The sequence below is a fragment of the Amblyomma mixtum genome, chromosome 3, assembly GCF_055824585.1.
Source record: "Amblyomma mixtum isolate Tamu chromosome 3, ASM5582458v1, whole genome shotgun sequence".
NCBI lineage: Eukaryota > Metazoa > Arthropoda > Arachnida > Ixodida > Ixodidae > Amblyomma > Amblyomma mixtum.
In genome coordinates this window covers 149,155,973-149,228,061 of record NC_143014.1, presented here as the reverse complement: position 1 = coordinate 149,228,061, position 72,089 = coordinate 149,155,973, and positions in this window count along the sequence as shown.

Here is a 72,089-nt window from a genome sequence, read left to right as displayed (position 1 = left end):
AGATACGAACTTTAAGGTCAGCGGTTAAATAGCAATCTGCTTTTGGTGATAAGTCGAGGAACCGTGACCGCTATCTCATTTATTTTGCCCTCTGAATGCGCGCTACGTGCATAATAAGAGCGCAGCACAGCGCAATACGCATACTTTAAAAGCAGCAAAAACGAAGAGACACGCTAACACACAGCTTCAAGAACAGGACTTCAAAAGAGACAATTCTCTAAAATCATGGTAAAAAAAAAAGTTTTTTTTTTTTTTTTAAGGGCAGTAAGAATCATTTTGTCCGCACTGAGAAAAAAACGTTTCCGCGGTTTTCGGCTAGTTCTGCGGGCAAAATCTTGACTGCTAGCGCAAGCGAATGAAGTAACAGCAGTCTCGTAAAAAAATGCATGAATATTAGTGAAAGCGCATTTAGAGGTTGGTGGAAGCCAGCACCTATTTATCTTCGGCTTTCTGCTCCTCCGGCTTTGTGACTAGATAACATTTTCTCTGTACATCAAAAAGTACGATGAAACAGCACTAGGAACAAAAAAACACGCATATAATCACTATAAATTCGCACAGTAGGAAGTGCATACGTAAGATTTTATCAAAGTAGGTGTAGCCTTTCCTCTTTATTATTCCAAACCAGCACTATTTAGAGATGATGTGTTAAATGGATCTAAAGCAGAATAGTTCACTGCTAGTGAACTAAACACCCTAGTTAAACAAAGGAACATTCAATTGTTTAGGGCGTCGCACTCGGCATATACGAGCGCACTGATCATTCAGATTTTTGAACTGCGCAATCCAAAGAGAATAAAAGAACGAAGGCGCTAGTTTGTACGATAAAACTGTGGACTCTCAAAAACTGCTCAATTTAACTAACAACGGCAAACAAACAAGCGTCTTGAGAAGCGACAATAGCCGTTGATGGCTGGTGAGTTCTTCCTGAAACCATACAACCATACTGGAATAAAAATGGCAATAAATGTAGCTTCAAAGCATCTGTAGTAACTACCCTGTATATGTGCTTATATCAACACGAAAACAAGTTCGGCTGCCGTAATTCTTCAAACGCGAAACCCCCCCCCCCCCCAGACAATGCAAAGGCGTCCTGATCGAATATGACCTCAGGATGGTCAGACGTCCTCAGGTTGTCTGTAACTGGTCCTCAAGCAGTCCAACTGGGATCCATTTGTCCATCCGTTGCGCATACTCAAGATGTCTTGAGGATAATGTTTGGGGGCGTTTTCAGTACTACTTCAGAATTTGTATCAAATTCGCCCCCTCCCCCACCCCCCACTTTTTATTTCATGGGAATACCGTATTCAAAGCTAATGTAAGCGAAGGTAACCACAATAAGCAAAAAGAACGGGTTTACCAAAGGCCGCAGGAAGTAGCTCATTGAATTTGAATGCTGCGGCCTGAAGGGAAAAGGTGGGAGGCCTAAAAATCTAAACAGTCCAACCCCATCAGAAGCATGCGATGCTTAAAGGTGCATTGAAGAGGATTCTGAACATGTCTTTTTGCCGCGGGAACTCGATCCACACGTTCCTAGCATTTTTAGAAACAGTGACTTATTGCCCTGTGTGACCGATTTTCCCAATTAAAACGAATTCACGTCCGGCTCCCGCCTTTTTTTTTTAATTCTGCCTCGTACGTTGGGCGGAGTCGACCAACGCGTGGAGCTCCTTTCACCCGGTCCTGTGGAGGCTTTGCTTTCGCTTTATTTTGTTTTTTAGGTTTCCATGAATAAATAGTTTCATTCGCAGATAATATAGCCGCAAAATAAGCCTGAAGAAATAAAAATACGCGCGGACTATTTGGTACTACAGACTACTACGTATTACTCCGCCGATGGCAGAGCGGCAAGCCGCCACGGGACTGGGTGAAAGGCGCTCCACGCGTTGGTCGACTCCGCCCACCGTACGAGGCAGAATTCAAAAAAAAAAAAAAGGCGGGAGCCGGACGTTAATTCGATTTAATTGGGGAAATCGGCCACACAGGGCAGTAAATCGCAGTTTTTAAGAAAGCTCGGAACGTGTAGATCGAGTTCCCGCGGCAAAAAGACAAGTTCAGATTCCTCTTCAGTGCACCTTTAAGAACAGGTGTAAAAGCAAAAATATCTTAAGATAGCTCCTCAAGGCACACGAATTTTGGGGTCACAATGGTTTCCTTCATTAGATGAGTATTGTACACATATATCGTTTAGTAAACCTGAAGCTTTAAATTAATGAAAGTCCTGTCCGAGAGATGAATCTGACTTGATCTCAGTTCGGTTCCACAGTACTGTCCTGCGATAGGACGATTGTAGGACATTTCAAGAATTTTCGTCATCGGACCGTCCAGCAAAGTACGAACTGAGGAAGTCTTCATGAGGACATTTAGCCATCGATGCACTCAAAAGGTACTCAGAATGTCCTCTTCGGGATGAAGACATTATTATGACCATTTGAGGACGTTCTCAGGACGTTTGGTGCTCCCTGGGCCCAAGCCTGACTCTGAAATGTGTAAAAGCAATCCAGCCCACAAACAGGTGTTACTCATCGGCGTCACTCAGGATGAATCTTCGGCCGTGAGTTCTCCGGACGCATGAAGAACACTTCGTTAACGTGGCAAGAAACACACGTTGCACTGCCTCACAGTGATAACAGCACGGGGATAAAAGAGACGTGGTGCCCGAGGAATAGCACGAAGCCAGAGAAAAGAATCCTTACTCTCCAGGTGCCACACAGGGCAAACGCGAAAAGTCATACTAGGCGGGGGTGTCGGCGAACGGTAGACTGGCTCGTTCCCCGTCTGCACCGCTGCGCGCTGTATGGTGGGAATGGAGTGTAGCCGCGTCGCACACAGCTCGCCTTGGAGGAAAAAAACTTGCGCTTTTTTTTTCATGGCGGTGAGGTAGCCGAAACGTTTACAAGTTACCATAAACGGAGCTGTCACTTTAATTCATTTTAACCACACCAAAACTTTGTTAGAAACAAAGTAGCGAAAACCGGTTACTCGTATAAGCTACGCAGCAGATACTTCTGAAGTAAGACATAAATCGCTTGTTTTCAGGATTCGTGGTAACCTTTACATTGGCCAAGATTAATAAAAAAATGTGAAAAGAAAATTGGAGGATGCATAAGCTCTACCATAAGGGTATAACGCGACAGCGTTGATGGATTAATGCTTATATTTATGCGGAATTCGTCATTCTCTACTTTAAATTCATAAATTCCTGGGAGTCCTCATACCAGTGCCGGCGCAATGGTGCAGCGAGCAACTGCCCTGCAATGGCAGGTGCTGCCACCTGTGGGGCTTGTGAGACCAAGGTTGCTATTCCGACGACACCTCTTGCGACCAATCGGTAATTTAACATACACATAGGTTGTTTCTTTGAGGAAAGGCCACGATAAGTTCATTGCTTTTGAATACGTTTCCTCTAATTATTCTTATTGCTAGGGCACTTGTTATGGCTCATCCCACGACCGCGAGTTTCTGTGACTACTACACAAGCCATGCTGTCATCGACGTGTTCAGGATCTTTATGTCGCTCGCTTCATCAGACATCATAAAGAAACTTCAAAAAATATTAAATCGCTGGACATTTCGTTATGAATAGAGCAGTGTGGAAAGCCAGGGGATTAAAATAGGTCCAGACGTCCCACAAACACTCGCATTTGCTGAACGACCTGTTCTGGTGGCCGAAGGCTCCTCTGCTCGGTGGAGCACAAAGGCGCTCCGTATGAAGAGGAGGGTCCCCTGAAAGGAAGTAGGCGCGGGTTGATCTGTCATTCACAAAAGCGTACCTATTAGCGCCCTGTGCGTAATGAGCATGTGTCGCTTACAGCTGGCATGCTTTGTCGCGCGCGCCAGAACTGTCGCAGTGACATTGTTCTTGCAGACAACTAGAAAGATCTCTAGCTCGGAAGACAGTTTAATAGCAACGCCACTGTTTAGACACTGTAAATTATGAAAAAAAAAAGAGATATCGTGGTTTATGTTCAATGCAGTGGATGGACGAGTAATCAGCGAAAGGAAGCAAACGGAAAAAGCACCAGACGCTGCCCTCGTAAAACATAAAGCGCCTGCCAGTGGTACGAGAAGCAACGCAAAGATTATAGCAGAATATGAAAAGGGGTACTCCTGCCGAGTCCACGTTCGCAAGCGTGCTTGTAAAATTGAGATCCTGTACGTGTTTGAACCTTGAACCGTGGAACAAGTTGGCAGGTTGGCATTGTGCGCGGAAGAAAGCGCCGGAAAAGAAGGCTGTCAGGGACATACGGGCTTGCTGGTGTCCGAAGTGCAGGAGGCAAGAAGCAGGACCTTTTATGAAAACTGGTAGCAGGAGCCGATGGAAACGCAATCGACAGTCAAAGTGTTCAGGTTAGTAAACGAATTCAGCGGCGGTAAAATGTGAAACTAAAATAACTTAATCCCTTTAAACAAACTAAAATGTTAACGATAGAGCTGGTGTCAATATAAACTTGAAGTTAAAAGGAATTCAGAGGTTTTTTTAATAAGCGTAGCTAACGAGGTAGAGGAAAAAGTGATGGGCCGGCCCGATCAAAGAAGATATGGTCATCTATTTAGAAGTACTGCTGAAATGAAGGTTGAGTAAAATCCTGTGGCTAAATTAAAGGGAAGCTTCGAGAGGCAGAAATTGATTTACATAATCATTGTAGCAGCGCTCAACCTCTTGAGTCCATAGAAGGGTGCATGAAATAAAAGCGAGCCACAAGCAAACCATATTTGTGTGTGTGTGTGTGCGTGTGTGCGTGTGCGTGCGTGTGCGTGTGTGTGCGTGTGTGTGCGTGTGTGTGCGTGTGTGTGCGTGTGTGCGCGCGCGTGTGCGTGCGCGGTGTGCGCGTGCGTGCGTGTGCATGCGCGTGCGCGTGCGCGTGCGCGTGTGCGTGCGTGTGCGTGTGCGTGTGCGTGCGTGCGTGTGTGTGTTGTGTGGTCATTCTAATCAAATGTAACACCCTCTAGTCGCAGTTGGCAGAAGGCATAACCGAGGTTCGACAAGCATCATCATCATCATCATGATCATCAGCCTGACTACACCCACTGCAGGGCAAAGGCCTCTCCCATGTCTCTCCAATTAACCCTGTCCTTTGTCAGTTGCCGCCACTGTATCCCTGCAAACTTCTTAATCTCATCCGCCCACCTAACTTTCTGCCGTCCCCTGCTACGTTTGCTTTCTCTTGGAATCCACTCCGTTACCCTTAAGGACCAGCGGTCATCTTGCCTTCGCATTACATGCCCTGCCCAAGCCCATTTCTTCCTCTTGATTTCAACTAAGATGTCATTAACCCGCGTTTCTTCCCTCTGCCACTCCGCCCTCTTCCGATCTCTTAACGTTACACCTATCATTTTCCTTTCCATAGCTCGCTGCGTTGTTCTTAACTTAAGCTGAACCCTCTTTGTTAGCCTCCATGTTTCTGCCCCATAGGTGAGTACCGGTAGGATACAGCTGTTGTATACTTTTCTCTTCAGGGATATTGGTAAGCTACCATTCATGATCTTAGAGAACCTGCCATATGCGCTCCACCCCATTCTTATTCTTCTAGTTATTTCCCTCTCATGATCCGGATCTGCGGTCACTACCTGCCCTAAGTAGACATATTCTCTTACTACTTCCAGCACCTCGCTACCAATTGCGAACAGCTGTTCTCTTGCTAGGCTGTTGAACATTACTTTGCTTTTCTGCATGTTAATTCTTAGCCCCATCGTTCTGCTCTGCCTCTCTAATTGATTGATCATGCTTTGCAGTTCTTGTCCTGAGTGGCTTAGCAAGGCAATGTCATCAGCGAATCGCAAATTACTCAGGTATTCTCCATTAACTCTTATCTCCAACTGTTCCCATTCCAGTCCCCGGAATACCTCCTGTAAGCAGGCAGTGAAGAGCATTGGCGAGATTGTGTCTCCCTGCCTGACACCTTTCCGTATTGGAATTTTATTGCTGACTTTATGGAGAACTATAGTAGCTGTCCAATCGTTACAAATATCTTCCAATATTTTCACATAACACTCTTCTACACCCTGATTCTGCAATGCCTGCATGACAGCTGAGGTTTCCACTGAGTCAAATGCTTTCTCGTAATCAATGAAGGCTATATATAGGGGTTGGTTATATTCTGCGCATTTCTCTATCACCTGATTGATAGTGTGAATGTGGTCTATTGTCGAGTATCCTTTACGAAAGCCTGCGTGATCATTTGGTTGACTAAAGTCCAAGGTTGTCCTGACTCTATTAGCGATTACCTTAGTAAATACCTTGTAGGCAACGGACAATAAGCTGATTGGTCTGTAATTCTTCAAGTCCTTGACGTCTCCTTTCTTATGAATTAAGATAATGTTAGCGTTCTTCCAAGCTTCTGGTACTCTCGAGGTCACGAGGCATTGCGTATACAGGGTGGCTAGTTTTTGTAGCACAATCTCTCCTCCGTCCTTCAACAAATCTGCTGTTATCTGATCCTCACCAGCTGCTTTCCCTGTTTGCATTTCTCCTAAGGCTTTCTTTACTTCCTCCTTCGTTACTGGCGGGATGTCCCATTGCTGTGCTCGACTGCCTCCCTCAGTAACTTGATGATTACATTCGCTACTGTATAGATTTGTGTAGAACCCTTCGGCTAATTCAACTATCTTATCCATATTGCTGATGACATTGCCCTGTTTGTCTTTTAGCGCATACATCTGGATTTTACCTATGGCCAGTTCTCTCCTCACTGATTTTAGGCTACCTCCGTTCCTTAGAGCATGCTCGATTTTCTACATGTGAAACTTTCTTATGTCGGCTACGACAAGCATGCTGACTTAAAAAGATACAATGAAGGTGCTTTAAACAATGCATATAAAGATAAAACGTTGCAGACTAAGAAATTTAGACAGAAAAACAAGGCGCTAGCATAGCAGATTACAAGAGAAAGCTTATCGTTTGCTGTACATTGCTATTATAATACTAGATGTCAAGAAGGCAGCCATCTAGACCATGCTAAAAAGGAACACACTGCAGAGGCGTTGCTTTGACATGGACGTCACAGCTCGAGGTAATCCTCTTTAGGTAAACCCCACCGCGGCATGAAGACGCACGCTTCACTGGATCTTGGCTCTATATGCGGTGAATTCAAAAATTGATGATGATGCTGGATTTTTTCGCTCAAGGGTGAATTCGACAATTCCTGTCACAGAAGATGGACGGCACAACCGAATGGTATGTTTGCAGACACAATCAACTTCTCGCTATAGCCTTTGTCACTGAAGGCTGATGCTCACATCATGATATAACGACAAATATACATACATTCAGGCTTCTGTGCTGACAGGGTGCCCCTAAGCCAACTGTTCTATTTTTATAAATTCTGAATTGTCAAGCTAAAATGTGAAAGTAGCCCGGTGGTGTCTGGCACCATTGACTGCGTAGAAGTTGGCCCTAGACTAGTACGCGAATCATTTTGTGGTTCCATAATCATGTAAGAAATGCAAATATACTGTAGACTGGAAGGGTGCGGCTAGACTGTCTTCGGCGTTATTTCTGGGGCTGAAAAAGTCTTTAACGTATTGATTTCGTAACCCGCTTTTCCGGAAACATACAACTTAGCGCTCCTAGCGTCATCAGCACAAAGCTCGCTCTTGAATGGAGTGAGCCTGTCTTTCCCCAACACCTAATGAACTTTGAAAAGCCATATATTTTGAAATAAAAAAAATCCTTTCAAGTGGTGTGCGACATTTACCCGCTGCAGTGACCAGCTCTTGTGTAGCACACTCTTACAACTCAAGCTAAGTTTATTGCATCATGTTAGAGCTTGGTACATAGATTACATATAGATGATAAAAGAGTAAATGACTGTGACCTTGTGTAAATTACAGACTAAAATTGAGGAATAAAGTAGAAAAGGCAGGTGATAAAATAAAAATTACGCAATCACACAAAAAAAAATCAAAAATCAGACTAATGTATACAACATAGTTCGCTGATGCAGAAATAATACGCACGTCATTCAATTATCCCTTTTTAGCCGTCACAACGAATTCCTAATGGTCAACTGGGTGAAGGCCCGAGACGAGGAGGTGTAGCGTGGCTGCACAAGACGAAAAATATACAGTTATAGCCGGTACATTCCGGACATAAAGGTACGGGTCCCCACGTCGAAGGCTGACATGCTGGCATCGAAATTATGTGACACAAGGGGGAATTTGACCCTGCCATGCGTCATAGTGATGGGCTTCGACCATGTTCACGAACAAGCGCTTCGGAAAACAGTCTTTCAACATGAGTGGGCCAATTACAAAAAATGCGTTGGGCTGACAGGCTTTCATTTATCATTAAGCAAGAAATCGGTTACTGATTCATTCATAACACGCTTTACATTCGGAGTTTAAGCAGTCCACCTTGCTGGAGAGAATAACCTGAATTTCTTCCAGTTTTTTCCGTCACGTTCTCGTAAAAACGGTTGGTCTCTAGGAGACTTGTACTGGAGGTATAGCACCAGTGCTGAATAATACATACTGGTAAACTAAAGAGGCGATAAAAGCAATTAAACTTCAGCTCAAACATCTCAATTCGTTTGTGAGGCTAGAAAGCTTACATAGTACGACGGTCACTGACGTCGTTATTAACGCAAAACTTTCTTGTGTCCGTAATTTACTGATGGCAAACTAGAGCTGCATTGCCGGCTGTTGTGATGAGGAACCAGGAATATTGCTTACTTTATGCAAATTTAACATCCTAGAACTAAGAAAAGACGAACGAATAACCTAATCCGGCAAGAACAAAACGATCGAGTAAGCGATCTTCACGCCATGCAAAAGTGTTCACGCGCTGTGCCGTTCTGGGCGGCATCCGAAGATTGGCGCAGTACTGAACGATGACCAGGGGTTTAGAACACCCGGCCGACTTGGTTAACTCTTTGTGGGACAGCGGGAACATGTGGTTCCACTTGCTTCAAATGGCGACAAACGGAGAACAGTGCACCTACGTGAGATATTTTTTCCAGCTGAATACTACGGAACTATAAAACAAACATTTCGAGGTGTTTTTATCGTCCGCTGGTAGGTCTCCGGTGTTGTCTGGGTGTTTTTGCAAACGCGGGGTTAAATATAGACGTGGCTCATTTTGACGGGAAAAGGTTTGGTTTACTGGGGTTTAACGCCCCGAAGCAACTCAGGCTATGAGGGACGCCGTAGAGAAGGGCTCCGGAAATTTCAACCACCTGGGGTTCTTTAACGTGCACTGACATCGCACAGTACACGGGCCTCCAGAATTTCGCCTCCATCGAAATTCGACCGCCAGCGGCCGGGATCGAACCCGCGTCTTTCGAGTCCGCAGCCGAGCGCCATAACCACTGACACACCGCGGCGGCTTTTGACGGGAAAAGAAAAAACATGTAAAACTTGTTCAGCATTAGAGCTTTATCCATGAACCGACTGTCTTTTAATACTTAGTAAAACAATTCTCAATTATAATGCAAGTTTTCTTACACATCAAAAAGACTAAGTTTTGGATGCGTACCCCATTTGATTTCTTTTTACCAAGTCATTGGCACAAACTTGCACATTTTTTTCCCTACAGAATCAGTGGTCGAAACAGACTGAAAGTGATGTCATTAAATTTCTGCAGCCATTCTGAGTGCAATTTTATCAGCCGTGTGTGTGGGAGACATGTATCCAGCTGCCGCCTTTTAAAGAATTAAAGCGCCCAGTCAGCACGGCCCGTAATGAGGCGGAATCTGTACGGGCACGTGTCTCGATGGGGCCGCATGAGGCCATAAGTGGGTGAAAGCTCTTATCGCTTTCGCCCAGTATATAGATCTCGAACTCAGCCGTTTAATCGAGGTGTCGCACACACAGGCTGGAACCTAGGAAAGGAACGCTGTATCGAGGTGCCCTACTAGAGGCGACCGCTCGACCATTATAGACTAAGAGTGGGTCTGCATATAGAGGTCAAAACACTTGTCTAGAACGCCCTAATTGCCTGTTACCTACTGTGGAAGGAGCTGCCTGTAAATTCCCATCAGAGTGGCCGAGGAGGCTAACATAGCTCACGTCTAGCCTGCTTCAAACCAAGCATTAACGCTAGATGCCAGACGTGAAGCCAGGAGCCCGAAGCTTTAGAGTTTTAACTAAGCATTTTTCCCTCTTAACATCCCATTCTCGCAGTAACTATTATCCTGAGAATATTGATTTTTCCCCTTCGAAGTGGAATTTCTAATTGCAGGGTTATACTAAATCAGCTTTAAACTTCTCGAGCAAAAAAAGTCAGCGTGAAAATAGCGTTAAAAGGGACATCCAGCGGCGCAATGTGCAAAATAGAGCTCTTTCAGCGTTTTTCTTCGACTCTCCGAAGTAAGGGTGAGAAATGGGGAAGCTGCCATCGCGCGCACTGAACGCGCAGTGAGGATGGATTTTGCGGGAGCTATGTCAATTACTAAACAACAGAACCACGCACTCTAGAAGAGAAAACCGTGGATTTCTCGTTGTTGGTCACAGCGTCAACAATACTTTCTTTGAATCGATATACAATTACAAAAATTGCCTCGGTCTGGGGCTTCCTTTGATACTTTGCTACTTTATAGTAGCAACTCTAAGGACCTCTTCGATGATTCAAATGTTGAGCAATTTTGCCTGATTCATTACACTGGCATAAAGTAAAATACACGGTTGCTTAACGCAGATGAGAGCCAAGAGTATACGGTCTGTTTTTGTACCCGCTACATCTGTTGAATTTTTCTAAATCTTTGCTCAGTTTACGTTGAAAACCCAAGCCCTGTAGGGTGAAAGAAATGCAAAATGCCGTAACAGAGACATTAGCGTAATGTTAGAGGGCAACGTGCTGCTTATGTGTTCGTCTGGTTATAATTCAACGCACGGTGCATTTTCACTCTTTGTCAAGAAACTCGCATAGCGTGAGGGGCATTTGTCATGGCATGAAAGCCGTACGTTTCCTGAAGCCGTACTACCATGACACTGGCCAGAATATTTCCTGCCGCCAGCTTCGCGTATATGCACATTTTCAGTCAAAAGAAGCAAGGGGCACGGTGCACAAGTGAGATTTCATCGCGGTTGAGTGCTCTCTGATGGTCGGGCACACCGCTCGCCACCAAGCGAACGTGTCTCCAAACATCAGCAAAATTTCACGAGAAGTTCTCGGAATTGTTTATGGGTTTGATCTCTTTGAATATGTCAGTTTAAAAAAAATTGTAGGTGTACTATAAGTTATGGCACGATCGTGTTGTATATGTCGGTCTGAAAACAGCTGAACGTTTCTACATAAAAATGTCCGTTTTCTTTTTCTCTTGACTTTGTCGCCGCTTACAACAGCTGGTCACGCTGAAATGACGTGACATATTATTCCAGAGACGGTTCCCTCAGACCGCAGTGCCAGAGGCCAAAACGCGAGGGCGCGTACGATTATATAAGAGGAATACGACCATTCGTCTTCGCTGCGGGATTTCAAAGGTAACGCGATAAATCTTGTAAACGACGTAAATATGGATCTCACGCCGCAGAAATATGGCCCTGATGAGCAAGCTCCAGTCGTACCGTTGCGGCTCGAGAAACACACGGTGCCAAAGAACTCGGTTCCCCTCGAACATATGACACAGATGAGATTATTCAATGTAAATGAGCGCCAGCAATTTATCCTCTTATTTCTTTGCCTTCGATGAAACAGTTGTTTTATTATATCGTTTAGCGTGCGAAATACCCGTTCTTCTGTGCGTTGTGTTACCTTACTCGACATTTATCTCACTTTCCGCTAGCTTCCAGGGCCAGCCGAGCCACGCGCCTTAGTCACGACTTGCTGGCCCTGGACTAGCCACGTGCGCTTCCCACGTAATCTCACTGCGCTGCGCTTTAGTCGTCGGATCTATGCAAATCTGGAGACTATTCTTGGGATGCGCATAATGGTTCGCATATTCCAGGGCTCCCTTCTGATTTATGCTTGCTCAAGACGACTGTGGGCGATCGCAGCGAATTCCCACAGGAAAACTGCTAAAGCGGCAATATAGGATAAAAACATTTTCGGATCCCTTCCATTCACATAGGAGCCTTGTTCTTTCACCCACGCATGGAAAGGTACTTTTTGCGGATACACGCCATATCGGCCGCGCAACTATCGCCCAGACAGCAATGCCCAGCTTGACCTTGTTAAGTAAGCGAAGTACCATCGAGCAAGCTCTCGGTGTAAAATTGGCTTTTCTTTCTGCTTAATCTCTCTGGAGTGCGAGTGAAAAAGGACTCCGCTTTTCATTTACATATGAAAGACATGCAGATAAGACCCACATATGCGAAAGACGGCTATATGGACGTGGAGATCGCATTAATTAGGTTCCCAAATGCCATACACTGAGTTGAATACGCAGCCCTCGAAAGGGAGAGGTATTCGCAGGGGGGGGGGGGGGGGGGGGGACGAATCAATCAGCGCCAATCGGCTCACGTAACACAGTAAAGTAATTTTATCCTTCAGACAAGAATACAGTCTAGCCTCCTAGTACCTGCAATCTTGTTATATATCGATGGAGGAATGATATCCAGCTACATCGACAACAGCGGCAACTTTTGACAGCTTACATAGCGAAATCACTGGGCCGAGAAACAGGACATTCATTTAATGCCAAATGGAGGAAAGAACGCAGTCTCGATGCCTTACGAAAGGCGTAACGAACCCTTAAAACTTCTTTTAGCCGTTCGCGTTGAAACACAGGGATCTGATTATGGGTCCAACAAACTTGTGCGCGGTAAATGGCTAAGAGCTGAACATAATCCGAAAATAATTGGCTGCCTCAACGGCCATGGCACCAAACGGTCGTTAAAGAAAGGTTTTGGCGAAGAGTTGCGCGGAATTCCTCTAGACACAAAGCGCAGGATAGGGCGGCTGACGTACATTTACGCTACCAATCCTTGCGCCTTTTATTTAGAGAAAGGTAATGTTTTGCCATGTGCCCAACGGAGGAAGCAAAAAATAGTCTGCTCTCGCCTGCTATTTCTCTCTTGAGCTGTGCTTTATTTCTATCTGGAACGCGCCATGAAGTAACTAGAACCAGGTTCCACATAACCGCACCGAGGAGAAACGAAAAGCTGGCTGTTCCGCTAATATCAACGCGTTCCACGTAAGTTCCACTTGACAAGGCGTGAATTCGGTGGTGCAGAAATTTGTGTTCCACGTAAGAACAGCTGAAAGGAGTCTCATTTCAGACAAAATGCCTGGAACAGAGCTTTTAGCTGAAACCCATGAGTAATAAAATTGTTTACGTGGAAACGAGATTAAGAGTACAGCTAAAGCTGACTTCATCCGGGCAGTATTTTGTGGCTGTTCGTTCCCCGATCCATGCTATCAACTCCTTTTCATTGGACCGCCGACGCCCACGGGCCTGAAGATGGCGAATGACATTGGTTGCGAGCTATCGGCTCGGCCATCACAGACGGTAGCTACCAGTAAGAGATAAGAAAAACAATAAACCGCGAAAAGTACTGAAAGAACTCGCAAACTGCCGGAAGTTCAAATGCACCGGGTTTCCTTTTGAAGAACGTACGTTTCTTCAAGTGCTGATTAAAGATCTAAAAAAACTCGAGATGTGGCATCAATGTAACAAAGTTTTCCGCTGTGTTCACACGGTCCCATTGGTACGGCGAACGAGTATACTTTCGCGGAACTCATTAGGCCTAACGTAACGGGCCTTCGTTAGCCTCTTTGAAAAACGCACTTTCTGTTGGCCAGAACGCGCCGCACCTCTGGGGCAGACGGTTACAAAACACCGGACGGAAATGTACCGGCAGCTCGCCTTTTTGTTTAGTCTCAGAGTAAGAGCACCCGCGTTCAGAAAAAAAAAATGAAGCAAGTGAACCAACAGAAGTGGCGGTAGGCTGAAGCGCCTGCTTTTGGCTCGCGTCGTACAGAACTTTTCCAAAAGTCGCTTTCTGTGCGAGTCCAGTGCGCTTTCAATGGCCCTTACACACCGACCGGGCTTTGCGCGAGTGAGCTAGCTCTATCTGCACCTCCACACTGAGAAGCGAAAGGAGGAAAAACTAATGACGCCCACTACTTCAGCTCCGACGCTGGGGTAGCCTTGAAAGCGTTGCTTCTGATTGAAGCTATACTCCGTGCGCAGTTTTCGAGGACTCGACACGCTGCTAAACGGTGCCCGCCTGCCAAACGCACTTCCGATGACTACAGGGTACAGGGTACAGGGTACATAAGCGGCAGGGTACATCAGCGCTCCTGTCCGTCGTGTACCACCTTTTTCTTGTCCGTTGTGTTTTGTGCGCTGGTTCCTTCAGAAGTATAAGCGGCATGGCATTCAGTGAGAGAATGAGAACTTTAAATTCTAAGGTTGCAGCCAAAAAACGCCAGGATGCAACAAAAAAAATGCACAAAAAGGCTTTTTGAGCGCATCGTAAGTTTAGTTGTCTTTTCCCTCATAGCCACGATTATTCAAAACTCAATTTCTATAAAAACATGCATTTTAAAGCGAGACATGCCATCAAGGTGCTGCTGTCTTTGTCTTCCGCCGCAACTTTGGCAGTTGCGGCGGCTGGTGATGCAAGACAACTGATGCCTACCATTTGATACTTTCAGGTTGGTTCTGTGCCTTTTCTTAGCCGAGTTTTGCTTTACTCTGCCGCCGTTGCTGCCAAGGTGTGTTATCATGTTGCCTGACAAGTGCACCAATTTTTTGAATGAATTCAGAGAAGAATTCCGTGAGATGCGTGCATCACTTGAACGAGAGTTCCGTGAGGAACACAGGGAACTAAAGGTTTCTCTAAAATTTTTAAACACTAAACTCGAGGAAATGACAACTCATTGTTCGCAATTGAAGCAAGACAATCTGTCAAAAACAAACTGCTCGTGCAGGGATGCTCGCATCTAAAAAAACAAGTAAATGATAACGAAAGGCGAATTGTTGAACTTGAACAGTACTCCCGGAATAGAAAAATTGAATTGAAGAATGTTTGGTTTGGTTTATGGGGTTTAACGTCCCAAAGCGACTAAGGCTATGAGAGACGCCGTAGTGGAGGGCTCCGGAAATTTCGACCACCTGGGGTTCTTTAACGTGCACTGACATCGCACAGTACACGGGCCTCGAATTTCTCCTCCAAAGAAATGAAGAATGTTTCAGAAGCGCCAGATGAAAACCTAAATGGCATCCTTCAAGGGCTTGGTGAGGCTGTACATGAGCTCATTACGCAAGATGATATTGATGTTTGTCACCGTGTCCTCTCAAAAAATACTGCCTGTCCCCACATTGTTGTCCAATTTCATACAAGGTCGAAGCGGGACGCTGTCCTCGCAAAATCTCGCAAAATGCGCTTGACACAAACCGATGTCAGTAGATCCGGCACCGGCCCCAACTATGTGAATGAGCACCTATGCCCGCAGCTAAAATACTACTATCAATGACCATTGAAAGAAAGAAGCAGAAGAAATGGTGCTATGCGTGGTCGCGAGACAGGAAGGTTTTTGCTCACAAAACCGAAACCTCTTCTGTCCTTCAGATAAGTTCGGTCAGCGACGCTGACAAGATAGACTAACCTGTCCGAAAAAAAGCCAAATTTTTGTCAGTGGCTAGCTCTTATTTTTCTTCGTGAATATGTATCGATTAACACCACACAGTCTAAACATGTCCAGTCCCAATAACGGTCAGTGTTTATCCTGCCTGCACCTAAATTCTGAATCTGCTAGGAAAAAAGAAGATGAAATCAGCGCTCTACTTGACAGATTTGACTTCTCTTTTTCCGTGGTTATGACTTCAGAGGCATGGTATCGTGACTGTTGAGAAGTTACTCATGTACCTGGCTATACGTCGCACTTCTTAAATCGTAGTCGTAAGAGGGGTGGTGGTGTCATGCTACTGTTAAAAGATATCCTAGTCTGTGAAATTGCTGAATCTTTTTCAAAAAGCAGTGCAGATTTTGAAATACTGGCCGTACAGAGTAAAGAGTTCGTCATCTCTGTTATATATAGACCACCGGGAGGAAATTTTCCTACCTTCTTTTCTTTCCTTGACTCATATTTTGAATGGATTAATCAGAACGACTACAGTTTAGTTCTAGGAGGGGATTTCAATATAGATCTTTTAAGTGCTACTCCGCAAAGAGATGAACTTTATGAGCTGCTAGAGACTAACGCTTTTGTCAATGTTGTTACCCAAGCGACACGCGTGAAAATGACCACATAGACAATAATTGATCATTTCATCACTAATGCTAAAAACACTACACTTGCCTCTGGCGTTTTGGACATTCACATCAGTGACCGTTCTCCCATATTTCTTTCGCTTCCTTGCAAAGGGTTTAAATTTCAAGCTTCGAAAAATGTTTCTATTAGGCATCGAAACATAAATTATCGTACTCTGCAGCAGTTTGGTACTGAATTATCTAAAACACAGTGGGAAAATGTATTGCTCAGCGATATTACCGATATAGTATATGAAACCTTCATTGAAAAGTTTAAAAGTATTTATTTCCGCTGCTTTCCCTACGTAGAAAAACACCTGCCGTGAAAGACCCGCAAGCCATGGGTTAATGCAGAATCTATGAAAGCCATCAACGACAAAAATTGCCTCTACGAACGGTTTATAAAAAAAAAAGCTCTGATGACCTTAAAGCATTTAAGCGGCACAGAAATCAAACAAATAGACTGCTCCGCCAAAGCAAGGCGTCTTATTTTGAAAATCTACTTAATGCTGAAGCTGTAAAACAGATAGATGTGCTCTGGAAGCAAATAAATTCTTTGATAAATCCTAGCCGAACCAAACATACCCTTCCGTCCACAATGACAATCGATAAAAAATCTGTCACGGGTGATGAGTTAGCCCCCGCCTTCAACGAGTATCTTGTCTCCATCTCAAGCACTACACATGACAAGCATTCAATGGACTTAATGAAATGCACCATACGCGATAGTGCTTTCCGGTCACCAGTAACCACGGCTGAAGTTCAAACTACATTTTTGTCCCTTGGGAACAGCAGAAGCTGCGATGTTGACGGAATGCAGATATCTCCGATAAAGCTACGCGCACGGCTTATTACTACGCGCACTGCATCTGCATGACAACCGCCTGTCAGCATGAGATGGACCAAGAGGAATGAGCGACAAAAAAAATGCCCAGAAATTCTTGACAGGAGCAATTTTGTGAAACGGGAAGTTGTTTATGAATCTAATTTTTTCCGCCTATCATAACATGCACCAGAACAGTCGAAATATACGCAGATACTGCCTGGGAACGCTCGCAGTTTTCCGCTATTCACTGTCGAAGACGCACCCCATTGTTTTTATAGTGGCAGTCTTAACGTTTCTGTGCGAGCGCATAACAGACTTTGCAAGCAGCATTCCTGCTACGCATCGGAAGTTCATACGATTATCATCAATATGTTGATAACAGTTTCGTACACTATTCCATGATCGTACACTGATCATTGACGCTTCTGATGATGCCGGCGACTTGTGTCACGTATGGCTGCAATTCTGAATGCATAAAGGGAAGCGGCCTCCGCTTTTTTTTTTCGGTTTCCGAGCGCTTCACAAGACCCTCTTCGACGCGAAGCAGGGATCAAAGCTGTTGGCCACCTGGACGATCACGGCCGCCCTTGGTAGCCGTCAAGCACGTCAAGACTGTGCGCGAATCACTTTGTTACAGGTACGGACGAGGTAGTGAGGTTAGATACGTGCGTACTCTCTGATGAAAGCTGTTATTGATGGACAAGAAAACAATGGATGTCACCGTGGCACCCAGACTTCATCCCAACGCTTTTCGCTTTTTGAAGCAACAAGGCCAAACGGGGGAGTACTCTGAGCTCGCGAGTTCGATGTCGGCAGAAGCAGCCCCATTTCTATGGAGGCGAAATACAAAAACGCTGATGTGCTGCGCCACGGCCATGGCTGTGCGATGTAAATGCGCGTGAAATCACTCCAGGTCGTGTGTATTAATAGAGAGCCCCTCCACTACAGCGTCCTATGCAGCCTATGTGCCGAGTTGTTTTAAGTTAATCTACCAATACCATTGCGCACGCTTTGGTATTGGTACATGTAAGTTTGGTTTAATAGGTGTTTAACGTCGCAAATCTACTCAGGCTATGAGGTACGCCGTAGTGGAGGGCTGCGGGTAACTTCGACCACCCCGGGGGTCTTTATCGTGCACTGATATCGCCCAGTACACGGGCCTCAAGAATTCCGCCACCTTCGAAATTTGACCGCTTGTATTGATATTGGTACGCTTTGATATTTATGTAAATAAAGAAAAAAAAGCATAAATGCGTTGCGGCGATAGCCTAGGTGCATAAAGTGCCTCACATGCTTCAAATTCCTCACCAAAGAGGGGCTCAGGTTCGAATCCGGGTAGGGCGAAAAATGATTCGGGCATATTTCATTTAATTTTCGAAAATCTTACATAGCGCACAGCCATACGGGTGGCCGGAGGGCCGGACGCACGAAAAAAAGCCGACACGCGAGGCAAAAATCTCGCCGCTTAATGCGCTTCTGCATTAAAACCCTGCACACTAAAATCGCACAGCGCCAATCTCACACGAGGCTGCGCGTTCATGTATCGCGACCACTGTACAGGGATCGGCCTTCATGCAAGGCTAGGCTGCAGCAGGACTTTACGAAGCAAAATAGCACTGCGCCGCCATATGTGGAATATTATAATAATGTTGAAAGTCAGTTAATGCAGGAGCAAATTTTCAGAAGTGATCAGGCATTAACGAGAAAATTCATTCATCCGGCCGCGCAATGGCAGTGAGCCTCGGTGATATCTCCAGTCGTTTTCTGCACTACGGCGTGCACGATGTAATGGCCACCGTTGATGGATCGCAGCCATATACAGCAGAAAACATCAACCTCACTAATAGGGGATATTTCATTGAACATTGTGTTTCGTACGTAGCCCTCATCTTTGAAGCGGCTGCCTTTGTTCAAATGGCGGTCGCATCGCATGTCGGTCGACCGGAGGTACCAAAGAATTTGCTTTTCGGTGGGTATAGCAGCTTTCCTCGGGCTGCTATGCCCACTGCCAGATACTTGGAGCTGACCAGGACACGCCGTCGTCGACAGAACCAAGAAAAGCAACGCAAACAAAACGCGTTCCGCAGCGACAACTCCGCACTCAGCTATACGGAGATCTCTTCTGGCATAGCACCCTACCTATCAGGTTCCAGCGTTGTACGCCAGGTGGCAGAACAAGAAAATTAAAACAGCGGTTTGCCTTAAAATTAAGAATGATGCACAAGAAAGCTGTACTTGACCTTCATTTGCGACCGTTGAACTGCGCGATACGTTGCACTTAAATTTTAAGCTTGCAGCCAATACGCTATCCTTCCGCGAATATAATTTAGTTTCAAAACGAATACCCCACTCTTTATCTCTCTGCCGCACCCAATACCAACCAAAGTGAAGAAATGAAATTTCCAAGGAGGCGTGTGTTGAGTAGCGAGCAGTGGTTCCCGGAAAATCGTTTAACTTCGAGAGAAAATCTCCCCACCCCTTCCATTCCTGGTTGGCGGCCCAGCTGAAACTTTCAAACACGAGATCAGACGACGCATACTCGTAGCGTGCAAAGTGCATGCTAAAAAAAACAGTTAAATGTTTTGACCAGGCAAGAGCACGAACAGGTAAGCGTTCATCAGCATATTTTGTCTAAACTTGCATGCGCTGAACTTGCAGTACCCTTCGGATGAAGGCTTCATTATTTTAATTTTCGAAATGCCTCCCTTTCGCTGACTTCATATTGCCAGAATAGATGAAGAAAAACAAGCTTCCCTAGGTGCAATGTACAAATCCTTATATTCCCATAGAGCGATGTGCATCGTCCGAGGCGGCAGTAGCGAAGGGGGATCCTTCAGCCTCCGCTGCAGTCGACAGTGCGGGCCGTCGCACGGTTTCCAAGTAGACGAATAACCGGGTGCGGACCTCCGAGCACCGCAGTGAAAAGCACGCACGCCCAGGCGCTGGTTCCAGCGTGCTCAGTGTGTTTCTTTTCGGCTCTGCACGCGCGGAAAATAAACGGAAGAAGGCAAACTTTGCCTTTCATTGTTACGCGGAACAGCGGCTACGCATAAACGACAGTTCATTTGCATGCAGCAATGAAAAGGCGCCATTAAGCTTTCAGCGCAGGGAAACGAATCCCACTTTCCCCGTATTTTCTTTCTTCCCCACTGTCGGGAGCCTTTCCGGGAGCAAGTGAAAGATGTTTCTCCCAGCTACGTTCGCTGCCTGCATTAACGGGCGGAGTTCTGCCAGGCTTTCAATTCCTTTCAATCACGCCCCGCCCACGTGAAGCGGGCACGCGCTTAGTCCACAGCGGGGGAAGTGCGATGCTGCCGGTCGGAGACGCTGTAGCATTTGCTCATTCTTCTGAGAGGCTGTTGCGAAACATTTCTGAATGGAAGCGTGGTATCGCAATAACAGATCCTTAGGGCAGGTTAGGTTGTCGATATCGCTCGTGTACGGGTCGCGAGTGTGGAAAGTTTTCCATGTAGAGCAGTGAACCGCGGAAGTAGGAAACATTGACCCCATAGCTACGGAAACGTAACGCCAAACTCAGTGACAACCGGTGCAGGGCTAAAATGGAATGAGGTCGACAGTCGGGAACGAATCTTGCAGCGCCGTGCTGGCAGGGATGTGAATGGACAGGCGGGATTAGCGCAGTGCCTTCTGGCCAATCGATCCGCATTAGTCATTGATTAAAATGATTGCGTATCCGTGTAGCAAGCCGTTAGCATCGCTCTGGATGTCGTTGAGAAAACACAGATGATCCCACACAGGGAAACTGCGGCTTTCACTTGCCTCCGAGCACTCCATGTTCAGCTTCAGCTGGACGCGCTGGAAGGTGTTCTCGCCACGTTGGCATAGGCGGAAAACGAAGAATATGGGTTTTGCTATCGCCAGCTTTCTTACTGCATCCGAGACAGGGTGTACACTACGCAGCTCGAACACGAGCATGCCAGCATGTGCTGGTGTGAACCACGCGCCGCTACCAAAAAGCGCATGAGCAAACGACTTACCTGGCACACTCCAAAGGATTGCGTTGAAAGGTGGTCCACAAACAAATAAATAAATTTTCTAGGTACAGCAAAATAGCTAGAACCATGTCATTGGCCATGAAGCTCTTTTTCGTTGTGCAGGTTAGTTGCACTTTCTCTAAAATAGAGGAGATTGAAGAGGCCCAACTAGAAGTTCCTCCGCGAACATATAAGCGTCTAACTATAGCTTATAATTGCCGGGAGGGAGAGGGCAGGAAGATGGGATTCTTGACAACACAAAACAAATCGAATAAAGGCTTTGAATAGGCCTTTGTCCCAGCTCGATTTAATAAAGATTACTAAACTCTAGGGCTAAGGGGCAGCCTAAGTCCGCTAACCAACGTACCGGTAAGAAGGCTGGTCTTCGGCTGGGCCTAGACGAAGGCACATCTTCTTGCCGAAACGTTGGCTAAGGCTACTGAAGGTCCCCTTCAACACTTTCACACTTTGTTTTCTGCTGTATAGCTTATTATTGTTACCGTTTATGCTAAACGCTGCTTTGCAGTGACGTGGAGCAAAAGCTTGGTCCCCTGTTGAAAATATATGCCGCAGTATTATGGAGGGACAGGCGCAAATCGTAAAGAGCTACTAGAAATGAAAACGCGTCTGAATGAATCTGAAAAGTTCTTGCGAAATTTTGATTCCCAGTTACGTCATTTGAGTGAACGTATGCAAGAATTGAACGCAAATGCCCTCTTCCTCCCCCCGCCCCCCCCCCCCCCCACCCCCCAAGTTGCTTCCCTTGTATACTCGACCAATGCCATGCAAGATACAATGGTATGGCAGAAAAAAAAAATCTGCTTGATCTGAAAGCTTGAAGTCGGCGGTTGCATGAACATCATAATGTATGGTTTAGGTGAAACTTTCGGCGTAAACCGCAGCACCAGGTGTGACATTCTGTTTGCACTAACCAGGCCCGGCATCGTGCAGCCGCCAGTACTGTTGATCAAGCCCACTCGAAGGCTCAACGACAACCTAATGGCCTGTAGCGTAACGTACACCCTTTGTAAAAAGCTTAAAGCCTAGACAGGATTGCTTCTAACTCGTGTAGTGGAACTCTTGAAGCATCCATGATAGGCATAACATTGAAGGACTATGGCATAACGTATGGAGGGGTAAGGGACAGAGTTTCTCTTGTCTTCGTGAAATTGAGAACTTCAAGTGAGTATAAGGGGGAATACGGTGTGGCCCAGAAACCTGAGGACGCGTATTCAATCTCCGCCGCGAAAGCGGCGTTTCGATTGAGGTCAAATGCGAAATTCACGCAGGTGCAGTGGGATGTCAGTACACGATAAAGATCTCCAGATGGTCGAAATTACTCTGGAGCCCTCCCTTAACGCACCTCTTTCTCTCTCTTTCTCCTTCCATTATCTCTCTTCCATTATCTCTCCTTCCATTATCTCTCTCGTCCTGTCTACTTCTTCCCTGTGTATCGTCCTTTGCGTGGTTTTCGTTCTTAGCTCTCTTATCACTTCCTACCGGCGCGGCTCGGGTGTCCACCGAGAAGTGAGACAGTTACTGTGCCCTTCGCTTTCCTCAAAACCAATCTTGCAGTTTTTCCCAGACGCGAACCCCACTGGGCTCTAATCTTTTGAAAAAAGGTGTTCGTGAATAACCTCTGAGGAGATGGCAAAAAACTGAACAAAGAAATTTGTGCTCTACCTTGCAGCCGAAAGCAGGCACGATCGTGAAATGCATTACGCGCCCGACGTAGCACTTTCTAGGCTGGGTAATAAATAATGTAAGCCTGGTTCGTTTAATCACTCACTGCGCACATTTAAGGGGCCGTTATCACGCTTTTTTTTTAGCTCAGCGACGCGTTCGGGTCACCTTCGTCTTCTCACCTGAGCGTGCGGATCTATATATAATGCTGCCGCCGCCGACGCTTCCTGACGCTGGAATCACACAGCCCCATCATCCGTTGGCAGCACTTTCCCGCCGAGCATGTAGCAGCCCACCCCAAAGAGTGTACGAGACATGAAGAGTGACTGTGGACGATGATGATGCTAATCATTTACGACCTTCCCTTTGTGGCATGTGATGCGTCAAGTAGCCCCCTACTTTGCATGTTCACCGTGTAAGCGGCTGTCTTTCATACAATTCTACGTTCTACAGGCTGGTAGCTATACGAGTACAATTCGTAGTGATTGTCGAGGTATCGTGGTCCTGCAGTGCCCCTCAGTTACGTTTGCCCTCCATGACTGGTACTATCGTTTAAGTTGTAATATTGTGACGTAAATATTGTCACGTAGTGGTGACTGCAGTACGGCGAACAGGAAAACAGCGAGAACGTCTTCGAAAAGAAAGTCTTTATTCGGGCTGACTTGCGCTCGCAAAGAACTGAATCACTCGGCGGCGGCGTAGCAACAAGCGTGCTCGGCGGTCGTCGAACAGAATGCCCGCCGCTGTCGGCAGTGCTCTTTTTAAAGCCGATAGCGAACCTTCGAGATAAAGCGTGGAAGTTACTAGAACATTCTGGCACAAAGTAGAATCGGCTTCGCCTGGATGCGATCAATCGAGATAATTCTAGGCGCGTCTTGCGTCACAAACGAAGCGATAATGCGGCGTGCCGGCAGCCTTGAAGCATGAAAAAAGAAACACAACAAACAAACGCTACAAAGATTCGCGGCAATTTATATGAACCATATATGCATATTGCTCACGTAACCGTTAACATTCAAAGCATGAGTTATGGTATAACATCAATATCGTTCGGCATAAATTTTTCCACAACGAAGAGCACAAAAACAGTTGTACAAATAAAGTGTAAATAAAAAATCGTTGTTGCTATTTTTTTTTTCATTTTGGTATACAGAAGTTCATCGCCCCCTCTAGAACCAATCTCTGGGGCCGCCGCTGGCAGAGATACCAATCAATTTCTTTTGCTATTATTTCTGCTTCCGCTTAAGCAAGCAAACTGAAAGCTTTTACGTGGCCTACATTATGTTTTTACAGGATGATTACAAAGCTTCAGTAAACAAATATTATACGTAATGGTATATCTGAAAAAGCCGTTATGAAATTTTCGCTTCTAATAAGGAACATTTTTGTACAAACTTATTAAGCTAGTGCAATGAAAGTGCCTCAGTTATTTTTTTGTCCATTACGTGGGCTCTCCTTTGAGCTAGAATCAAAATAATTGCTTTTATTGCCAGTTCTGAACACATTTTTTTTAAGCACTGGTGTAGGACTTATTGCTATGCCTGCAAACACAAATTTATTGGAAAAAAAACCACTTTTCAATCAAAAATAATTTGCTTTCGCTCAGTATATGCTCTAGGCAACCAGAAAAATTCATTTTAAAAATTGGCGTGAATTGTCTGTTGGTTGCGGAGGAAATGTTCATCGAAGACACCAAAATGGTGTTTTCAGAAATGGCCATTTAAAGTTTCCTCGCGCAATCACAATACTAAAATGCACCAGGTACAAAGGCTTTACAGTTTTCGCAATGAAACTGGAAAGCAGAAAGCAGCTGCCAACTTTTGGAAGCTCCAGAAAACAGGGTCCACAATAACCAAACAACTGATGACGTTCCAGCAATAACAAACGGCACCAGTGCCCCCGAAAGATAGCTATTTCGAGGTAAAAACTTTTTTACAAGAAGTTATGTCTATTTTACAAAACAAAACAGATTTTCAGAGCCTTTTCTTCATTTTCAAGGAAAAAACAGCAATGCAAACACATATTATTGCCTCATGTCATGCCGCATTTAAAGAGCGAACGGCTAGGTTGGCGCCATTTTAAGTTAGCTTTCAATGCTGATATTAAGAGCACGCTGTTTGCAGGAGATGTTTGTGAAGAATCCTGGCGTTTTAAGAAGGTAACATAAAAAAATTACTTTTTGGTCGGTCTTAGCAAAGCATCTATCTTAGGCATCCCCCTTACCTAGCATTCCCCTTAAGGCTCTGCTACTCTACCGAGCCTGCATCAAGAGCTCGCGTGTCCGGTTGCCTGACTGTCTATAGCCTCCTTTGCCACTGGTAAAGCGACTCTCGTTGCTGAAGTGTTCTTTTGTGTGACGTTATTTGTGGTGCGCCTGACTAAGCAATGAATAAGCAAAAAGAAAGCGGTGGTGGCCAACTGGACGACACCACTCGACTGTAACCGCATAATACTCTGGCCGCCAGAGGGGTGGTCAGCCAATAAAGATTTCAGTAGCCAGTCAGCGCGGTGCTGTTTTCTTCCTACTGTGTATCGTCAACTGCGCTGTTGTTATGGGGCAAGCCACCGCGGTGATATAGTTGCTGATCCGAAAGGCGCGGGTTCGATCTCGGCTGCTGAAGTCGCATTTCGATGGAGGCGAAATGTTAGAGGCCCTTGTACTGTGCGATGTCAGTGCACGTTAAAAAAACCCCAGGGGGTCAAAAATATCCTGAGCCGTCCTCTGCGGCGTTCCTCATAGCCTTGAGTTGCTCTGGGACGTTAAACCCCATAAACTAAACTAAGACGCCCGGCCAGCTGCCCGTTTTGAAGCGGCACTGGTCCGGATCCATCACGGCGCCGGCGTGTCTAATCTTATTCATCAAAACGCTTCTCAGAAAAATTTCGGAGTCAACAATGCCACTATTTTGGAACTGCTTTAAAGCAATACTGTCGAAAATGAGGGCTGACATCTGATATTCAGAAAAAAAAGGACGAAAGCAGATTAGTCAGTCACACTTCAGAGTATAGAAACAAAAATAACCATATGGCCGCCGCGGTGGCTCAGCGGTTATGGTGCTCGGCTGCTGACCCAAAAGACGCGGGTTCGATCCCGGCCGCGGCGGCTAGAATTTCTTTGGAGGAGAAATTCTAGAGGCCCGTGCACTGTGCGATGTCAGTGCACGGTAAAGAACCCCAGGTGGTCGAAATTTCCGGAGCCCTTCACTACGGCGTCTCTCATAGCCTCAGTCGCTTTGGGACGTTAAACCCCATAAACCAAACCAAACCAAACCAAAAATAACCATATTGAAAAATAGACGCTAGTACATAGAAATGAGAACGGTAGCAAATTAGAGGAGCACACAGAACTTACCGCGAGTAGATATGCGTTCGAGGAAATAAAAGAAAGCTTACACCGACAAAGGCACTGTGCAAACACTAATTGAGTGTTGCTGAAATTCAGTGTTACTGATAGCTAGTCTAACTTCTGACAACAATTGTCGCCCAAATAAAAAAAGAAGACAACCGCAATAAAATAAAAAATAAGCATTCAGAGCAGATAAAAATCAACCCGCAGTGTCAGCACACAGGCCATGTTTCATAGCGTCTTTTGAAGTTAATTACATTGGAGTACGAATGAAAGACGATGCGCGTGTGATATGATTGGGTCGTGAAGATGCGTTACGGGGCTTTTCCCTTGACTCTTTGAATAACGAAACACTTTTAGCGAAACTAGAACATTATGGTTTTCGGGGAGTATCAATAAATCTCCTGAAATCTTATCTAACAAACAGGCAACAGTCCGTCATAATAAATGAGAACTATTCTACTCCGGAATTCCTGAAAGCCGGTGTCCCACAAGGTAGTGTCTCAGGACCTTTGTTATTCAATTTATATATAAATGATATTGTAAACATCACAGACCATGCTTCCTTCATTATCTATGCAGACGACACGAGCGTATTTATAAGGTCTGACAGCCTTGACGATCTTCATGATGCAGCCAATGCCACCCTTGAGACGTTACACCATTGGAGCCAAGCAAACTCACTGCATATTAATACTAAAAAGACTAAGGCAGTCCTTTTTACTGTGGCCCAAAAACACATAAGTTGCACATTTGACCTCTATATCGGGTCAGACAAGATTGCACTTGTACCAGAGACTAAGGTGCTCGGTGTCATATTTAATGAACATTTGGTGTGGAACTCGCATGTGAACTATGTCCTTGCTAATTTGGCGAAAGTAGTTGGAGTACTGTGTAACTGCCGTCATGTCTTACCTGCAAGGCTTAAACTTCAGGTATATAATTGCCTTTTTTCATCCCAAATAGACTACTGCTCTTTGGTTTGGAGTACAACATAAAAGGTAAATATTAATAGAATCCACCTATTACAGAAAAAAGCCCTCCGGAAAGTTGCGGGAGTTTCTTGGGACGCACCATCAATGCCTCTTTTTCAAGTGTACAAGGTTTTACCGTTCACTAACTTGTACAGCTACCGACTGATAACGCGATATAAGACATGCCTGAAATTCAATAATAAGGCATATCTATATCACTGTTTAATCTGAAACGGCTTCCTGACGTGCAATATTCTCTTCGGAACCAGGAATCGTGGTTGGTTCCGTTTTCTAGCACGAGTCAGGGGTGGAACAGCATTGAAAATCGTATAAGCAGGCTTCTAAATGAGTTAATCTCAAAAGATGTAAATATACAGCATGAAACCAGCCGAACTTTAGATGTATCTGTTAAATTTTTGATAAATGTGTCTGCAACTGATCACTCCTCAAGGTCAAAACAACTAAATATTTGTAGCAGTTCTTTTGTGTACCTAATTTCATTTTGATTGGGGTAATTATGTCATGTTATTTCAGTCCTTACTAATGCTTTTTGTTGCACTGTACGCCAGCAATTTGTAAGGGCGCAGGGGCCCTGTCAAGCTGTCTTCTGACAAGCTTTTTTGTCCCTGTTCCCTGCATTTCTTTGTATGGAGTGCAAAATAAACCTTTGATTTGATTTGATATAGGTGCTCATCTGCAAAGCATGATCGTTGTGCTGAAGCTTTGATCACGACGTTGCCCGCTTCAGGCGAATGAATGAGTCATTCTCCTTTCGTAGCATATTAGAGTGCGTCGAGCGGTTTGCACCATGTTTCTCGACTGGATGACGTGAACCTGGACCACACTCCATTCGCAAGGTTGCCACTAGCGCTTTGTGCGCTCATGAAAAAGACCAGTACATTAAACAGTATAAATTATGCGCAGTACAGGTACTCGGGACCCATATCCTTTGTTGTGCAAAAATGAAAAAGCACACGTTTATTCACATTATTGCAGGAGCACTCCGTGTGAGAGGCGGCTGGGGGGGGGGAATGAAGGGGAATTAAAGTGTGACGGGATGCTGAAAGAAACGGTGCTACATCTATAAGTTCGTGTAGTGGGACAGCCAGTTGGGGCAAGGGGGTCCGGTTGGAATCGAAAGAGGGAGAGTCTAGGAGGAGTTAATGGGGGATTGTTTTGTATCTTGTCCAAGAGATGAACGTGCACGCTGAGGAGGGCTAGATGAGGAGGAGACTAGTTTACAGTGCTCTTCTGTGAATCCAGTAGGGGGCTTTGGTGAAACATCTATGAAAGTAGGGCGTTTTCCGAGGGAGGCGGGTGTGGTCAGGGGAATTGGTAGTGCCCGGGAAAAAGTGCCACGGGTCAGTTGATGTGCCATCCCATTATCAGCAACACCGGCGTGGTCAGGAGCCCCCTCCACCGTAATGGAGAAGAGATTGAGGGTGCTGAGTACTAATCATAGGTCTGCGTTCAGCTCGTTGTGGTGAGTGAGAAGGAGCGTGCGGACGACCTGCATGCAGTCCATATATATGGTAGACTTGGGGAGACGGGAAAGTAAGCACCAAATCTCAACGGTGTGCAAGATGGTAATAAGCTTGAGGGGGAAACGGGGGATAAGGGAAGGGGTGACGAAGAGCTAGATGCAGTGAAAGGGTGGAGGAAAGAGGGAGTAAATTGCATATAGAGCGGCTTCGATCGCGCCGTCGGGTTAGAGAGAAGCGTCGTGTACGAGTTCGTGCAGGATGCAAAGTCTGTGCGGCGGGGATGGGTGCAGGCCTGCTGGCGACCGTTGTCGGTTGGGGCGAAACGAAGGTAAGATGGGAGAGGGTTTAAAATCTCGCCTGTCATATGCCGTCATGCTAGTCCGATGTTACTTACGCGAAACGCCTCAGGCGGAATAGATTTTAATTAGAGATTAATTACTCATTAGCATCCACATGGGCGCTGCCATACGCCTACAAAAGAAATCTATACAGCTTTCACGGAGGTGTAGTCCTGGGACTGAACCAGAGCTACTGTCTCATTGTGGGTAGGCTGTGTGCAACGCCTTAAACCAAGCTATTAAGAAAGTGAAACGAGGAGAGAGAGAAAGATGGTTTTCATTCTGGTTTCGTGGGGTTTAACACGTCCCAAAGTGACTCAGGTTAGGAGGGACGCCGTAGTTGAGGGCTCCGTATGATTTCGACCCCCTGGGGCTCTTTAACGTGCACTGACATCGCACAGTATATGCACTCTAAACACGAAAGGAGTAAAAAGAGAGTAGGCTGTCCTCTAGCGCACTCCCTTTACGGGCAGGCTATGCTGCCCAAGCCCTGGGGTTCATTTCCATCACTAAAATTTGAATACCTGAGCTTCGCAAGGGAAACAAATTCTCTCTTTAAAAATGCGACATTCTAGCAGTTACGAAGATTTTAACCGAGGTTTCAACCTCCTCTACTTCCGAACATAAAGAACTCCGCTTCCGCGTTTAAAAGCCTCCTTCTATCGCTAACTGCGAACAAGTTGCAATGCTTTGCAGTAGTAATATACCCCGTTGTCAAGAGAGAGTAACCATTTCATATATTTAGTGATCGAAATCTACTCCGGGACATGGTTAGCATAACCTGCCCCTAAAAGGGAATGCGCTAGAGGACAGCTAACTCTCTTTTTACTTCCATATAGGCATATTCGTGTTTAGAGTGCATTCTCATTTCGCCCCCATCAAAATGGGACGGCCGCAGCCGGGATCGCACTCTTGTTGCTGTTGTCTGTCCCCTGTTAGGGTGGCACATACCCCCAGTAGAGGAATGGCCAGGCTGCCTGGCACAGTCAAACAGTTGTGAAACAGCGCATTTAAGGTAGTCGAGGTTTAAGTGCGTGCAAAAAAATAATTTTTGAAAATTGTAACCGGCAAAGAAGTCTCCCTCACGCAATAATGAAATTGTGCAGATAATCGCACACTTGCTTTATGACATATCCCCTGGCGCTTGCCCCAAGTGTCTTTCGGGTCATCAGCCGAGCACTGTAACCACTGAGCCACCGCAGCAGCTGACAGAAAAAAAAGGAGTACAGCAAATAGATGAGCCTTGGTGACAGAACACCCTCGATCAAAAGTTTCCTGAGCATTACCAGAGGAATATATTTATTCTATTGCCGTCTTTGCGTGCAACAAAATAACTTGATATTTATTTCTTGATCTGGACACGCGGGACACACGGTGCACCCTTTAACCTAAGGAATGCGCCCTTGATGAAAAAGAATGTCACTTTTATTCGCAAATTTTCCGTCCTGTAATCTTCTGACCATGCAATTGTGCCACCAACAGGAAAAGTGAATAGACGACGAAAATTACTTTTAGGTTCTACAGCACGACAGCTTAATGCATGCAATAAAAAAATTATGAGCGCAGTCCACTATGCTAGGCACAACGTAAGCTTAAAGTGTACGGTTGTTCCGATGCCAGGTTTCAATAAATAAATTTTTTGAACGCGCTTCCGTGACCCATTTACTTTTGCGCTCGATATTACAGACCACTCTCAGCCAAGGGCGTACTTGGGTGGCGTCCACTTCCTAAAGCTAGAGAACTGATGTTATATTTGAATGGCAGATCGCGCGCCATCAGCCGGATGACAAGAGAAGCGCCTCTCTGGCGGGGATCAGGCCCTCCAAAACTGCCGTTGAAATAACGTGCTACTGCGGTGGCACGTCCGAGCACTGGAAATGATTATAAAAGGCGTTAGACAAGACTTGATTTGGTTGCTCCGAATATTCTCTGCACGTATTTTTCTTATGCTCCAAGTGCGTGATAAATGCCACTAAAAAAAAACTTTTTACCACGGAGGTAGTTTAAAGATGAACGTCAGCACAGAAACGAGTGTTTAAGTGAATTCCTTTGTTTCGACGCGCCCGAAAGCGGAAATATTTTTTTTCTTTATGGTCTGTTCTCGCTGCTTTTAGCGGACGCAAAGCGTTTGCAAATGCAGCGTCATCCCTGCAATTTTCGTAGCAGTTTTTTTTTGAAACCAAGAGTTCATTGCGTACAAAGAAATGAATTCTCGTTGCAGTGGAAACTTGACTGTGAGTTCGAGGGCTTCCATCCATCTGCTGTCCTCAGGCACTCGCGAGGCAATCACTGGGAAGTCTTTGAACGTAATCCTTGCAAAGGACAACTCTAGGCCTCTCCGCAGGCAGTTGGAGCGTTTTATCAATCGCTTATTTTACGCTGTGACTTTGCACTCACTATTCGGTTGTGCTTGCATATAGGTCAGGGTCAGAACTGTCAGAACGAGACAAATTAACAGCGGGAGGCGCGACTGTTTCTCGTTCTTGGCGCGACGAAACGTCTATGGCGTCCATTGCTGTCCTGTTTATCGCGCGTTTCGCCAGGACAGCAGACGCAGGCCTGGAAGTACAGGCGCGAGTATAAAAGGTTGGCACAATTTTGTCACCGGTGCGGCGAAAGTCTCACCGCGCGGCTGGCGCTGCGCCATGCTTTGCGAAAAAACCAGGAACTTTGGTCATGGGCGTGTTCGTAAGCGCCGCGCTGTGCGTTTCTATCTGCAGCTCCGGTACTACGTCACTAGTGCTAATCTTGTTTACTCGCGACTGTACGCAATCTGCCGAGATTGGCAGAGGACTATTGTTGCTCCACGGAGCAATCTGGGATCAACGGGTAATCTCAAACTGCCTTTGCAATGAACATGCATCCCGAGCTCCCAAATCTGCCATTCGAATAGGATTTGCAAACAAAGCAGGAAAACAGTACCAGGAACTGCCATTGGAATTCAACACTACCGTCGCAACCCAAGGCCATTTCATGGCCTTGTCAACACCCCCGCTGAATATCAACTGCTTCTTTCTCATTGCGCTGGAAGGCTCCCAACGTGGGCGATGCCGTCGACGCACTTGAATCAATTTTTCGACCTGCTGGTATTAAAACAGCCCAGCGCATACGAGGCGTGAAGTTGGGTGTCGCTGCTGCTTCAGCTAGCACCGCATCGAAACGAAAGAGCCGAGGTACCCTTTCGTCAAATGGCGTGTCAGTGCACCTATTCAACACCCTGCCGAAGAATGTGCCCGTGTGACCTTTTCCGCGTGCCACTCTGAATCGGGACACCATGTGCAGTGCTTCCACGAGCCAGTATTTAAGCACTGCCCTACGCTGGGAACCAGCACCCGAGTGGCGCGGATCGAGTAGTAGGCTTCCCGCAATCCCTCATTGTGCTCTAGCTATTTACTTTTATTTTATTTACAGTGCACCTGAAACATGTCCTGTGTCTCGACGCTTGCCTGCAATGTAAAATATCAAATGGGGTGTCGTGTACGATGTTACGTAGCGAGATTTCGAAAAGAAGCTTGTGATTCAGCTACCAACGCGCATAACAACTAGGTCATCGTCACTTATAGATCTGTTCGTAACAAACGTTATCAATAAGTCAACTAAATGCGGAGTAATTGTTTCAGACATTAGCGATCATCTGCCGATATTCTTGTGTTTGAAAGGAAAACTAAAAAATAAGACCAAACAATCATTCTCTTATCAAGCGATCATGGAAGAAAGCCTTCTCGCTTTTAGACAACGTGCATCTGAAGCTGATTGGGAAGCTATTCTCTCTGAACGTGACGCGAACGAGGCTTATGAATACTTCCTCGCTATATTGAAACCAATGTACACTGCCTGTTTACCAAAAAAGACTTTTAAGTGGACTAAAAAAACCCGCAAACCATGGCTCACACCTGATCTCCTTCTTAAGATAAAAAAGAAGAATGGACTCTACCGTAAATTTATCAGGACAAAAGAGATGGATGATTTGTCTATTTTCAAAGCATATCGTAACCTCCTTAACAAGGAACTTGGGAAAGCTAGGAATGAATATTTCGAAAATTATTTCGAATCAACTAAAGGGCGTAGTGACCTTGTTTGGAAAAAACTTCACAACCTTATACCTAATGACACTGCTGCCAGAGGAATTTCTTCAGTGAAATTAAATGGGGTACAGGTGTCTGACCAGGGTTTAGCGAACGAGTTTAATAAGTACTTTGTTGGTCTTTGCCGCGACACGGACGTAGATAATGACTTGAATTGTATCCCACTACTAGACAAAACGATATATCTTAATCCTGCTAATGAAGCCGAAATAATGACTATTTTCCCAGAGCTTAAATATAGTACTTCATGCGATATTGATGGACTACAGATACGGCCCGTAAGATCGATTCTTGACATTATTTTGCCCTACATAACCCATATAATTAATCTATGTATTGCAAATGCTGTTTTTCCTCACGAAATGCAAGTTGCCCGCTGTTCTGTACTTTTTAAGAAGGGTGATAGGAACCAGCTAGGCAATTACCGCCCGATATCAATTCTTCGAATATTCTCAAAGATACTTGAAAAAGCGCTTCATAAACGCTTTGCGGCATTTGAATCCAGACACCACATACTTACCAAATCACAATATGGATTTAGAAAGCACCTTTCCACATAATTTGCACTGTTAAATCAGAAGGAATATATACTAAAACAATTTGAACAGAACAGGATAGTTTTAGGAATATTCATTGATTTCACAAATGCGTTTGACCTTATAAATCATCAATTACTTCTCCAGAAGCTTGAACGCTACGGCTTCCGCGGGCACGCAGCATCGATAGTTAAGTCATATCTTCAATATCGCCGGCAGGCTGTTAGTGTAAATGGCTTCATGTCTGAAACTCTCCCTGTTCGCTGCGGTGTACCGCAAGGGAGTATACTCCGTCCTTTTCTTTTCAATCTTTATATTAATGACATCGTCAATGTATTTCCCTTCACAAAATTTAATATATACGCAGACGATACCAGAATGTTCTTGGCTGGTGAAAATGCTAATGAGTTAATAGATGCAGCAAACTGCATGCTCGAACACCTAGACCAGTGGACACAAAAGAATGCATTACAAATTAATGTAAACAAAACAAAAGCAGTTATCTTCCGGGCCAAGAATAAACAAGTTCACCTGACAAAACAATTATGTTTGCGATCTTGTCCACTGGAAATAGTGGCACATTTCAAAACCCTGGGGGCAGGGTGTCGAACCGGAACCGAACCTGAACCCGAAACCGGAACCGAACCCGAATTTTTGCCCGGAACTGGAACCGAACCGAACCCAAATTTTTTTCGCCATCTTGGAACTGAACCCGAACCGGAACGATTGAAAGGAACCGTTTCGAACCGGTTCGGGACTCGGTTCAGCCGCCCATTTTGTGCAACACGGCGTACTTATTTTTCTTTTTTTCATACCAAACGGCATATGCCAGCGCGTAGATTTACCCAGCGAAAGCTGTCGGCGCTATGGAGTGACAAAATGGCATCCAGTCGAAATGGCATCCAGTTCAACAAAAAAAAACTGAAAGAGGTTTCGTGTCCAGGAAGAAAGCTAATTGGCGTTTCCGCAATGTGCTTTTGGTAATTCTAAAGTCTTTTACGCCAGATTGACGTGAAATGTTGGATTTTATAGTATCCCCCTTTGACATGCTCACGTACAACTTTACTCGAATTTTAGCACAGCTTTAACTCGTAAAGCCCTGAGTGAGAATGGTTTCCTTTTCTCTGTGTCGAGTACCATAAATATGTGAAGCATAGGTGCAATGACCCAATCACGTTGTGCAACATTTACTTTCGGAGGCATTCCTTGTCTCAGATAGCAGATAATGAATAAGACCCCTCACGATGGCTCAGTGGCTGTGGTGCTCGGCTGCTAATGTCAAGGTCGCGAGTTCAATACCGGTGGCGAGGTCGCATTTTGATAGCGACGAAATGCAAAAATGCGTGTGTGCTGTGCGATGTGAGTGCACTTTGAGGAATCCTAGCTGGTCTACGCTAATCTAGAGTCCTCCACTACAGCGTTCCTGATAGACTCCGTGCCGCTTTGGCTTGTTAGAACACACACAATGCTATTATTACAAAACAAAGAAATGTACATATGCGCTTTCTTTTTAAAGAATCCGATCATTCTTTGTTGCACGCGACGGAAATAAGCAATGAAAGGCGGGCATGTAGCAGCGGTACGATACTTAGAAAAAAAAAAATAGTGATTACACAAAGAGGCAATGCGGAAATACATGCGCTCGATGAGATGTGATAAACGCCTAGAAAGGCGCTACTGAAATGAAATGTAACTGTGATGAAGTGATTTTCTGTTTTGTCGATGCATAGAAATTGCTCTGCTCATATAAAAAAAATGCCAATCGCTAGCGGGCAGCTTCGTCACGCTGTTCTCAGACTGCTGCATCTTGAATTCTCTGACGTGCGGCTTATATCTGCCTCTCTGCAGCACATGAGGGAAGCCAACAATAACCGAAACCAAGGAGCATAGGAGATGTACTTTTTTAAAAATAATTGGTGGTGTTCATCAATAGCAGCTTAAAGAGTAATTATTTTTAACGATAACTGATTCAACTGAAAACAAAAACATGCCGCCAATAGTTTCCGAACCCTTGACCTCCGAATTTTGCGTCCGGTGCTCTGCCAACTGAGCTACGGCGACGATTTTTTTATTTATTGCATGGAAATAGTGCCGAAAAGGAAAATCGGAGTAAGCCCATGCTGCAAAACACCAGGCTGTGTAAAACGAGCCCACCACACCACTGCACGTCCCCACCTCCCTAAACATCACAAGTCTGAGAGACACACCCATGCATATCGATAGGGGCGCCAGCAAAGCGGCCCTTCCAGTGCAACATATACTCCCCTCACCAAAGCGCACTGCTCACGGAACAAAGATTTCGATGACCGCGGTGATTCGGCGGCGATCAGTCATACGGCTCTTGAGACTAAACAGTCAATCACACGGCAAAACACAGTTTTTCTCCACTGGCAAAATACGGGTACTAATCCGTGTGATTTCAATGCCCTTCCCAAGTGTACGTTCGCCGTAATTATGTCCGAGAAGAACGTAGCATCACTGCACAGAATAAAACAATGGTCAATGGTCTTTTTCGCATTGAACAGGCGGCAATTAACCGTCCATGACACAAACATCTCCTCAGCATGAAGTAATGCCTTGACAAGCAGCGTCAGTGTGTGAAGTTTAAAGAACGTTTTTGCAGCAGAAGAAATAAATTTACAGTCGCTTAACACGTTTTAAAGCTCTGGTTTTAACGAACTCCAGAAAAGGTTGCCGGTACAACAGTACAGGAAACAAATACCCTGTAAGTACATGAGTCGTCTGCCTTCTGTGGAGGCTATACAGAAAAGCGCACAGTGAGGAAATTTAAGGTGTCTGCCTACTTCCGCGCTGCGGCGTCGATTGTTTTATATTTTTGGCTTTCGGGGGTATTTATGTGTAGTGCAGCCGAACGATGAGAGTGTTCACCAGCGCCATCCTCGTCAATAGCAGCGAACGTAATGCGTCTTCTTTTACCGAGAGTGCCACATAAAAAACGTGGTCGAACGGTGAGGGCGGGAGCTTTGCGAGTACCCTCGCTTCGGCTTGTTTGTGTCTGAGGAGAGAGGCTTAAGGTTGGTTCACATGCAAGCGAATGGGCAAGTGAGCGGCGCGTCCCAGCGAAAATTTCCACCTTGTTGCAATCTCGCCGCCCACGTACCACCGCGACGACTCAAAGACAAGTTCTTGCACCACAGCGGCAGGATTCGCTAGCGTTTTCGCGTTCTTTTGTGGAACGCTTTGTGACGGCACACGTGCAGCATTCACAGCATTCCACCTCAGGTAGATCGGCTGCAGGTAGATGGGGCATTTTAGACCGCAGGTATTATGCGCCCGTTCCCCAGTTGCGCGTCGCAGTCGGCGTAGTCGGCGTAGCCGGTTGTCCAAGTAGCAGAGCCACGGGAAGACCCCAAGAGTGGCTAGCAGCATAATACGCCACATGCCAGGTAGCGTGTGATGAGTTGCGCTTAAATTTCGCATTACCGACAATTGCAACTGTCTGTCAATTTTTTGCCAGTGAGTGCCCGGATGTGCGCCCACCGAATTGTGCACGCGTGTGCATACACATGTTTAAGCGCACGCATGCATGGACACACACTCACGCAAACACACACCACGGAAATTTTTGAATTTTTGAGAAAGGAGACTAAACTGCTAACGCAGTAAAGAAACCAAATACATACAATACTCTAACGCTGAGTGGGAATCTAGCCAGTGGCGGGGCGGCCGCAACAGAGAAGCTTCGTTTACTGATGCCTTACGCTACTCGGCCATCTTCGAAGATCCTTTTTATTGTTGCCGCATTGAATTCGGATCTTCCCTGACCTCGTCTTCCCTTACTTGACTGGGTCGAATTCCGCGACCTCGGCATACGGCCTCATGCCACTATCACTCCCTTGCTCTGCCCGCACATAAAAATTCCTGAATGCGCACACGTCAAGAAAGGGCTGCCAGTCAGGAGGTTGAACTTTCGCAGCATGTACATTCTGAGCTGAAATGAACTGTTCTCTGAACAGTGACCTCGCCGAAAATGGCGATTGTGCGTGTTTATCAAGCATACAGCTTATTCACACGATAAGCTGTCTTATTAACAAGAAAAGTTCACACGGAATTCCGGTGTCCTTCATTACTGGCACAAATCTTATAGTGTAAGGCATGACCTCAATGTCCTTTTTAAGAGGCAGCTGAAGTAAGCTATGTCTGAAACGAGCATAGCGTCACAAATAATTTCGTTGTTCAATAGTTCCTCCTTGCTTGCAGATGTAGCAATTCTCTGATCATGGCACAAACGTCCCCTTGGCTCGATGGCATGTCCTAACACGTATGGTCGACGTTTGAAGTCTAAGAAAGGTTTTTGGGGCCTATTGAATGTACATCCTCTGAGCTCGCCTTAATATAAGGCCGTCAAGAAAGGCTAGGTAAGGCAGCATGCAGAGGAAGTAATGACCGATCAGGAGCTTTGTCAGCTGCATTCTGGAGAAGCTGTGCAGGTATTGTAAAGAAAAGTGAATATTTAGGAAATCGAGTGTGTCAGCACAAAATTCCCTCACGACTATGTACATAAAAGACAGATGAGCATTTAGTTACCTAATTAGCACAGCTGCCAGGAAGCGGTGGTTTTCGGTTTCGGAAAATAAAAATCATGGAACAGGTTAGTGGACAAAAACTCCACGAAACACTCACCATCTGCATCAAGGTAGCATGAAATTCTGTCCACGCATGGGCTGTCTTTGAAAACGTCGCAGAAAAGAAACAAAAATTCTATTTAATGAATTTACGGTCCTCCTCTCGCAATGCACCAATCGCAGCATTGTCACAACGCAACGTTGTATAGAAGACATCGCAAGTTTGTGTCCGTACAGACACGAAGTGCCCTCAACCAATGCAAGCCTGATTTTTGATCATATTCTTTTCATCAGAGCAAGAGACGGCGACGACATCAGCATAGGCCAAAATCTTAATTTTACACTGTACAGCGACAAGCCACGATTAGCTGTGTTTTTGAAGAAACTGAGCTATAGGTGGTCGAGATATATAATGCGAGTTACAAAGGCGATGTAGAGCAGGTGATGAAAATAAAATATTTTTGGTAAACTCTCTGGATGTATGCTGCAGGTGTGCCAGAGTAGGGGGTGACTGGCAAGCCGCTTTTGGAGTGACAGAAAGATGTCTTGGCTGTATATACCTGCAAATACAAGGCAACTACCGCTCATAGTGGGCGCATGCAGCGGTCCTGACGGCGCTCGCTTAAGCATTTTGCGGCGGAGAAATTCCCGATTGACACGAGCTTCAAAAGAGACCTATTACTCGCCTGACGGGAACTCCGAAACTGCTGAAGCTGATTGGTTTTGGTTTTATGGGGTTTAACGTCCCAAAGCGACTGAGGCTATGAGAGACGCCGTAGTGAAGGGCTCCGGAAATTTCGACCACCTGGGGTTCTTTAACGTGCACTGACATCGCACAGTACACGGGCCTCTAGAATTTCTCCTCCAAAGAAATTCCAGCCGCCGCGGCCGGGATCGAACCCGCGTCTTTCGGGTCAGCAGCCGAGCACCATAACCGCTGAGCCGCCACGGCGGCTGCTGAAGCTGAAAAAGTTTTGTAGATGAAAAATCCATCAGCCTTTTGTTATGTATCTCATCAGATAAAGTCTAGTTCACATAGCCGGTGTACACTAATTCTGAGTTCATTCGATTTCGCGGCTCCTGCGTAAATTTAAATCTTTTTGCCGCGGACAGTAAAACATCTCTAATTCAGCAAATTTTGCAATCTTGTTTTATATGCTGATTTCACAAAGAAAAGTAAACAGCAAAACAAGGTTGAATAAATACCTACGTTCAGAATTTTTTATAGTCTGAACCCGTTTGAACCCGTTTGAACCGGTTCGACGCTATCCGGAGCGGTTCGAACCGGAACGGAATGTCGCTCCGGAGCCGAACCCGGAACTGAACCCGAAAGGCGTGAACCCGAACCTGAACCGAACCCGAAAAAATACCGGTTCGACACCCTGCCTGGGGGTTGTCTTTAATCAGCAAATGTCCTGGGACGATCACATAGCCCACATAACTTCTAAGTTGTCACAAATAATTGATATACTCCATCGCAACCGTGAAATCTTGCCGTCTTGTGTTATGATGTTAGTTTATCACTCTTTATTCCATTCTCGCTTTAACTACTGTAGCCTTATCTGGGGTACTACAACAGAGCAAATTACTTGTATTGCAAAAAAAGGCAATGCGAATTGTTAAGAGATTACCAAGGTTGCATCATACAGGAGAAATATTTTTAGAGCACAAAATTATACCAGTAACAAAAATCTATGACTATCGCCTTAGCCGAACACTTAAACAGGAATTTTTGAATAAAACGTCTTTTATTCAAAATCTTTCAGGCCTGAAAAGGCGCGAACAAACTTATGAAACAAGAAATAATAACATGTGGCAAACTAATACATTTCGAACAACCTACGGTCTGCAAACTTTAGAAAACCGTCTTCCACGACTTCTTAATGATCTACTAAAACAGAATATAACACCCCAATGTGTAACATTTCAGAGACTTCTAACTTACTTTCTTTGTAAACATTTCATGTAATTCTTCATGCAACGAAAACAGCCACCTTGGAACTGTTGGTGTTCCTGGCTCGTCTTCATATGTTTCCTATTAAAGTGTCTTTACCATGTAATTGCATTGTGTTAAATATTAGAATTCCTTATTTCTTTTTGCCATGTGTTTATGGTTTTGTACTGCTTTAAATATATGTGCCAGGCGCATCTGTTTTGTAACATGTTTCTGTACTGTCTTTTAGTGCGGTGTGCTCATCGCATGTAGTTTTCCCTTTACCTTCTATATTTTGTTTTTGCGCCACTTTGCATGCTGCCAAAAAGGGGGGCCGTTGCTCTGTCAAGCTGTTGAAAGACAGCTTTTACCGTATTTTCCGGTGTACAAGACGCACCCTTGTATAAGACGCACCCGCCATATATGCAGGGTGTCATTGAAAAAATTGATTTATAAGACGCACCCGTGTATAAGACGCACCCCCATTTACCCGGTTAGGCTAGTGCACGACCGGCTTGCTTAATTAAACATGCTTATGCGACCATCGCAAAATGCACCGTACGTGTGAGAAGTTCTTAAGCAACGCTAAGTGATCGAAAAATGCAACACTCACGCCATACCAGCCAACGTTTTAGCACAAAAGAAAAAAAAAGCGAAAGAACTCTATGTCCATAACAATTTATTTTTACATAAAACCTTCAAAGTCTTCATCTTCGAATGCGCTATCGAAAAGGCAACGCGTCTGAAGCATTCTCTTCGCACTACGTACTTGCAAAGGGTGACTAAAAAAAAAACATCGGCTTCTCTTGGCTTGTCTTGACAATGGCGAGAAGCGCGACTGTCGCCATCTTTTGTCATTTCACATTATCTTTGCTTGGGGCCTCCGAAACGGCCGCGTGTTTAAGATCCCGGAAGTGGTCAACCCCGCCATTTCATGATAAAGTTCACCTAAAAAAGTTGCGCACGGCGGTCCCCGTATTGAAGTATTAACCATGTTACAACCGCGTTATTGGTAGTAATATTTTTTCGGTGAAAAATGCTTGAACATGAACCTGAGTAATTTCTGAACTCGCAAAAAAACCCGGAAAATTCGCATATAAGACGCACCCTTGTATAGGACGCACCAGCCAGATTTTTGAAAAAAAAAATCCGCGTCTTATACACCGGAAAATACGGTACTTCGGTCCCCTGCATCTTCATGTACAACGTGGTGATCAAATAAACATTATTATTATTATTATTATTATTATTATTATTATTATTATTATTATTATTATTATTATTATTATTATTATTATTATTATTATTATTATTATTATTATTATTATTAAGGAAAGCAATATTTTAATGGCAAGAAGGTGGGTTCTCGAATAAAAGATAATCTGAAATAGTCGGCCCAGACAGACTTCCATTTGGAGCCCCATTTGATTGTATGTGCGTCAATTAGAGAAAGCGGCTTTCGTTTTCACGGTTTATGAGAACTCTGCTGCGCAGAATTACTTGTTTTCCCTTTTTTGGCTTTGTGTAACGCCGTGATGCTTTTCAAAAAATGACGGACAAAAGGGTGGTTAGAACAAATGCTAATTAAGTGCGTTAGTAATTCGGTTTTCACTTCAGTTTCGGTTTCTGTTCGAGGCTCGGTTTTCAAGGTTTTCAAGCAGGCTTCAAAGTTCAGCGAAATCGGTGAGTGGAGGCTCTAGTGCTTGCTCAATAATACTTAATGGGGCACTTAAAGGTGCACTGAAGAGGAATCTGAACTCGTTTTTTTAACGCGAAAACTCAATCTACACGTTCCAAGCATTCTTAGAAACTTCGAATTATTGTCCTGTGCGGCCGATTTACATAATTTAAATCGGGTTAAAGGTCCCGGCTCCCGCCCTTTTTTAAACGCGCCGCAGACGGTAGGAGGAGGAGTCACGTAACGCGTGCAGTGCCTTTCAGGCAGTCGCGTGGCAGCTTCGCTTTCGCTTTGACTTTTGTTTATTTTTCCGTGAACAAATAGATCTAGTCAGAGGCTGCATAGCCGCAAATTAGGCCCATGGAAATAAAAACACGCATGGACTCTTTGTTTTCGCCGATCTCTACGTATCACTCCGCTGATGGCAGAGCGGCAAGCCGTCACGGGACTGGTTGAAAGGTTGGCTGACTCCTCCTACCGTCTGCGGTTGAGTTAAAAAGAAAAGGTCGGAGCCGAGACAATTAATCCAATTTAAATTAGGGAAATCGGCCGCACAGGACAATAGTTCTAAGTTTCTAAGAATGCTCGGAACGTGTAGATCTATTTCCCGCCGTAAAAAGACGAGTTCAGATTCGTCTTCAGTGCACCTTTAAGTTCCGCCTTAAAGGGCAGCTGAATAGTTTTTTTTAGAATTCGATGACTGCAAACGATCCGAATGAGCGAAACTTACAAGTAAAGCATAAGAAAGCTTTTTGCGCTAGCTTTTGAAATGGTGACGTAATCGCCGACTAAAGTGGCGTCAGCATTCAGGCTTCTCTGCAGTGCACAGCGACAGGCAGAGGCCGCAGTGATGACGTCACGTATATTATCAAGGGGCTTTAGTCACGTATGGTGGCGCTAAGTTTGCAACGAAGAAGCGGTTGTTTCAAGGAAGAAAACGAATGCCGCCGAAGGTGAAACTCATGAGGCATTGTTTGGTGGCATCGGAAGACGTGCGACTGCTGTAGGCGAAGCCAACGCACATCTGAAATTTCGGCAACAATAACGTCCCCACGAGTTCCCCCCACTCATCCAACGCAGTGAGGAGAAGCGTGAACATCGTCGCGGTTTTAATCGGTGATTACGTCGCCATTTTAAATGCTTCTTGAATAGCTTCGAATTCTCAAAAAACCATTTCACCGCGGTAAAGTTAATGGGTTAATACTCATACAGGCGGGGTTGGTCATTCTCAGCTTTGCATTCATAGATCGCTGGGCGTCCTCATACCGCTCTTGGCGCAGTGGTATAGCGGTTAAGCGGTGCGCCACTGTCCTACGATGATAGGTAGTGCCATCGGTGGGGCTTGTGAGACCTAGCTTGCTCTTCACGAGCGACCTCTCGCGCCCACCACCCTATTGGAGGTCAGGACCTCCACCCAGTAGCTGAACTGCCCCCTACCACGGTGGGCAGTTTGCTCACTATACGGTGAGGTAGTTGTGATGAAGTCGCAAGGCACGCGACCTAGGTGGCCCCCCTGCCTCCTAAAGGGGCCATAAGGGCAGGTTGTCCATAACCCAGTGGGCACAGCGACCTCACAGACAACGTCTAAGCGGCTGAGTAGAAGGTCTAGCTCTAATGCACTAAAAGCAAAAACACTCCATCACGTTTTGGAATGAAAGACTGTTCTTTAGGCATTTTCATGCATCGTGACCAATAGTAAACATGGCTAAACAGTCGTGAGGTCACTCGTCTGCAGAGCGTTCAAGCGCTCATCTGCGAAGGAAAGCAAGTGAAAATTTAGGACAGGCACTGGATTTCATGGCCATTGCTCGCGCTGACCTAAAGTCCCTCGATAGCGTCTTCTGTCAACCAGGTTAAGTAGCGCCAACCTTGCCCTCCCCGCGGCGCTTCCTCCTTACATAGCTTTCTATCTTCCGGTCTTGAACGCAAGCGCTGCCATTTTGTATAGTCAGGAAAGTTTTTGCGGTGGCGTTGCGTAGCTGCGATTCTTGTCTATCACCTACCGTGGGCTAAATAGGTCCGTTAGACTGCTAGAGGCCGAGAAACAGCGTAGCAGGGCGATGATGCAAGGTCTGCTCGAACATTGAAGGACGTTGTGCCGTGGCGACATAGGCAAGCAGAGGCACGGATACGAGCGGATACAGAATGGACGACGACTACCAACGGAAGGCGGAAATAGAACACGGCTGCGGAAAAAAGACAGTGGCGCTCTTCAAAGACAGGCGGCACTTAATAAAAGCCATCAGCAGTCATAGAGAGGCTTTACGGTGAGCCACAACCATGTTGCATAGTTGCGTAGACACACAAGCTGCGTAGGCGCAAGCACCATAACCCTAACACAGCAGCGGCGCTACCGGAGACTATCGAGAAATCGCCTTCCCCTGCGATGCCTCTTTATCTCTCCCATTTTTCATTCTCTCCATCATCTCTTCCTTTACGGCGTTGTCCATGTGTCCACCGAGAAATCTGACATTTGCTGCGTCATTCCTTTCGTCAAAAGGAATTTTTTCCATTCCTCCACGATTGTTGTGGGCTGCCCACTAAGAAAGAAACTATTACTGAGCATTTCCTCATAGCCAAGTCCTCTTACCTCTGCAGGTCTCCGCCTTTCTCAAGACCTGGGTGTCCTCGCACCCGGCTGTACAGAAAATGATTGTTAACTGAGCCCGGGCTGCAGCCTAGGCCGAAGAATTCTTGTAATTCCACCCGACCGTAATTAGCAATAAAAGTTTTCCCCACCTCCACCATCACGCGAACACACTAGCGTCCGCTGTGTTTCCTCGCCAGTAAAGGCTGTCGTCTTCATACAAAGCGTTGTTTGTTAACGAACACCGCTGATATGCATGGCTAGAGGGCGCATTTGAAGTGCGAAAAGTTTTGTGCAAGACTGCCTCTCTAATGACAGGCCATATCACAGTATACGTGTATGGAGATATAGGCGGGGATGATATAGATATTTCATTCGAATTCAATTTCACAGCACTTCGCCATTGCCGCACGCTTTCACTGTCACATGAAATCGGTCAGTCGGACAGGCGGACGACAATAGTCTAATATAATCGTACAGAAGGTTTTTAGCCTGCAAGCTTTATATTCATAACGTACCGTCTCATGAATACTTACAAAGAGCAAACTAGAGCATGGGGCGCGGTTGCTCCGAGAAAACAGTGGGCACATAAAGACCATATTCTCACTTTCCACACATGATTAGAAAATTATATATACTTATTTGAAATTGCTCGTGAATAATAAAATTTATGAGCAGTAATGAACGCAAAAAGGAGCAATAGCTTTATAAGAGTAAAATTAAGTGATTGTGACTGACAAACATTTCTAGCTTCTTGTTTTTTGTCCCAAAACATGACAATAGCTGCATTCTGCTTGCTGTAGCGCTAATTACAATTATCTTTGTACGCCCGATATGCAGCAGCCTTAGTCGACGTCTTACACTCGGAATGCACCGCAATGTGGCACTATTTTTCCTGACATGGGCGCCACAGTTGGTAGAAAAATGAAAACTGAGACTTTCTTCCATGGATCCGACGAGGGGCTTCACACTGTGACCGCACTTCTCGTGAGCTCTCGTGTGCGTGGAGAGCGCTTGTGCTGATCCTCTGGCGCACCACTATGCTCTAATAGGAGCTCGGCTTTAAAAAGACGTCGGCTAGACAATATACGTATCTTCGCCAAGAGAGCTTAAAGGAGAAGAAGAACTCGTCGATCAAGTCCATGACCAGCAGACGATTGACAATGATGACGCATGATTGAACGCGAATTGTGTGCCGCAGGAGAGCTATCACCGTGTTTACTTCGTGTGTCACGAGGTAGGCCTGTCGTTTTCTGATATTACCAACGTAGCGGGCTTACACTCACCGCCGAGAAAAGAAACGGTGCACTGGATGGCTGTTCTCGGCTTTCTCGTTGGCATGGTTGGTCTTGATACATGGTGAACGAGAAGAACGTGAGAAAAGAACTTTTTTTTTAGCCACACAGATTACGAGAACAGCGATCCTGTTTTGTGTTTCTTCACCTGTGTCGCTAAATAGAAAATTTCTGCTCTCGCGGTGTTCCCTCTGTGCAAATATCGTGAAGCATGCTTTAGTTCTGACTTTGCATCCTTACAAATGTTACCGTGTACAGTCGTAGACGAAAGTTTATGGCAAGCGGAAAAATATTCTCCACAGTCAGGAAAACTAGTCCCAAAGGTCTATAGGGGAAATGCGTGCTGCCCCCACCGAAACACTGTCAACTGATTGCGGATGAGGCAGCTGAACTAAGCGCTGCGAAGCAAAATGGAATGCTCCTCTCATAGACTTTCATTTGTACGTCAAGCTTGCACTTGACCTTAGTGAAAATATTGGTTTTACAGGCGTGCGACTTGCGGCGCAAACATGATGTTCAGTATGAGGAGTGCCGACCCACTAAGCTCTCTGCAGTAACGTGCGCGTGACGCGTTTGCATAATAAGCGTGTGCGTAAACGCACACCCGAAACATTATACCGTTTAAAATTAGAAAATATTTAAACAAATTGCTTTGCCCGAATTTTCTGACGGTTTTCACTTCCATAATATTACAGCAGAGGTACAAGGGTTCACTAGAAGGCAAGTAAAAAAATGCGCGCCTTATCATATGACAGGCTGCTGAATACTTGTACCTCATTGTGCACTGGTGAAAATGCTTGCCACTTGCCCGCTATTCATTCTCCTTCCACTTGCCTGGCAATCGGTGCAGCTTTACTGATGAACCCTGTCCCTTTATGTTCTGGGAACTGTAATACTCGCCAAAACACAATTCCTTGAGCCCTCTTCTCCTACCGCCGGAATGCCACCTCCTGTGACGTAAAAAAGTAGCGCGACGAAGTCGAGGACAATTAGAATTAAGGTGAACGCAGTGCTAGTGTGTGCGTGAGTGTTTGAGCTTTCTGTCTTCCCCATCTTGAATATCTTAAGTGTTTCATGTTTGGTACGCACCCGCACGCCCAAGTATGAACTGTTCTGCGACGCACACATACCCGAGAATTCTGGACAAAAGCATTTTGAGCGGGAAACCATTCATGAACGCAGTTATTTCATGTAGTGTAAGATCTCACTATAACAATCAATTTATCCGCAGATCACCCGACGGCAGTCTTGTATTTTTTTCTCTATTAACGTTCTTGCGGCCGTCAAAAGCGTTCGCCTTTGGTTTTCTATGCCAGCTTTAACGGTCCAATGCAATTGATGGAAACACTTTAAAATAAAGATTTTGCCACATATCAGAAGAATGGACCATTACCTACCTACAATATTTCTATAACTGCATCTTACAACTTCCAAAGTTGCAACACACCGCTCCACTGCTTTAGACAAACGGGCTCACGACTGGGTAGTGAGATTTAAATACTTGTTTCTCGGGGTCACGGTTGTACGGTCAGAACGCGTGTAATTTATCCGAGAGCGATTCCTCTGCGATGTATGCATTAATAAGAACAAGCCACGGCGCACTGACATGCACAGAGCTGTCTTTTTCCTATGACAACTGTTAAGAAGACACGCGCTGGGATCTGTGACGTCGCCACGCCGGAACGCATAAGGTAACGGGACCACAGGCAGCGCCGCAACGCCAGCAGATGCATAGCGCCCCGCATGATTACATCTCGCTTCTGGCAGTGAAGGCTTCCGGCCGTGTCACCATGGAAGGCGTGCTCACATCTGCTTCAAGAACTTCAGATCGACGGCTCTACAATCAGAAACGACGGAATAGGTCACAGTACGGCTATAAGCGTTATAAAAGAGAACATATAGACCGCTTTCAAGTACCAAAAAATTGTTCTCTCCTTCTGCATAGAACCCGAAAAGAAATTAAGGTAGCGTTCAACTAAAAGCATAAAAGTTCTGTGCTCCTTATTGGTCCATAATGGAATCGCTGCAGTTTGGTGCGGCATTATGGACAGGCCAAAGAGACGTTATTTTTTTTTTGTTATTCTGTAAAGTTATACCTGAATAAATTTTTTGTAATTGAGTACAGTTAGGCGTCCTTGTATTTGCCCCGTTGTACCGAAGAACGACCCGCGGATAATACACCTTACGACGCTGTCGCGGTATGAACAAAAGGGCTGCCGGGAACCGCACTCACTTCCTGAACAAAAGGGTACGGAACGTTTGGTGGGTATAATGAACGGTTGTGGGCATTAGGGGAGGGCTTCGCAGAAATGACGGCCTGAGTGTGGTCGCTTGGTTAACGAGAATTATGGTGATGACAGGAGTGGGCACACACTCGTAAGGGCAGCAGACTCTTTCGTGACGCCTGGAAGAAAATGAATATTTTGCGCCGAGCAGGGTACTGTGGGTTGCGTGTTTATGTGTCTGGGACAAAAGGGCGGACGTGTTTGGTTCACTTCGTGTTTAACCGCCGACGTAGCGTGCTTTCGACATTTACAATGGGTAAATATTGAAAAGAACCGTGTGTGCGACTGCTCATTCGGTCGACGCTGTGGTTTCATGTGCGGTCTTTGTGCTTGTTCTTTTAGTTCCTTCTGTACCTCTGTAATGAGCCCAGCTGCAGTATATGTATTGGGGACCGGCTAGTGGCAGAGGCCAAATTGCACGAGAAGCTACAAAATGTGCGCGCTCGCAAAGGAGAGACCGGGACAGTTAGTTGTTTACCGCATATACAGAGCGTTTTTTTAAGCTGTACAGAATTTTATTTTAAAAACTGTGAGAGATACGTCGCTGCGCTTTCTTGAGGTGATTTGTGCAGCCAAGCAGACATTTTGTACCACAAATTGATGACTAATTCGACAACTATTTGACTTACATTAACTCATACACTTTTTAATTTTTGGTTTTAGGGGGCAAGGTTATACTGTGAAATTGACGGCCGTTAACATGGAGCGTGAGACCTGTTTTTAAATGCTCTTAATCGGCAATTTCGTTCGAAATATCGTAGGTCAGGAAAAACATTTTTAACCTGACTGATTCGGCTTTGCTGCATTTCATAGTCACAAAATGGCGTCGTTTTGCGAGGTATCGTCGCTGAAATCAATTTAACTTCTTCTACATAACCAAATGAAATAATTGCGCGCGTATTTGATGCATAAAAAAGTATGAAAGACGCCATTTTATAAATATGCACTGCAGTAAAGCCAACTCAAGTAGCGTTCATAAGCGTATTTTGATATTCGAAATTTCAACACAATGCTGATTAAACAAAATTTAAAAACAGGACTCTCCTTCGATGTGGACGTCCATAAATTTAGCAATAAAGCCTTGCCCACTAAAGTTTATGAATTAATTTAAGCTTATTAGTCGTATTTTTTTTGGGGGGGGGGAGGGGGTGGGGGGGCGGAGGGCGGAGGGCGGGGAGGGGGTCGGTCCCGAAGCAACTAAAGCTGTGACGGACGTCACATTGGAGGGCTCTGGGTGATTTCGACCACCTACTATTCTTCGACGTGCGCTGACATCGCACAGTACTCGGACCTCTAGCATTTCGCCTCCATCGAAATGCGACCGCCATGGCCGGGATTTAATCCGCGTTTTTGGGGTCAGCAGCCGAGCACCATCACCACTCAGCCATCGCGGCGGTTTTAATTACTCATCTAAATATTGCCCCAAATGAGGTACATAATTTCCGCCTGGCTGTACAGTCCTGCTGAACAGACCGCATTGCCCTATCTTTCAGCGTTTTTGAAATGAAAATCTGCGAAGGTTACAAAAAATCACCCTGTATGTCGGCAACGTGTGGCAGACCAATAGTTCGGGGACGTTCAACGTGGAAGATGACGAACGAGGTATACAACTGAAGCTAGCCTTGAGTTTTGGAGACTGAAAGCGCTCAGGTGGAGGCGGAGTATACTTTTGTGTATATAAATGACGTATCCGCAAAATTACCTTCTCCGCTTCATCGACAATCTTTGGTGTGAGGGAGCGAAACGTTCAGCATCTGATCTGAGAGGAAACTGTGACTTGTCCATTTCACGCCAACATCGGTCATTTTATTAGGTTTTGATCGATCTATCATGCTTGTTAGTAAAAAAAATACACAGAGTGGTCATGCTATGCAAAGATCCTCTTCCCAATTTTCCTAATGTATTTTTTCCCTCTTTGCGCGTATGGTCTGAGCTCCGCTACCTTTTCAGACTGCTTTTTCGTCCCGGTATTTCGCTTCCCTTTTGTGCAATGTGACCACCTGGATTTGGATCTCGCGGACCTCTATACTCTTCTCACGCTTTTCTCCTGTGCCTTTTCGCTGCCTCGGCTGATACGCTTTGATCTGGTGGTAGTGTCACATGTAAAAAAAAGGGGGGGGGGGGGGGGGTAGCTACACCAGGAGCGTAATTTAGTAACAATTTTGTTTCCGATTTATTCTTTTGTTTGCTTGCCATTGATCGGCCCAGTTTTCGAAACCCGAGCCGACGACTCACCTTGCTATCTATCCGACAGCTCTGACGTCAGAAGAGATACCAACCAATGGTAGAGCCGATGGTGAAACCAATGGCAAAAGAATGAACTTTGAGAGAAGGTGATCTCACTGTTTACCTAGACGATATCCTAGACGCTTTTCGAAGCCAATAGTCAGTGTGCTTCAGTGTATAAAGTGCAATACAAGGGCTCGGCACTGCATTGCACTGACTTGCATTGCCACAGTGCTGTTTTTAGGTTTTCGGAAATTAATTGAGCCTCTTGACGCTGAACAGTTCAAGCCGTAAGCACGAAGGGGTAGGGGAAAGAAATGGTGGTGGGAAGGTCTCCATAATAAAAATAACCGCTGCAACTTAGCTGGCAATGATTTAGAACAGAATGCTATTCCTTCCACCGGAAGCTGCGCATGGACGAGTAAATAGCAGTGTTGCATAAGCTAATGAGAGATGCAAACCAACCGAGTGAAAGTAACGGACGCAATAGCAGCTCTGTTTACATTCTAAACAGGAGTCTTATCATCTGCGCCTTATGGTGGGATGTGTCAGAATGATACAACAGGTGCTGCAAATAGCTTAGATTATAATAACACGGTTTCTTTGCAGCCGCACTTCGACCAACTGTACTTGCTGCGCAGTACTAAATCTGTGCTTTTTTTTTTTTCAAGGAATGCTTTCTAGAAGCAGCAGTGACTGTACAGTGAATTATTTTCTTCTCAGAATATCATTGATCGCGTAGAGTGCTTCGTTTTTCTCTTCGGTGCTTCGTCTGCAATAAGGTGTCGGTCGCCGGAGTAACAAAAAACAAAACAAAATATCGCCCCATGAGTTCCTTTCTTTGAATCATCGACCTGCAGTAAACGAACGCGCAAAATCAGCCCGATGTTTCGCCTTCCTCCACGACGAAGCGACGTGTGCTCTTGGGTGCAAACGAAGCTGCTCTGTTCGCGCCGGCACTGGTTAGAATCCCGCTCGGTGCTATGGCATGGTGAAGTTTCTTTCCGCTGTATATCACTGGGACTAAACATTTTGGGATGTTTCAGAAAAGTACGTCCTCTTGTTCGGCGTCATGCTTGGCCTTAGGTTAGCCGAGTTTTGCGGACGATGTTCGCCTGAGTTCATGGCAAATGGGGGCTAAAAGCATCCTATAGTTAGAAACTCTCGCACTTTCCAGCCTAATCTTGGCACAGAGGTGACAGATAGCTGTACGTTGTCCTCCGCCACCTTCCGATACTCCTCCATCGGAAGTAAAATTTTTGTTTTGTGTTTGGGTAGTCTGCCTAACGAGGGAGAGACAGTGGATAAAACGAGGACGAACACAAAAAAGCTGACAGGACAGGCGCTCTCCCATCTGCTTTTTGCGTTCGAGCTTGTTTTATAGCGAAAGCTCTACTTCACGACCAAACCTACAGAAGCCGATTCACCGCTGAAAGCTGGCCTAAATGAATAAATAAAATAAATAATACCGCGACCAGGTTTCGACCCGTGGCGGCGCCGACAGATAAGCTTAGCTGGCCAGTGCACGAGAGCACTGTGCTATCGCCGCTTCTTTTTTTTTTTTTTTACTGTCGCCGTAGCCGATCACGCTTTGTGTTAAACTGCAAAACACTCTCGCGCTGTTTGCACGTGTCTTCATCAACTTCCATCTGCGGCACAAACAGGTGAGATCAGCTTAACCTCGATCAGAGCTTAGCCTGAGTCTAACGTAGTTTCCAGATGCGCCGACGACACAGCAAAGCAAAACTATGAGCCAACCAGCATAAACACATGCTTTCGCACATTTACTCGGATTAAATACTTTCAAACCTTGCCATTCTTTTTTCCACGCCGCATGCCACCTCCCGCTATGACGTATACCATGGATAAATTTCTCATTTACGAACAGATTGACGGGCTGCAGTTTTCGATGGAGACATATGACTGTGACGCCATTGTTCCCGGAGAACGTCCACTGCCCAGCACCTATGAGGTTTACACCTATACTTCAAAACAACCGCTATACCGTAGTGCTGGCGCCGATGCGTGGGTTGCGCCAGCAGTAAAAACGGCAGCGGTGCCGGGCCTGGCAGGCATGAATATGGGCATGGGGGTACGGTATTCGCACATATCTAGAACTGCGCTATATAGTTGGAAACGCTAGCCCTCCGCACACAAAGAATTGAAAGATTAAATGCGACGAGCTTCTTGTAGATTCATTAAAGTGCGCAGGAATAATTTCACATGGCGACAGAAAATCATTCTCCTGTTGCTGTGTCCACGCTGCTCACCATGCCAACTTTTTCACCATAATACGGCGCTATCGCGAGGCTAGTGATGTCCTGTGTGCGTGGAGGGGTTGGGGAGGAGGGGGGGGGGTCACCTGATGGCCGGGGATGGGAGCGGTGGTAGGTTAGCACCAAAAAGACACTATTTGTGGTCTAAGCTACCCATCTGAAACAAAAATCAGTAACAGCAAATTAGTGCTTGGCTTGGAGGACATACAATGCATTTTATTAATAAAAAAGGAATTAAACTTAATGAGCAAAATGCGAAATGTTACTATCAGCTAAGTGTGCTGATCAAGCTGTGTAGTTGTTTTCTGCTAGTGCATAAAAATATCCGAAATTCCAGGGGAGGGAGGGGGGGGGGGTGAAGTCAGCACGTAAGGCCGCATAAAGTCTGTATGGTTCAAGTGCAGCCACGAAAGTAAAGTCATGGTCGTGTCGCATGCAGTAAAGAGACTCCAGACAGAAATGACGACGTACACTACTGTCGAATGTGAAATAACGACAGAGGCTCATTTAAAAGCGATTGCCCGATAGGAGTTCGGGATATCCATGTTTGATAGCACGCAAATTTAAACTCGTTGAAGCTAGAGCTTCAAAGGGTTTCAGCCCTAGATTCCAGGGGCACAACAGTTGCACTCGTCCTCGAACCACAGTTTCACGGGGCAGGCGCGCCATGCATGCCCGAGATCGTCAAGCACGGCCCACTAACACATTGATGCCTTCTCCCTTCTTCCTGAGTTGCAGTGGTAGAAAACGTTCGTAAACTGCCACCAAGATTCTTTTCGTGGTGGTGTTAGACGATGTCGGTACATTGAAATGTGCAGTGCGCAGGCAGGTCCAAGTACTTCTGCCGTCTTCGCCGGAAACGGTCAGCCATATCCCTTGACACTATCTCCAGCTGCTGTCAAGGTTGCTTGACCGCGGCGGCTCAGATGCGGAGCCAGCTGTGCTGGGCAAGGAAGTCAAGTTTTCCCACCAGAAAATGGGATTGTGTGAGAGGTTCAGGTTCGGTAGCTTCAGGGTACACGTATATATCAGAGGTCTAGAACTGATGACCGCCTCCATTTCTGTAAGGATCGTTGCAAGCTCTTCAAAATTGCAGTAGCTATTCTCCAACAATTCCTTGCGTGAGGACTTGACAGACCGTACTAGTTTTTCTCAAAAGCCGCCCTAACACAAATATCTTTCCGCAGCAAATTCCACTGGATCCGATGGTCAGCAAAATATCTAAGGAGCTCTTTTCTATAGATCGTTTTTCACAACGTTCTTAGATACCATGACGCACGTTCTCCGAAAAAATAACTAGACATAGTCCTCTTCTTGCTAAAAACCTCCTGAATACTTTGAGGAAGCTGGCGGTCGACAAATCTGTTGCCATTGCAAGATGTACCGCTCATGTGACAGCACATGTGAAGAGGAGAATATATGACTTCTTGTATATGCTCTGATGTTTGGTGTTGAGCGGACCGGCAAAGTCTAAACCTCTTACTTCAAAAGGAAACGCTTCTGTTGCTCTTGTAGGAGGTAAGAGAGCAGCTACTTCAGTGGCTGCTCGGTCACTGAGGCGGTCTCAGGTCACGCATTTTTGAGCACTCTTTTAACCGCCTGTCTTCTCTTAATCATCCAGAACGGTTCACTTAGTTCTGTGAGCGTTTCAAGCGAACCAGCATATAAAAGGCATTGTAGGTTTTGTGATCTAACAGCTCGATGAACATATGGTTCACTTGGAGAACAACAGGATGCTTGGCATTGTAGGAAAGCTCGGCATACTTGAGACGTACCACAAATCTTAATATTCCATGATTGTTTAAGAAGACATCGGGGCTCGTGCTGAGTGACAAATGCACTGGAGTTCTTCGGGAAAAACCTCACATTGTACCTTTCGATCAGGCATATTTGAGCGCTGTTCATTTCTTCTGCTGTCAGCTAGCCCTTCTGTCTCTCGGTGGGATGTCTAGAGTTGTGTAGAAACCGTTTCATCCAGGTGACAACTCTGACCAGCGTAGACAAAGAGCTGTAGCGTTTAAAAAGCCGAACAGATTATTCCGCCTTTGTGTGTCCCTCTGTGGACACGAACTGACTTTCTTCATCTGCAGTTGTATTTTCGGAGATTTCGTTGTGTAGTTAGTTAGCAGGGGGATCATGAGCCAAGGAGGTCCGTGCCATCGAATCTTTGTTTACCTTAGTACCTCAGGGGAAATCCTTCAGGTAAAAAGATCAGCAGCGTTTTCGGCTCTTGAGTGGTGGTTCCCGATGTCTGAATTGGTCAGCTGTTGTATTTCCAGCGCTCGGTTGGCGACGAAGAGTTTCCACTATTGAGCAGGATCCCGCGCCCAGTGAAGTGCGATTGTCGAATCTGTCCAGAGGAACCACTTTTCCACTTGAAAGAAGGAGTGATCGAGTTACGTAGCCTTTTAACTTGGTACCCATTAGCATTCTCATTAATTAAAATCCTGGGAGATAATGTTTATTCAGTGGAGCCACCCTCAATATGGACTGGATCGATGTCATTGTCGGTCTGCCTTGCCGACGTACACACAAGTGTGCAATGGTTCCTTATGCCTTCGGGCTTGTATCTGTGAAGACATTAATGTCCAATTCGTCGTCAGCAATACTGAGGCACCATCTTTGAGCAACTATCTCTGTTAAGTTGCGTAGCCCCTCACTCTAAGTCAATCTGGAGCACTGTCTCTTTCAGTGCCCAGTAGCCCTATCCGAAATCTCTTCTTCCCTTCTCTCTCCTCTCTTACCTGTAGTACCTGGCTGGCGTCGAACCAACTCGACAACCAGCTTGCCCTGGTGCTCCAGCTTCATGCCCAGGATCTTTTGAGCGATTAGTGCGCCTCTCTTTAATAAAGTGCTTTTCTCTCTCTCAAGTTGTGCAGTTCTGTGTGCCACTGCGTCCACGTTGTTTCCACCCATTCAGGGAATGGTGCATCCCAGTCAACGCCTAGTTCCCAAAGCCACTGGAACATCAACTTAGCGGTCACAATGAGTGGAGAAATAAGCCCGAGGGGATCGAAAATGCCCGCTGACACTGGAAGGATCAACCTTTTCGAGTCGCAGTTGCGGTCTAGGAACTCCAAGACGTGTAGCATTCAAAAGGCCAAGCGACTTTCTTTTTTATCCCGTACTAGTCCTAACATGCCTGTGGTGCTGGCTGTGGAGCATTCCACTTGGCTGGCAGGGCACCTAGTTGCTTCCTTCTCAGAGAACTCCTGTAGCCTTTTGAAATTTGAATTCCTTTTTCGAGCGCTTATGCTCGCCTTGTTCAGTGTACGCAATGCCTGTCGATAGAATTCTTCAGTTTCTTTGTCTGTGTCCGTACCTGTAATGAGGTAGTCGACGTAGAAGCTCTCGGAAAGCGTCGTTGCTGTGCCAGGGCAGTCGTTCATTACATGTAGATTGTCGCCGCAAATAGGAATGGACTGCTGGTTATACAGGACATTTTCTTGACTTGTAGCAGAGGGTTCGGAGCGTTCGTTCATACCACAAGGATCGTACGGCATAACGATCTTCCTTTCTCAGTGAGATTGGCAAAAAGTGTTTTTTCGATATCTGCACCCAGTGCAGTAGGGTGTTTCAAAATTTAGAATCATTTTGGAGAGGTCCGGATTTAGGTTCGGCCCTGGATCAAGTGCTTCGTTCAGTGCCATGCAGCCTATATCGCTCGATGACGCGTCAAACACAACTCTGACCTTGGCTGACTGGAGGTCAGAGGCATTTGATGACTCTCTTCTCTGTCTTGCTGACATCGTTCTTTGAAAGCCTCTCAGCGAATCCCTGTTCCATGCCCTGGTGCATGGTCTGATCTTACTTAGTCAGCATTGCCTCATCTCTCAACAGCTTTCTTTTGTGTGAGGCTGGCTAAGCGTTTTCTCGCGATTACTTCATTCACGGGTAGAGGGAAGTTCACGGGTTTTTGTAGAACAGCCACTTCGTAGCTCCCATCCGGGAGCTTAAAGGGACCTTTAAATGATTTCTAAGGGCATATTCTAGTGCAACAGATCAGTAGAGGTGGTTTTTATGGGTATTCTGGTCAAATTTGAAAGCTCTGGGTGAACTCTATAATTAAGAATAAATTTTAAAAAAATCACTGCTTGCAGTAGCACGCTACTGATTAGGGCGACACACCTCACATCACGTCCCCTTCCCCGATGACGTCAGTGGCAGGCTCTTCTGCCTAGTGACGCTATCGGGGTAGGGGACGCGCGGTGAGGTGCGTCGCCCTAATCAGTTGCGAGCTACTGCGAGCAGAGATTTAAAAAATTATTTGTAAACTACAAGGTCCACGCAGAGCTTTCAAATTTGACTGAAATACCCGCAAAGGCCACCTCTACAGATCATTTGCACTAGAATATGCCCATCAAAATCATTTCAGGGTCATTTCAACATGAGAATAAGAGGCCTTAGGAACTTCGTGTTCATGCTGTTGCGGACGGGTTCAACAATGCCCACGCTTCCGAGCTACCGGAAAGACCTCAGCGCAGTGGGTAGTCTATTTGTGTTTTCAGTTACATGGGCTTGAAGTACTGCAACGGTTGCTCTGGCGTTTCTGCGGAGAATTGCGTCTTGAAGCCTCCGCGCGAACTGTGTCCTAATTGCAACTAGATCACTCTGCAGCTTCTGTACTTCGCCGATCACTAGAGTTAATAGTCAGCACCGATCAGAATGCTAATGTCATTTCTCGTTAATTGTGCAGGTGGCAAGGTAACGTCCGCAAGCCCAGCAACTTTTGTTTTACTTCTTGTACCACATTTTCGGGGAGAAGAAGCTCGTCAGAAAGATATCAGGCATCTCCAGGCATACCCATATTCGCTGCCAATGCTGCGAACTTCCCTGCAGATGAATCGAATCTGCGATTATCATTCTTCTGGCGGATAGAGTCGGATGCGGATGATAATAAGCTCACAATCAAGATGTAAAATTGCAAAAAGAAAACACAAGAAGCTATCGCCATAGTAGGCATGATCCCATTAAACTCGTTTCTATGTCTGCGGTCTCAAGCACCGATAAAACACCTTCGAAACTCCGTAGTGGAGTACATTCTAGATAGAGTCACTCATCACGGTGAACGCAGCCTGATCTTTGTGTTGCGCGTTCGGTCGGAGTGCGAGTTTCTCAACAGACCGGTGCAGAACACGAGTCTTTCGGGACAGAGTTTCGGGACAGAGTTCGGGACAAATTCGGGTCAAAACTGATCCCAGCGGACAGGTGCGATTCCGGAGATGTTAATGTAAATTTGGAACGATCCCGCTATTTCCGGGACTGTTGGTATCCCTGAAACGATCCCGCTATTTCCGGGACTATTGGTATCCCTAAATATACCCAACATCCAAGCATAGTTGAAGCATTGCCATGCACATTAGCCTTCCATTACTTAGCTTTGGACGCGGATTCGCTCCGACGAGGGATTTTGCGCCTGGAGATAAGTTCAGCTTCACTTTTAAGAGAAGCACCGCTCGAACTGTGCGCCGGTACGTGGTGCCCTCTAGCACTGACGAAGCTGTTTTACGGCAGCCCTCAACGTGGCAGTGCTCTATCTGTGCGAGGTAGCGTGTGCGAGGCGAGGCAGTGCGCGACGCTCAACAGCTTCTGGGCAGGCCCCTGCCGAACGCGCCACGTGCGGGAATTTTTGTGGGCACGAAGCGCTCAAAGCGAGCGCAAGATGGAGCACGTCTTCGGCACGAGCCGCGAGATGGCGCACCGTTGATTTACTCGATTCAAAGTTATTTTCAAACTTGGTTTCGTTCGCCAAGGGATACGCCGCATCAGTATGAATTTGGCTCATTGAGAAGAATTTCGCATCTGATAAGACTTTGTAGAGATGCAGCATTTCTCTCTTCACTCTGACGGCGCGGTTATTACGTAAAGGGTACGACCGCTGCCTCGAAGCTGCAGCGTGCTTGGTTCAACCGCAGCCACCGTCAGGTGGGGCAATATTTCTTCGACGTCGTCGGCAAGTTTGCGAGGTAAGTGCATGGTACAGATTTCTGCTCGAGCCAAACGAGGAATGCATTCGTGCTGAAAAAGAGTGAGATGTGCACGCTCTGACATCTCGAACGCTGGTAGAGTGCTGCTAAAAAAAGGAGCTCGGCAGCGTGCAGCCTCCCCCTTGAGGTCCGTTAGCACCGATTTAGAAGGTTCGGAATGTGCCTGAATTGGCGCAGATGCTTTGAAACCCTGACAAAATAAATCGTAACTCGGAGCAGTACAAGGATGAAACATCCGTCTCAACCAGCAACAAGTGCGCACAGCCTAGTGAAAAGCCAAGGACGAAATCGATAGCCTTCGCAAATGTGCGTTTTGTTGATTTAAGTTTGTTACCGGTGTAATACGTGTGAAAAGTTGGGAGGTTCTTACTCAAAGGGCACGCCGACCGATCATATACATGTACATATCAATGTCGCATTTCCACATACCACTTCAACTTTTGAAAAATATTACGTGTCCTTCTTTTTCTTTGCCTTCATCAGTTCTTTACATCGTCTAAAATTGGGACAAGAGACTTTTGCTACGCATTTTATTGCCGGAGGGCTCAGGGCAGCGCGTCTAGCGAGCGCAAACAGAAAGGAGTCAAAGTGATATAGTTTGCGAACGTCGTAGAAAGGCTACTCCGTGTCCAAGTGAGAGGTGTGTAAACTCAGGATATTGCCTTCTCTGCAATATGCGTGCCTCTGATCTTTTCGGAAGAAATTGAGCACGGGCATTTTGCCACTGTCGAGAGTGCTTTTGAGAGAGAAAAAAAGTGGCACCTAAAGAAAAGAAAATGAGCACTCTTCTCCGCGAAGTCGGCAGTAGCATGGTGGGTTTGTTTTCTTGACAGGAAATGTTCAGAACGTACCCTTACAACGTCCCTCATGAGGCATCCTTCGTGAGCTGAAAAATTTTGGCAACTCACACGTCGCTATTATTTTTTTTTTGGTTTGAGTCATGCTGAAAAGTGCAGCTATTCACAATTTTATAACATTATGGAAAAGACAGTGTAATGAGTAGCTGCCTGTCATGAGAGCATAATGCAGAGGAAAATGTTAATAACTACAAAAAAGGACAACGTCGGTTTATGTCTTTTTTTTTGCAGCATTATGTTTTGACTTAGCCAAGCATTAGCACTGATTGGAATGTCACCGACATTAGGATATAAGTGCGCGCGTGAGAACGTTTAAGAAAAACAAAAGGCGATAAAATTACACGTTGAAAACGTAGCTTTTACAAACACATGTGACAAGTGTGAAATTGAGATTTATGTGATTGTGCGCTTTGTGTGAACTTTTCGCGGCGGCTAGACAGATAAAACCAGCTGTGCGTGCTCCTTATGCAGCGAAGACTTCGTGCCCACAATTTCAAGTGCATGTGGCGCCATGTACTCTGCCAATCTATTGAATTTGCTCAATTAGTTACGCAATGGTGAAATTCTATTTGCCAGTATTACAGCAGTTCAACAACGAGAGGCAGCATGCATAGTTACGCCTATGTGCGTGACCGTGCTGCTACGTTAACTATAGGCCTGCTGTTTATTATAACTTTCCCTTTCTTATGTGCTGCTTGTTCACAACAAAAACTTGCAGTCTATTTCGTCAAGAGCGGAGGTAAGCATGAAATGGATTCCGAAAGGCGTACCGCATTCTAGGACTGCTAATTGGTAAGCGCACTCGGCCAGCTTTATTGGCTGTTGAAAGTGCTCCCGTACTCGCATGCATGTGTTCATTGAGCAAGACAGAGCGCATGGTCTCCCTGGCTCCTCTTCGCTGCTTTAGAAGCCTCCGTGATCAGCACCGTTTTTCAGCTGGAGAACGCGCTTGTCTTTCTTTGCCGCTTTTGGCGCTTTGCGCGCCGCCACCTTCTGCTGCTTCTGTTTCCCAATTTGGAAAGGCGCCCAGCGTCCCTCGCTTCTCCCGCCCTTTAAAGCGCCATAGCACTCGCCCACTCTTCATCAGCCTTAGCGACGGGTTCGGCCGCCTTCTCACCTTTGTCTGCGTATATACATAAAGCCGCCGTTGGCAACATGGGTCTACCTTTTCACTCAATTGCCTCCGTTGCACAGTCATGACAGAAGCCTGGAAACGAGAAATGGAATGCACAGAATGTGTGAAAGATGAGCAAGACGACGATTTTCAACGCCCCGCTCGAGAGGCTAGCAGTTATAAGACGTTGCGAAGAAGTTCGATCTTCTAATGCGTATTTATGCTTTGTTTCGCGCAAATATGTATTCAGGGAATAGATATCGATGCTGTTTTCACCTAAGCTGTTGTATCGGTCTGTCTACTTCAGATTCGAAAGAAATGAAGCGCTAAGGCGGATTAACGCCTGCGAGTCGCAGATGTCGCGCGACTGGCTATGGCCATTACGTTGAAGTCCCTCCTTGGTCGTGCCCCCCGACCGTAACCAAACGACAGAAATCAGTCACGTGATGTCCCCGACTCGCAGGCGTGGATGTGCCCTTAACGCGAGTGCGTAAAGTGCCGATTTCTTCGTGCAGCAAAATGTTTGTATATAAAGAACACACAGAAGCTCTACCTGTTAAGATATGGCTCCACAGGAAAAATATTTTGGCCTCTGCTATGTCGTCTATTAGATGCACTCGAAATCACCAAACACTGCTTTATTAACTTTGCAACGGAGCATTTTCGTACTGAGGCTTTAAAAAAAAACACTAAAAATGATTTCTTTTCAATTATTTTAAAATTAAAAATTACTCTACTCTTCGCCTTCATACAGCTCAGAATACTGCCATCGCAGCGATAGCGCGCATGGCGGCACAGCAACCTTTATTTCTTCGTGCTATCACTGTCGTCGCCGACTTGATCTGGCTCTAACAGTGGCGAATTGTGAATGTATGGATCGAACCGGACGAATCTTTCTTTTCACAGGATAGAAAAAATATAGTCATTGGCTGCATATGCCAATCGCCCTCGTCTCATGCCAAAGATTTCTGCGCAGCTTCACGCTCAGTCTTCGGTGCGTACCAATGGAACGCAAAAGTATTATTATAATGGGTGACACCAATATTAACACATTAGACCCCGACTGCGCTTCATAAAAGCAAATACAATCCTACAGACGCTATCGCACCTCAGGTTAACCACCAGATTGAAATTTATTTAACTCGTCTACCACAATCACTTTAAACTAAACCCAATGCATTATTTAAAAAAACCTTGCAAGCACTCATCACGAATCAATCACAGCAAAACTATACAGTAGCCTACTAGCCGCATTAACATACATAAGAACTGACTATTTGCATTTGCGATTGTTTATTGGACCAAATTATCAAAAGACATAGCTAGGAGTGCTGTAAAAATATTTGCCAATAAAGTTAGACTTCGGCTGTTCCTAGTTGTGTAATCTGTGGGCTTTTGTTTATTTTGGCTTGCAATATGTGGCAGTTTGTTTTTTCTCAGCACACGTGACATAGTAACTTGTTCTGGCTACCAATAAATCTTTTTCATGTGTTTTAAAGTAATTTGTCCGGTTTGTATCTTTTTTCACTGTATCCCCACTCCTGTGTTATCCCTAGATGGGCCTGCAGCATATGTAAATAAATAAAATAAAATACAGGTGGCATGCCTTGCAATTGTTGCATAGCAGAACGATGGTGCAGAGGCATTTTCAATGCCGATGTGTAAACACAACTCTTTTTAATGCCGCTGTGTATACACAAATCCTTTAAAACATCCGTTCTGAGTTACGTTACTTTTTTTTCCGAAACGTGCTGCATGCGAGCCGGTACGCCGTAACAAACTTTTGGAACACGCGCTGACAATATAGCAATAGATTAGCCAATGTTATCGCGCAACACAACAAAGCTCTTCTGTGGAATCTGTTCCGCTAGAGTTAAATGCGATAACGCAGGAGCACTCTACTGCAAGTGAGCGCCGCCTGATGCATACTTTAGTCACCGCGGCAACGTCTGTGTTTAGCGAGTGCCGTGTCGCGTACATGAAACCATTCGCACTGCATAAATTATCTCACAAGTTCGGACAAGCGCAGAATACCCGACTTGTTACAAAGCATGCCGCGTTCCGCCGTGCTAGCGCGGAAGGGCAGCACGTAAGGCAATGATATTTTAGTTTCTGCCAGTAATCAGAGCTCCGTCGATTTATTCATTTCGCCAGGTCGCTGCTGGCTGTGCGGAACCTGTGAACTTGCTTTCGCGTTCCCCCTCGGCCCGGGCAGATACGCATCAATCGGAAAGTCAATTACGATCTGATGTTGAAAGGCCCAGCATGTTACCAGTTAACCTAAGCACGCGCAACTGCCTCCGTCCCCCCAACGAATCGTCGATGGATCCGCCGCCATGTGACAACAGCGAGGGAGACGCATATCCCTGCAGAGAAACGCATTATTGGGGGAAAGTAAAACTGACTAGTTGCGTGGTGTTTTCAACCTGTGAACAGATTGTGAACAAAGTCAGAAGATATGTGAGAAGAGATACATTAACCAGAGCATGCAGGCGACGTACCAGGAGGAAAGAAAAGCGAGTAAAAAAAAAAGTCCTGTCTTTTTTTTTTTGACATGTATGTCTACTCCTAGACGCATATTTATGAAGCAATGCTCCTCAAAAGGAAGGAGTCATTCCAGACATCGCACAGGGGCCAAACTACACGAACTTCTGTTTGCTTTTGGTTTCAATTTAATGTGGCGGCTCCGTGCCTCTTAATATAATATGGCAGGTGCGCATCGTTTGCACCAGTAGAGGTGTAAGGACTTCCAGCGATCTATGAATGTAAACTAGAGAATGATCAGTTCTGCATATGGCTCAGTGGTTATGGCGCTCGGCTGCTGGCCCAAAAGACGCCGGTTCGATCCCAGCCGCGGCGGCTAGAATTTCTTTGGAGGATAAATTCTAGAGGCCCGTGTACTGTGCGATGTCAGTGCACGTTAAAGAACCCCAGGTAATCGAAATTTCCGGAGCCCTTCACTACGCCGTCTCTCATAGCCTGAGTCGCTTTGGGACGTTAAAACCCCATAAACCGAACCAAACGAAACCAGTTCTGCATATATGGGAATTAACCCATTATAGCTATCGCGTCATTGCCTAAAGGTAAAGCTTAACTGTCTCCACCAGTTATAGTGCGCTAGCTGTAAGGCACCCCCTCACCGAGTCAGCCGATCTTTGTTTGAAGCCTGCTTGACCTTGAAAAGTGATCCTTGAACCGAAACCGAAGTGCTAGCGCACCTAACTCTCATTGGGCCTAACCACGCTATATCGACTGTCATTTCTGTTTTTTACAACGTTCCTTCTAAATAAATACAAATGAGTAAGAAGTGCAAGATATGATTCATCTATCTTGATTTAAGATTGCAGGTGTTGATTTTGCGCAACAAACTTAGGTAACAAAAGATAAATGCATGAGTATAATAATCGTAAACTTGCAGCCCATTTTTCGCCATTTGATGCTCTAAAACGAAAATAAAAATGGCCGTGTAGCTGAATATAAATGACGAGTGAATGAAATTGATTATTTTCTGGCGTTTATTAATTCATGGCAGTGCTGAAGAAGCTGTGCAAAAGTTCTTGCAACCTACAGCGTATTCCCTCCCTACAGCCGTTCTATACGACCGTGCCTTCGTGAAGACAGGGTCTTCATCGGGTACAAAGATTGCGAAGGCATCCTTTGCAGAAGGAGTCAGATGCCTCTAGTATTGCACGCGTACATGAGAAATCACTTTGTTCGGGCTCGACATAAAAGCACTTTTTGGAGGATATTGGCTTCGACACATCAGTCGTTATTCGTGAAGGTGATTTGGCCTACAAATCGAATGCTGTTTCGCAACAGCTGATGGCGGCTATGGCATTGTCCACTCAAAAAAGAAATATAGTAAACAAATTAGCGTTGTCTAAGTCACCTAGCTTGCTGACCGCCCTGTTCCCATTTCGACTGTGCCTTCACGACAAGGTACTTTCTCTGATGCCCCCGTCTGGAAGCCAAATGAAAAGCGCACAGACACTACACCCAGCGGGAAGTAGTGGCTCTTCAGGAAGAAAGTAAAGACGCAAAGCTCACCGCGGATGGTAACAACTTTCTGCGATCCGGACGGTTCTCTACATAGAAAGGCGTGTGCTCGTCAGTGTGTGTATCCCAAATAAAGTGTTGTATTTCTGAACTAAAGATACAGAGCAAGAAAACTGCGGACAAAGACCAGCTCCATCCAATCCCCTCTTCATACTCTCTAGCAGGGCTTGATGAGCTTTTGTAACCGCCTCAGATTTGCTCAGCTGAAGTGTGCTTCGAAGCACCGAGGCATCAACCGGTCAGTTCCCTTTTTCATGCTGCGGCAGAAACCTTGAGCCCTGGGCTTCCAGCGTTTCTTTGGTACATGCTAGTGATCGTTCTGCCGGCAGACGCCAGTGCGTCTATTGAACCAATACAGGTTCTCCGTAGCAGGGCCACATATTAGTATTACGGGGTGCTTTTGGAACACACCAAATGAGACTGCACCTTACCGGACAGCACGTAGTGCCCTCCCTCCCGGTGTACATCTTTATAACACTGTAGCTGCATTCCTTGGTGCCGCCGCACTTATTCGCTTAACCCTCCTGGTTAGGGAAAAGGTTCCAGAAGGAGACGCTGTAGCTGCATATACAGACGCTCGAGACGTGCACTGCGCTGTCAGATACATTGAGGACAGGGTTAAAATTGGCTGGTTGACACAGTTTTTGTATGAGCCCAAGGGGGTTTACTTCTAAGCTATGTACTGGGGCCCTCTATTCTCTTACAAAAAAGTTTTAGGCAGTCTATAGAGTGTCTATAGACTTCGTTCTATATAGACTGTCTATAGACAAATCCTAGAGAACAGTCTATAGGAAATACAAATGCCATAGATAGTCTATAGACAATCTATAGATTTATGGCCATACACTTTTAGTAGACTTTTGCCTATAGACAGTCTATAGGCTATGAATAGACAAAAAGCAATAACTATAGGAAGTCGATAGAGTCAGTCAATAAGAAGTCTATAGACTGTCTATAGACATTTTTATAAGGGGTGCCTGGAAGCTCTCTCAACCAGAAGAGATGTTGAACGCTAATGATATAAAATGAGCTTAGCCCATGACCCGGAAGCAGGCGCGATGTGCTGTGTATTTTGACAAAGCTTGTACAATTGTGATTGAAGAAAGTGACAACAGGAGAGATCCAGGGCACAGAGAACAGACAGGGTGAGTTTCTCGTGCTCCCTCTTCCCTAAGTCCTTTGCCGCACAGATCTCCAAAACGGTGGTCCGCGGCGCCACCTGGGAAGCAGTACGGGCAGCATTGTGCAGTAATTTCTACTTGCCTTAGCGGCAAGGTTGTACGGACAACGCCGCGGGTGCGTTCGTACTTGCAGAGACCGAATGCGTGAGTCGCACTCGTCCCTCTTGGCGCCGTGTCAGCCACTGACGTGCACGAAAGAACGGAGACATCACCCTATTTGTAAGCAGCGTGGCGTAAAATGTCGCGGCCTGATGCAGCGAAAACGTCCACATTGGTCTCGTCACGTGCCTCCCCGACAACAGCAACTCTCCACATGTCTAATCTCACATGGTGTCACCAGCCGACTCGACGGCGTTCACGCGCAGGCCGATAACGTACAGAGCAGGGGCACTATGCTGGAAGGCCCGAGTTTGCTGAAACTCGGTATCTTCCCGAGCTCTGGCGACGCCCTCAGATGAGTGAACTAATGGTAGCAAGACAAAATCCCACCCTCGTCAGGCCTCAAACTTCATTGGGTTATCTGGATATATTCCGTGCTTTATCATCGCATCGGCGCCACCTCATGGGCTTCTTGGGCGGTCTACAAAGAACGGGTCACGTGAGCCAACCGCGGGTGCACTTTTCATTTGTGTGTCGCTCCACCAAGTGCACTGCTTGTGCAATTAGACAAACGAGGTTTGTTGAATTTTATAATGCACTTAATACACCTTTATAAGCATTTTATAGTGCGCAAGATTTGGATTTAAAGCGCTTTGGAGTGATTTATGCATTATTACGTTTTGCTTTGTACTGCGAGGGAACGCTACCAACGCCCGTCATCAGCTGACCGCCAATGGCGACGAGGTACATGTGCAACATGTGTGCAACGCTGTGAAGGCTACGGAAGTAGTCCGCAAAAAAAAAAAATAAAGAGAGGTGTATCACTCCGCGCTGTGCTGTGGACGTTGCCTTTTTTTGCATCGGACAGGGAAACCATTACGGCTGTACTGAAAACAACACAAGATTTTTGTGCCCAGAGTGGGAGCATGTTAAACATACGAGGTCTGTTAGAAAAGTATCCGACCTTTTGCCGAAGAAAAAAAACTGGCATAACTGGAGCTTTGGAAACCTAATCATCTTCAAAGTAGGCTGCTTGGGACTCCACATAGTTCTTCCAGTGGTGCTGCCATTGTTGGAAGTATTCCGAAAAGGCCCTTTTCGGAATGGAGTTTAGCTCAGCTGTCGTTGCAGCCATAATGTCCTCTCTTGTCTGAAATCGCGCTCCTTCTAATGGCCTCTTGATTTTGGGAAACAGCCAGAAGTCACAGGAGGCCTTATCAGGAGAGTATGTAGTCTGTTGAACTACAGCAGTCTGGTTTTTCGCGAAAAAAGTGTGAAATTAGTGCGAGGAATGTGCAGGAGCATTGTCGTGATGGTTGCGCCAATTTCCTGATGACCTCAACTTCGGCCTCTTGCGCCGCACAGCACCACGCAGGCGACGGAGGACATCTCTGTAGTATTCGTTTAGTCAATGTTTACTTTGTGGGGTGCGTACGCGTGGTGTGCCACACAGAGGGAGTCAAAGGAAGCAGTCAGCATCACTCTGACATGGCTGCGCACTTGGCGGGCCTTCTTTGGTCTTGGTGACGTGGAATGCTGCCATTGTGACGACTGGGATTTGGTTTCCGGGTCGTACCTGTACACCCAAGACTCGTCACCAGCGATTATGGTGTTGATGAAGTCGGGGTCACTGTTTGTGGAATCAGCATATCCTGTGAGACTTCAAACGAAGCTGCTTTTGCTCCACCGTGAGCAGCTTCGGCGCGTATTTCGCCGCATCTTTCTCCATGGCCAAATTTTCGGTGATAATGGAATGTTCAGAAAAATTGGCGATGTCCACCTCTTCCACAATTTCTCGGATAGTCACACGATGGTCCCGCGTCACCACAGCGTTCACTTCGGCAATGACCTGGTCATTTCGGCATGTTGATGGCCGACCGGAGCGTGGATCTCTGTGCACCGATGTGCGGCCGTCTTTAAACCAATTGTACCACTGCTTAATCTGTGTCCTGCTCATAGCATTGTCACCGAAAGCCGTCTGAATATTCCGAATGGTTTCCACTTGGCTGTCGCCTAGTTTCTGGCAAAATTTGATGCAGTAGCGCTGCTCCTGTCGCTCCGCCATTTTCCTTGCAATAAAAAACCGACGAGAGCACTGCGCACTGCCTCACTCAAACGCTGCGTGCCAGTGACTGACGCTATCGGCAGGCGAGAAAAAATTTGTGCATGCGCACGAAGGCTCAAGGTAGCCTGGTGCAAGCGTGCTTGTTTCAAATCCATCAGGTGTTCGTAAAAAAAAATAAAGTCGGATACTTTTCTAACAGACCTCGTAGATAAGTGCATTGGTTTGTGGCATGGCGCATGGGACATGACTCCAGATGTATTTGAAAATGTTCACTGGTCCACTACACCGAGCACATATCTTAGGGTGCCTCTTGATTGCTATCGTGAAAGCGATTCGGTCTGGAGCAAGAAGGCCGGTGAAATGAGAGAGATGACATCTAAATGGCGTGGGCGCGACCTTTCAATGTTCGCGCGTGCCACGGTATGCAATGTTTTTCTAGCAGCAAAGGTAATGTACATCTTGCAGGTGTTATACTGTACACGGGTTAATATACAGAAGTCCCATCGCATCTTTGCGACATTTATATGGCAGTCCAGTTGGGAAAGAACCTCCCGAGCGAATCTTTTTCGGCGAGTCGCCGAGGGGGGTCTCTCCCTCTCTCACTTGTTTTTAAGCCAAGTGGTCATGCGCTTCATGTTTCTCCGCGAAAGAAGAAACCCTTTCCTCCAGTGTTTTGTTCAGTTTATGTTGCCAAATGCACTCCCAGAATTTGTAATCTCCTCTGCCGGAGGTGGTCACTACAGTGTGTCCCGTTACCTCCGTGAGGTTGTCGCATCTTATCGATTCCTTGTCACCCGTTTTTCCAGAGAATATTTGACAACTGTGAAGAAAAGGCAACTTAAGAAAGACTTATTACACGTCCTTTTTCCCGCTCCCTTGTATTGGTCGGCCTTTGGGGCCTCACCGGGACAAAATGTGTTAAAGAGGGTAAGAAGAATGTGGGTAACGCCTTCAGCAAAAACTTTCTTCTTTCAGCTGCACACAGGTACCTTACCTGTTAAAAGCTGGTTACATGAAAGAGACATGTACGTCCCGTGGGGCACCCATTGCCTTCTGTGTAGGAAGGAGGAAACAATTGACCATGTTTTTGTCGACTGTAATAATGCAATCTTCTTTTGGGACGTGTTGCAGCGAACCATAAAGAAAGATTTGCCGCTCACTGCGCACGGGATTAGGTTTCTGCCTGTCGAAGACGATGGAGCTCCATATGACACCATTTTTCTACTTGGCTTGCATGCAGTGTGGCGTAGTGCCATGGCATATCGCCATTGCGATCCTGGAGCCAGATCTGTGTATCAATATTTTGTGGAGAGTGTCCTGAAAATTTACGATGTGTTAAAAAGACCGAGCTTTTGACGAAGAAATTGTATCCCTTTTCCAGAATCTATCCCAACTGAAGAAGTTGGAATGGTCGCTGGAAGCGAGGAGTGCTGTCGCCATGCAAATAGCCATGTAAATAGTCACATATGTTGTAATGCACTGTATTCCCACGCCTTTGAAGGCAATTAAGAAAAAAAAAACTGCTGCGGCCGTGTGGTCTAACGCGTCGCTCCGGAGAGTCGACAGGCAATGGGAGCGCGTGGGTTCAAATCCCGCATGGTGGAACTTTTTTATCTCACATTTTTTTTTTCATCGAAAGTTGAATTTCGCGTGACTTGAATGAGAAAACTCGTTTTGTTCAGAATCGCTTGAATATTATGCCGTGTTCTGAAATGAACTGCATGCATCTGTTCATTTCATGCATACCGCGTTAATGTGAGCTGTCCGAAATTCGTTGTCAATGAGCTCGCACCGGATTTTGGTCAGCAGTGGCGGTTATCTTCCCGATTCTGCAGCATTGTGACTATAATTTTTAGATGCAAGTGCGAGGTTTGTGAGAAAGATGACATTCATTGGTCGGATTTAATTAATTAACACAGTGGTGAGTGCTCTGCAGTGGCCCGATTAACAAGTGGCCATCTGCAACTTTCGATTTCGCCGTTACCGAGGAGCCCACTTTTTTTTGTGGGCCTCTCTTAAGGTACCTGACATGTTATGAATTGTTCTGTGGAACCGGTTAGCGGCTGATCCAGTCTTCGCCAAAAGAGTCTGGGACCGATTTTGGCACTGTGCTGTAGAGTAGCCCAAAGGACTTGGCGAGAACAATTATTTTTTACTGATTGCAATGTTAATGCATAATGTGCCTTCCTCGTGAAATAGTTGGCCTTCACCATGTCAGGATTGGACTTTCGACTCACGACGTCTGTGATGCCGCCGCGCAGAAGGAAACGCACCTCAACATACGCACGCTCGGCCGCAGTCGTAGGCAAAGCGAGCCACCGCTTCTGCACAGCCGCGTCGAGAAGCGCGTCGGAGACGTCCCTCACACAGCGGCTCACAGTGCTTTATTGGCGTCCACAACGGCTCACAGTGCTTTATTGGCGTCCAATAAAGCGGTCTGCGCCGACGCTTCCCTGGAAGCTCCCGGTCGCGAAGAACCGGAGGGCGCAGAGGACTTGCTCTTCGACCGAAAGCGAATGAAGCCCGGTACGCACTCTCCGCAGGCGTGGGTCGTCGCCTAACTATTTACGCAACCATCGTACCGATTTTTTGGAGAGGCGGAAATGTCGCTGGAATTCGTCGTCGGCCAAGGCAGTAAACGGGTCCAGCCGGCCGTACTGATATTTGCCGTCAGAGGAAGCGATTACCCAGGCTGCTGCTGCTGCTGCCATGAAAGTCCCGAGATGAATTCGGGGCACTTCACCATTGACGAGTTTAGCTCCGAGTTCACCTGTCAATCAAAACCATTGGTCACGCCCCCGGCGTGCCGTACATAAATTATAGGCGTACGCGCTATGGGTGGGCCACTCCCAACATCCCTGCCGGCTACAGGTATGCTGCGCGGCTGTGCTGATTGCTGACAGAGATCGACGACGTTGACCATCGAAATATAACACGCAAAACGGACGTCATCGCTGATAAATCTAAGCACCTCTGCGAAGGACACGCAACGTGGCGAAAGCCGCCGATTTCTTCGCTCGCATACCAAGATTGCACAACACTATAGCCTGTTGCAACCACGTAAGACACAGCACAACGCTGAAGGCGCGTCACACCTGCTTGCAAGGCGTCAAACACGGAGCACGACGACGAACCGGTGCTTGGAGCACGTCCTACTCCAACAACATCGCATCACAGGTGTTTGGCTTGGCCGTCCTTTCATCGGTGATAAAGCTCAGCATCAATGTGTCAAATACATCTTGGATCTACAAACGATCGCTGCTCCAGACCCAGTGCAATAAAGTGTTTGTAATTTCCAGCACGCAAGCACTGCGTACTTCACAACCGTAACACCTTTTTCTCTGTTATAAGTCCGATTCCATTATTACAAACAGGATCCCTCACCTGCCCGAATGATATTAATGCGATGTCCCTGCGGTATACAACGGCGATCGACGTTAGTGACCAAACCAGTCCGCAAAACCTTGAAGTGCGCGACGTTAACAAATACTACGCAGATACGCGCGCCACCCCCTTCACAGCTTTTCGTCAGCGTCTGATGACATAGGATGAGTTGTGTCGCTGGGTAGCACGCTCTTCGCATCCGCTGTGCACTAAAGAGGCGTCACACACAACAGGCATACGTTATGAATCATTGAATAAAGCCAAACAGCAATTTTTTTTCTCACACCGCATCACAGCCGCTCGCATGGCCAATTTCTACCGCTGAGATTCGCCAGGAGCGTACTAAAAGCAATAGTTGGCCACAGCGGGGTGCGGCAGCGGCCGTAGCAGCGGAGAGCTCCACCTGAGGTCACCGCAGAGAGCAGCAGTGACGCGGGGGTGCAGTGAAGTTCAGTTTTTTGCTTTTGTTTATTATGCAAGCCAGAAGATGCATGGCTCTTATATTTTGATATACGACACAATAAACTATATTACCGCAATGGCCGAAAAATAAGTCAGATTCAGCGTGTAGTAGTTGCCCAGTCTTTCCAGTCGAAGGCAGCGCTACCGGCAGCGTGTCAGCGCAGGAGCTCTCTCGTTTTCGACACGGTGGGCTGCCGCTCTAGTTCGTATGCAAGCCATGCTGCAAGCAATGGCCTCACTATCGCCTCTAGCGGCAGAGAGTGTCAAATCTTTGTTAATTTCCTAAAGCTATGCTTTTCAACAACGCTTCATTGGATTCAGATTTTAAAATACATTTGGAAATGAACAAAATATTCATAATATTATCTGTTGCCTTTTAACGTATTCGAGAGAAGAGAAAGGGTTGATACAAGGGTACACCTAGTGCGCCCTGTCCGTCTTCGGAAATGGAGAGACAGATAGAGCCTGAAAGAGAAGACACGCCTTTCACGCGCCCGAAAAGGCGTGTCAAACAGCTAGCGGCGAGTGTGCAGATAGATAGCAGAGAAGTCACTATTTCGCGATTGCTGATATGGCGCTGATAACTTCAGGTAGCGCTGCGGCCTGGTATTGCG